General features: G+C 43.1%; 1 long non-coding RNA gene across 1 annotated transcript; it reads right to left on the reverse strand.

The window, feature by feature from the left end:
* Window positions 1-3,683: 3,683 nt before the first annotated feature.
* Window positions 3,684-42,849, reverse strand: LOC139559065 (uncharacterized). The gene is made up of 3 exons (XR_011671682.1): window positions 42,692-42,849; window positions 25,783-25,920; window positions 3,684-3,966 (listed from the first exon to the last, which is right to left on the reverse strand). It is a non-coding gene; the product is annotated as an uncharacterized lncRNA (long non-coding RNA).
* Window positions 42,850-72,089: the final 29,240 nt, after the last annotated feature.

A 72,089-nucleotide genomic window follows, 5' to 3' on the forward strand; every position in this document is an offset into this window, starting at 1 on the left:
GACCATGGAAATACATTAGCAGTAGATATGATGCCAGACAGACAGTCACTGCTGACCTAATCGAGTGGAGCAGAGTGAGAGGCAGAGGAGAAAATGGACATTTAGCCCTATAAGTCAGAGCAGAGTTTAAATTCAGCTCCGCCACAAGCTTTTCCTGGAAAATTATGTTTAGTTGGGGAGGAAAAACACATTGTCCAGTCTTGAAAGTTTGAAATGTAGTTTTAACGGTTGACATCCAATTGTCTTCTTCTTGGAACACGCTATAAACACAATCTCGCCATAGAATCTCATTCTCTCCCCTTTTATAGTTATATTATTTTCCTTCTAGTGTTGCTGCTTGCATTGTGTGTGTGTTTGCCTCTTGAAAGAACAGTGCATTATGTTGGAGAGAGTTGACTCAAATGCCTCTGATGTGACTCATGGGATCCTCATCCTACATCATGACTAACACGAGTGAAAAGTCTGGTTGGGAGGAAGAGATTTCTAAATGCATGCCTCTCCTCCTCCGGCTTGACCGGGATAACGACCACGATGGCCAATTCTAATGCCATGTCTTATTTGCCAAATGAGCAGTGTTCTTTCCCTATTGTCAGCCTGTGACAAGACAACCTCCGGTGTCTGATCGTTATATGGCGTTCTATTCAACTGTAGACTGTGGAGTGATTACTTGCTCATGTCAGTGTAAATTATTGCAAATTACATCTATGATTATTGAGGTTTTGTCTCATCAAACCTCTTTTCTAATCGACCTATCCTGAGCAAACCATACGTCATACACCACACAGATTGTCCATACCTTCTCAATCTGTTAAGGTAAAAGAAAAGCGCATGTAACATGGCTCCCAAGAATGTCTCCGAGCAATCAACATAAAGGCCTGCAATCACCACAACCACATTATGTTGATTCGCCTGCATAAGAATCAGAATCTAATGGGGTTGAAGCTTTTTTTCCCAAATGGGGTTTTCTGATCAGTAAATGCTGCCAGGAGATGGCGATGTTTTAAATAGGTCTAGCTTGTGCATCACTAGCACTAGCTATCACTGGCTAACATGGAAGAAATCTGCTACTTTCTGTTGCTAACACTAAAATCTCAAACTAATATAAAGACATAATAGAACTGTTTCATAAAACTCCAGCTAAATAAACACAAGGCAACAGTAAACGTCCCCCACCATTGATGCAGCGACCCCCTTCAGTAATTTGTAAATGATGGATCTCTATGGCAAGACGCACCATTCACCCAAGTTTTGTCAGAATCGGGCCAGTGGTTTCTGAGATATCGTGTGGGTTAGCTAGACTAATATCCCTGAGCATGTGTGCCAAATTGAATCACTCCGAGTCAAACAGATCAAGAGATATAAACATTTGCCTGAATAGCACCATCGTGTGGTCAATATGAATGTTTTTCCATTGGTTGAGTCTTGACAGTTTGCTACATGTGTACCAAATGTACAAGTATCCTTGACTGATTTGAAAGCATTTGTGTGCCAGACCACACCACGTGAATGTTTATTGGTCAATAGCGGTCATGTTGTTTTAGGTACTGGTCTGGAAAATATTGTGTTGAGAGATGCCACATCAAGTTTCGTGCAGATCGGTCATTCGGTGCCAAAGAGTAGTGAATTTTTCACAAAATTCTAAAATCCATCATTGCAGACCTTATGGGTCCCATGTTGCAAATTTGTTCCTTGTGAGGAGAGGGGCCTATGTAGTGAATTTCAAGACAAACGGGGTGAGGGGCGTGACCTTTTTTAAGTTTGCATTTTCTATCTCTTGTTATAGTGCCTCCATCTGGCCAATCAGTGTAATTTTGTAAATGTACCTGTAACCCCTGTATATAGCTTCGCTATTGTTATTTTACTGCTGCTGTTTAATTATTTGTTACTTGTATTTTACTTTTTTTTTAACGTCAGAGTCCATGTTATCGCTGAAACGGACTCAACTGCACGTCCCGTCTTCAGTCAGCTGTTCATCTAACTTAAATTCAACTGAATTTGAAATAAACATTTAACAACTAATATAAATAAATGTATACAAAAACAAATTATAATAACCTTGGTCTTAACTCAACTCCCTGTAAGCCTGCTGTAGAATGCTCTTTTCTCAATGGAAATGAATGGGTTGGTCACAGACCGAAAGTGCCACTAGCTTACAGTGGATGGCGGTAGATATTTGTTTTTTGTAATGACATGAAAGTTGTTTAAAAAAATACTACAAGGGAACTTGGTTTTTATTTTATTTCATAAAAGCTAGTCTATTAGAGATTGTCTAAGGAGCTTTTTAGAAGTAGTCTGGAGTTTGAATAACCTCATAACATGCCCCCCTCTATACAGACTTGTGGGGGAGAGGGTTCTTTGTTATGCTGTCAAAAGTCTACCAGACTAAATGCTCTATGGAGTCAGCACTGATATGATCACTAAGCTGCAAATGAGCTCTATAGTCAATTGCTTTACTCTTGCATACCGTGTATACCTCTGAGAGTAAATCAAAAGTGGTAAAAAAGTGGCTTGAGAATTTATAGTGCTTTGCAGTTGATATGCCTCAATTCCATGCAGTGCTCTTCAATGCATCTGTTTCAACCAATCATCAAACCCTTATATACAGTGCCTTTGGAAAGTACTCAGAACCCTTTACTTTTTCCATATTTTGTTACATTACAGCCTTACTCTAAAATGGATTAAATAAATGAAGAAAAATCTACACGCAATCTACACACAATACCCCATAATGACAAAGTGAAAACAGGATTTAGAAATCTTCGCAAAAAACAACCCAACGAAAATACCATATTTACATGAGGATTCAGACCCTTTGATTTGAGACTCGTAATTGAGCTCAGGTGCATCCTGTTTCCATTGATCATCCTTGATATGTTTCTATAACTTGATTGTTGTAGAAACACTTACCTGTTCAATTGATTGGGCATGATTTGGAAAAGCACACACCTGTCTATATAAGGTCTCACAGTTGACAGTGCATGTCAGAGCAAAAACCAAGCTATGAGTTCGAAGGAATTGTCTGTAGAGCCCCGAGACATGATTGTGTCGAGGCACAGATCTGGGGAAGGGTACCAAAACATTTACACAGCATTGAAGGTCCCCGAGAGCACAGTGGCCTCCATCATTCTTAAATGGAAGAAGTTTGGAACCACCAAGACTCTTCCTAGAGCTGGTCGCCCGGCCAAACTATTTTTGCTTTGTCATTATGTGGTATTGTGTGTAGATTGATAAGGGAAAAAACCTATTTAATCAATTTTAGAATAAGGCTGTAACCTAACAGAATGTTGAAAAAGTCAAGGGGTCTGAATACTTTCCGAAGGCACTGTATAAGGTGTTTTAGTACAAGGCTGGAACAAAAGCCTGCAGACTGTGTGACCACCCCTCCCCTATGACCGCAAATTATGAGTACTGCATCTCTTCAGTTAAACATTAAGTGGGCAATTATCTGCATAATGTAAACCAGTTCTACAGGGACTTCTCAGACGCTTTACACACACACCTTTGCATCAACACAGATGACAGAGAATGCAATGTCTGGGAAATTTGATTGCATTATATTTGACATGGACAGTATAATGCAATGATCATTTGCAGGATGAATGCCAAGACAAATCATCCAAACCTAGCAATCAATCTTTATTCATCTATTTGCATGCACAAAAAGTGAGTCAATGGATGGTGAGTCCATGGATGCATATTCTTTTAATGCTGCAGGATTGGGATCAACGTGTTTGACCTACTAGGATCAACAACAACAACACAACACAATCAACAACACACAACCCTTGTTTCTTCAGAATACATCAATATAGTATGTAGAGAGAGAAGTTGCTAGTTGAGATGATGACTGGCTCTCGCTGGTCTCTTACGCACACACATTCTAGTCTCAGCCTCAGTGTGGCAGGAGCCGGCTGCAGTCCCCATGGCAACAAGTTTTCGAACTCTAAGAGCGCTCCATAACCATAACTGGATTTCGTGAGAAAACAGAGAGAGGGGGGGGGGGGCAGAGAGAATAGGTTAGAAAGTTGTCGAGAGTAGGCGAAGGTCGAGATCCATCCATCCTCCAAAACACAACCCTGCCAAGTCGCACTACTTCTTGACACACTGCTCGCTTAAAACCCGGACGCCAGCCGCACCAATGTGTCGGAGGAAACACCGTACATCTGGCGCCCGAAGTCAGTGTGCATGCCCCTTGGCCCGCCACAGGGTTCGCGAGAGCACGTTGAGACAAGGACATCCCGGCTGGCCAAACCCTCCCCTGACCCGGATGACGCTGGGCCAGTTGTGCACCACCTCATGGGTTTCCCGTTCACGGCTGGCTGTGAGACAGCCCGGGATTGAACCCGGTCTGTAGTGACGCCTCAAGTACTGCGATGCAGTGCCTTAGACCGCTGCACCACTCGGTAGGCAGTTTCTGAGGTGCCCTCTCCCCCCTCTGTTGGAGGAAAAAGTTAAAGCCACAATAGTTTTTTGCTACTTTTTCTGGTGTAAGGTATGACAAAAGCACTTTCAGTGAACTTTCAGTGAACCTTACCCAGCTTCCAATCACTGCATAAGTTAGTTCTAAGTGGATAGTGGCAACAACAATTGGAAGGCTCAGTGCAATGCTAGATGATTTCTAAAAAAAAAAAGAAGCAAATTGTTGCTTGATGTCCTCAATCTGCATTACATTCATTAACGGATGGGCTTAACAATATAATTGCTCACATTGTTGAGGTTACCCTGCACTGGTTAGCACATCGTCAATTGATGAATCATATTTCCGGAATGTAAGCAATGCTCTGTAATTTCCCTTTTCCATTCACCACCGAGCCTCAAGACTTCCATGTGTACTTGACTGAATAATGGGGATCAGGGGATGAATGAGAGCGGCCTTCAGACTTGGTCTGACTCAGCCTGCCCACTATGTACTGTAATAGCACTCAGTCTTGAGATGGAAAAGGTAGACCAATTAATTAACGCTGAGGTCATTTGCTCACTCATTGGCCCACCGGTTTCTACCGGTTGATCCGGGGCGCAATTTTTACCATTGAGGCGCAGCGTCATTTAGAGTAGAGCTATATCCGGCCCTGTTAGTTATTGTGTGCTAGCCTGGGACATAACAGTTCGGGCAAAATGCCCTAGTCCTTGTGTAATGACTACACTATGTTTCCATCATTGAGATATATTGCCATCTGTGTGTATATGTAACAGTTGGTTTCCTATGGGTTATTTTTGGCACCCACACCAATCAGTAGGACCGAGAACCATGAATAGGTCGCACACCCCCCGTTGGGCGGATCCCATTCAGACACAAACAACTTGGTAGGGGAGTGAATGAAACAATTCCACCCATTTAGCTAAATTAACACAGCTACACAGACCAAAAATAGATTTCTTGCTTGTTAAGAAGTCTACAATCACCAGTGTCTTTTTTAAAGGTCCTGAACAGTCATTCTGAAAAGTACTGTTTCTGTCATGGCTAACTACCAGGATGTTTGAAAAGACAGGCTGAGTGGGCGGGGAGCTTATATTCATGAGCTCGCTTTGACTGACAGGTCTTTGAAACGCCTATGTCAAGTAACTTGGATGCATGCGGTGCCGCAGTAAAATGATCAAGTGAATTTGGTGATATACAAACCAACATTGAAATTGCATCAATGTTATCTTTTTTCTTTCTTATCTCCCATTTGGCATGTTTCTTGTGATGCGGTTCACAGCAGTACTAGCGGATGTGTTGATTTGACAACTCTTCCCCCCTCCCCTTTTTGTTCCATGCTGGATGAAGATCTAGCTAGCTAACACCAGACACAGATGAAAGGAGAAACATAAGTATCATTGCCACAGATGAATAGGGTCAACTTTTAATTATATTTGCTGACACACAGTCAAGTTTTAGCACCAGCAAAGTAGTCATCTAGCTATATAAACCACGCCCCTCTGCAATCACACCTTCTCTGATGTTGGTTGCAAGGCGGTACTTATTTAAATTAGTTAAGAGAATATCATGTTACCATTGATGTAATAAAACGAGACGTAAATTAATAATGACTCCAAGCATTTGCCATGGGGGAGGGGACCAGTAACTTTGTCAATGTAGAGGCCAAAGTCATTTTCATACTTTGATCTGGTTTCCTAAAAATATCATTAAATTGCGTGAAAAACATGATTGACTGTTCATTACCTTTTTAGAGGTGTCACCCAAATGGAATCTGCACCGAACACGGCAAAAAGCACCTGTCCCGAAATCAATACATTTTCAGATTGGGTAAACCAAGAATGGTAGTAATGATACAAAAATACACTTGTTAAAACCTGTTTGGGCTCTAGGGGGCGAATTGGAAAAACTGGAAAATATGCGCAAATTTTCAAACGGCCTTTTAATCAATTTCTGCTCTTACAATATGCATATTGTTAATAGTATTGGATAGAAAAGAGTCTCAAGTTTCTAAAACCGTTTTAATTTTTTCTCTGAGTGGAACACAAGTCCTTTGGCAGCACTTTCCCCGACCAGGAAGTAAAATGCAAGATGTTTATGCTCGCTTCAACGCTCTGCCTATACATGGTCATGCCACTTATGACCCGAAACACACCTCGTACGCCTTCCTCTGGGTGTCAAGAGTACGTCAGAGGAGAAATCATGCGTTTATCTTGTTCTGACGTGAAATAAGACCTATTTCTTTGACGTGACCGTCAATTTCAGGAAGTCAGAAGCGTGCGACTTGGGAGAGATATCATGTTTTGTTTTGCTGCCGTTTCGGATGTGAACTATCTCCAGCTCGGATTTGATTTGATAAATGAGACCATGTCATCGTAATGTATGTTTTTTCAATATAGTTTAATCAGATTATTTGAATTTTTTCGGGAGTTTTGCCGTGTTCCGTAATGTTTATTTTGTTTACGTTAGAGAGTTCCGTGCCACTCGACGAGTACCCCTGCTAAATGAAGATGGAAAGTTGCCATTCTGAAGGGATTGAACGACTCTTCTGGACTAAGGACAACTTGATCAACATTCTGATGAAAGATCAGCCAAAGTAAGACCAAATTTATAATGTTATTTCATATATCTGTCGTGCATGTCAACTGGTCGCGCGCGCCCAAGTGTGTCTGTCTGGCGTGGCTATGCTAATTTAGCGCTACATTTAGTTTTCGATGTAAAACATTTAATAAATCGGAAATATTGTCTGGAATCACAAGAATCCTGTTTTTCAATTGCTGCACAGTATGTATTTCTCAGAAATGTTTTATGAGGAGTAATTAGGTATTTGATGTTGGTGTCTGTAAATGTTATGGCTGCTTTCTGATTGTAGCTGAAATGTAATTTATGATTTATACCATAAATATACAAATTTTTCAAAAAAAAAAAATGCTATACAATAAATATGTTATCAGACTGTGATCTTATGAAGTTGTTTCTTGGTTAGTGGCTATATATATCTTCATTTGGTCGAATTAGTGATAGCTAGTGACGGAGTAAAAAACTGATGCAGTTAGAAAAGTGCTCTCTTTTGCTGACGTGGTTAGCTAATAGATTTACATATTTTGTCTTCCCTGTAAAACATTTTAAAAATCGAACATGGTGGTTAGATTCACAAGATGTCTGCCTTTCATATGCTGTATTGGACTTGTTAATGTGTAAAAGTTAAATATTTAAAAAAAATGTTTTTTTGAATTTGCCGCTCTGCCTTTTCAGTGGAATGTGGGAGGTGTGGCGCTAGCGGCACCCCAAGCCCAAACAGGTTTAACTTGTAATACACAAAAATGGGTTTCTTTGTAGGGGTATAATGGGTTTTGTAAGGCCTAAAGCAATTTCATTGGTCTTAAGGCAATATTCCAGTAGTCTGGCTAACATCTTACTCTCGAAGTCCTGACTTCTGGAATGGCTCTTTGATGTTGTCGGCACAATGTGCCAATAATGAAAGGGGCTCTGCTTTTACTGTGTCTGTGTCTGTGTCTGTGTCTGTCTCTGTAACGGCTGTCGCTCTCCTCATCCTCGGACGAGGAGAGGAGAGAAGGATCATCAGACCAAAATGCAGCAGTAGGGAAATAGGCCATATCTTTATTTGAAACGATGATGATGGCAACACGGAAAAAACAAAACACTTTCAAAAATACAAAACAAGAAAACGAAGTAGACGAAACCTGAACATAAACTTACATAATTAAACGTAACACTTACGGACAGGAACAGACTACATCGAAACGACACGAACAACCGAACAGTCCCGTATGGTGCAAGACATAACACAGATACGGAAGACAATCACCCACAAACAAACAGTGAGAACACCCTACCTAAATATGACTCTTAATTAGAGGAGAACGCAAAACACCTGCCTCTAATTAAGAGCCATACCAGGCAACCACAACCAACATAGAAACAGATAACATAGACTGCCCACCCAAAACACATGCCCTGACCTAAACACATACAAAAACAACTTAAAACAGGTCAGGACCGTTACAGAACCCCCCCCTCAAGGTGCGAACGCCGGGCGCACCAGCACAAAGTCCAGGGGAGGGTCTGGGTGGGCAGTTGACCACGGTGGTGGCTCCGGCTCTGGACGCTGTCCCCACACCACCATAGTCACTCCCCGCTTCTGTCTTCCCCTCCCAATGACCACCCTAAAACTAACATCCCCTAAATGAACGGCCAGCACCGGGAGAAGGGGCAGCACCGGGACAAGGGGCAGCACCGGGACAAGGGGCAGCACCGGGACAAGGGGCAGCACCGGGACAAGGGGCAGCACCGGGACAAGGGGCAGCACCGGGACAAGGGGCAGCACCGGGACAAGGGGCAGCACCGGGACAAGGGGCAGCACCGGGACAAGGGGCAGCACCGGGACAAGGGGCAGCACCGGGACAAGGGGCAGGTCCCGGCTGAGGGACTCTGGCAGATCCCGGCTGAGGGACTCTGGCAGATCCCGGCTGAGGGACTCTGGCAGATCCCGGCTGAGGGACTCTGGCAGATCCCGGCTGAGGGACTCTGGCAGATCCCGGCTGAGGGACTCTGGCAGATCCCGGCTGAGGGACTCTGGCAGATCCCGGCTGAGGGACTCTGGCAGATCCCGGCTGAGGGACTCTGGCAGGTCCCGGCTGAGGGACTCTGGCAGGTCCCGGCTGAGGGACTCTGGCAGGTCCCGGCTGAGGGACTCTGGCAGGTCCCGGCTGAGGGACTCTGGCAGGTCCCGGCTGGACGGCTCTGGCAGGTCCCGGCTGGACGGCTCTGGCAGGTCCCGGCTGGACGGCTCTGGCAGGTCCCGGCTGGACGGCTCTGGCAGGTCCCGGCTGGACGGCTCTGGCAGGTCCCGGCTGGACGGCTCTGGCAGGTCCCGGCTGGACGGCTCTGGCAGGTCCCGGCTGGACGGCTCTGGCAGGTCCCGGCTGGACGGCTCTGGCAGGTCCCGGCAGGACGGCTCTGGCAGGACGGCTCTGGCAGGTCATGGCAGGACGGCTCTGGCAGGTCATGGCAGGACGGCTCTGGCTGGTCATGGCAGGACGGCTCTGGCTGGTCATGGCAGGACGGCTCTGGCTGGTCATGGCAGGACGGCTCTGGCTGATCATGGCAGGACGGCTCTGGCTGATCATGGCAGGACGGCTCTGGCTGATCATGGCAGGACGGCTCTGGCTGGTCATGGCAGGACGGCTCTGTAGGGAGGAGAAGGAGAGACAGCCTGGTGCGTGGTCTAGGCACTGGCTGCGCTGGAGAGGAGGAAACAGCAGGAGAGAGAACCCGGAGAGACAGCCTGGTACGGGGGGCTGCCACCGGAGGACTGGTACATGGAGGTGGCACCGGGTCTACCGGACCGTGAAGGAGGACACGTGCTCTTGAGCACCGAGCCTCCCCAACCCTACCAGGTTGAATGATCCCCGTAGCCCTGCCAGTGCGGCGAGGTGGAATAGCCCGCACTGGGCTATGCAGGCGAACCGGGGACACCACCTGTAAGGCTGGTGCCATGTACGCCGGCCCGAGGAGACGTACTGGAGACCAGATACGTTGGGCCGGCTTCATGGCACTCGGCTCGATGCCCAACCTAGCCCTCCCAGTGCGGCAAGGTGGAATAGCCCGCACTGGGCTATGCAGGCGAACCGGGGACACCACCTGTAAGGCTGGTGCCATGTACGCCGGCCCGAGGAGACGTACTGGAGACCAGATACGTTGGGCCGGCTTCATGGCACTCGGCTCGATGCCCAACCTAGCCCTCCCAGTGCGGCAAGGTGGAATAGCCCGCACTGGGCTAAGCACGCGTACTGGGGACACCGTGCGCTTTACCGCATAACACGGTGTCTTACCAGTACGACGCCTTCTACCTCCACGGTAAGCACGGGGAGTTGGCTCGGGTATCCTACCCGGCTTTGCCACACTCCTCGTGTGCCCCCCCCCAAGAAATTTTTGGGTCTGACTCACGGGCTCCCAACCGCGTCGACGCGCTGCCTCCTCATACCAGCGCCTCTCAGCCTTCGCTGCTTCCAACTCCTCCTTGGGACGGCGATATTCCCCTGGCTGAGCCCAAGGTCCTCTACCATCCAGGATCTCCTCCCAAGTCCAGGAGTCCTTGTTGCTCTGTTGAGCATTCCCTTGCCGCTTGGTCTTAGCGTGGTGGGTGATTCTGTAACGGCTGTCGCTCTCCTCATCCTCGGACGAGGAGAGGAGAGAAGGATCATCAGACCAAAATGCAGCAGTAGGGAAATAGGCCATATCTTTATTTGAAACGATGATGATGGCAACACGGAAAAAACAAAACACTTTCAAAAATACAAAACAAGAAAACGAAGTAGACGAAACCTGAACATAAACTTACATAATTAAACGTAACACTTACGGACAGGAACAGACTACATCGAAACGACACGAACAACCGAACAGTCCCGTATGGTGCAAGACATAACACAGATACGGAAGACAATCACCCACAAACAAACAGTGAGAACACCCTACCTAAATATGACTCTTAATTAGAGGAGAACGCAAAACACCTGCCTCTAATTAAGAGCCATACCAGGCAACCACAACCAACATAGAAACAGATAACATAGACTGCCCACCCAAAACACATGCCCTGACCTAAACACATACAAAAACAACTTAAAACAGGTCAGGACCGTTACAGTCTCACTCAAACACCCACAGCCAAACAGCACCTGAGCGCCGCCCCCTTCCATTACAACAGGTTGGATTTTCCAAACAATGACAGGTCTCAACCCCTAAGGAAACAAATACATTTGAGATAACCAATCAAACCTGTTGCTCAATTCCTGAGCGACTAATGCATTAACAAATGGCCTCCTTTCCAGACTATTGTGTGTCACAGCTCTCCCTGCACTGTGAGTCACGTGGGTCTCATCAGCCACCAGCAGCCCACGTAAAATGTCCATGGACTTGGTATTTATCAAAGCACAAGGCGAGACCCAGATGCAGACACAGGAGGCAGATGGTTGGAGTCTTACAATGTTTAATAATCCAAAGGGGTAGGCAAGAGAATGGTCGTGGACATCCAAAAAGTCAAAACCAGATCAGAGAAAATTAGCGACACCTAGAGGGGGTGGAGGCAATCACAGGAACGGGTGAAACAGATCAGGGCATGACAGTAACCCCCCCCCCCCCCCCTCCAGGGACGCCACCTGGCGTCTTACCTGGGCGCATACCTGGCTGACCGGGGTGTCGGCGGTGGAAAATCAGCGATGAGGGCCTGGTCCAAGATGTCTTTAGCAGGGACCCAACACCTCTCCTCCAGGCCATAACCCTCCCAGTCAACCAGGTACTGGAAACCCCTGCCCCGTTGTCGAACTTTCTAGAGGCGCCTCACCATTTACGCTGGCTGGCCACCAATACCCTGTGGGGAAAGATGGGCCTGGAGCAGAAGACAAAGGACAGTGAGACACAGGCTTAATCCTAGACACATGAAAGGTAGGGTGAATACGGAGGGTACGGGGTAACACAAGACAGACAGCAGTGGAACTCAGGACTCTGGAGATGGGACAAGGACCAATGAACCGGGGAGACAGCTTGCGGGACTCTACCTGAAGGGGCAGATCCCGAGTGGAAAACCATACCCTCTGCCCAATGTGGTAGCGGGGACCTGGGGTCCGGCGTCCGTCAGCGATACCTGGAGTTGATCTTGAGTATAGCCGCCCTGGCTCTTCTCCAGGTACGTCGACAGCGACGGACAAACATCTGGGCCGAGGGTACGCTGACCTCCTGCTCAGGGAAGAGTGGAGGCTGATTCCCCATGGAGCGCTCGAAAGGGGAGAGTCCCGTGGCAGAACTGGGAAGAGTGTTCCGGGCATACTCAACCCAGGCCGGCCAGTTGACGGCTCCAGGTAGTGGGGTTGGTTGAGACTAGGCATCTCAAGGTGGTTTCCAGGTCTTGATTGGCTCGCTCAGACTGACCGTTAGTTTGGGGATGGAATCCGGATGACAGGCTGGCCGACAAACCAATAAGGGTGCAGAATAGAATGCCTTCCAAAACTGAGACGAGAACCCCAATCGGAGACCATGTCTACCGTGAGTCCATGGATCCGGAAGACATGCCGCACCATAAGCGGAGCCTACTCCTTGGCAGAAGGTAGTTTAGGGAGAGGGATGAAATGGGCGGCCTTGGAGAACCGATCGACTACCGTCAGAATTACATTGTTGCCATCAGACGGAGGGAGCCCAGTGACAAAGTTCAGAGATATATGACACCAGGGACAATGAGGGACCGGTAGTGACTGGAGGCCAGAAGGAGCTTGCCGTGGAGTCTTGTTCTGAGCACACACTGTGCATGTGGTGACAAAGGCAGAGAAGTCAGGAACCATTGTGGGCCACCAGAAACGTTGTCGGAGGAAGGCTAGTGTATGACGGGACCCTGGATGACAGGTCAGCCTGGAGGAATGAGCCCATTCCAGGACCGGACTAGGGACAAACAGCCGGTTAGCCGGGCCCCCCTTCAGGTCCAGGCTGGGAGCGTTGTGCTTCGCGGACCAGGTTCTCAATACCCCAATCCACAGTGGCAGCAAGGCATGAGGTAGGGAGAATGGTTTGAGAGGTCGAGGATGTGGCAGAGGAACTGTATAGGCGAGAGAGGGTGTCAGGCTTCACATTCTTTGACCCTGGGCGGTAGGAGATTGTGAAGTTAAATCTGGTGAACAGGAGGGTCCACCGGGCCTGCCTGGAGTTGAGGCGCTTGGCTGTACGGAGATATTCCAGGTATTTATGGTTGATCCAGACCAGAAATGGCTGTTCTGCTCCTTCCAGCAAGTGCCTCCAGTCTTCCAATACCATCTTCACCTCCAGGAGTTCTCAGTTGCCAACATTGTAGTTCCTTTCAGCAGGATTGAGACGATGGGACAGGAAGGCACAGGGATGAAGCTTCTGGTCCTGAGCAGATTGCTGGGACAAGATGGCCTCCACCTCAACATCCAAAGCATCCACTTCCACCACAAATTGACGCGAGGGGTCCGGATGGATGAGGATGGGTGCTGTTGTGAACCGATGCTTCAGGTCCACAAAGGCTTTGTCGACAGCTGGAGACCATTTGAACGGTACCTTGGGAGAGGTGAGTGCCGAGAGGGGGGCCGCCAAGGTGCTGTAGTCCCGAATGAAACAGCGGTAGAAGTTTGCAAACCCGAGGAACCGTTGCAACTGCACCTTGGACATTGGTTGAGGCCAATCCACCACTGCTTTCACCTTTCCAGGATCCATCTGAACATTTCCCTCAGCAATGACATATCCCAGAAAGGTGATTGTAGAGTGGTGGAACTCACTTCTCGGCTTACACGAACAGTTGGTTCTCCAGGAGGCGCTGGAGGACCTGTCTGACATGAAGAACATGTTCTTGTGCAGATCAGGAAAAAAAACAGGATGTCATCAAGGTACACGAACGCAAACCGGTTTAGCATGTGCCGAAGCACATCATTGACCAAAGCCTTAAACAGCGTTGGTGAGTCCAAATTGCATGACCTGGTACTCATAATGTCCACTGCCTGTGTTGAAGGCTATCTTCCACACTCCCCCTCGCGTATCCGAACCAGGTGGTAGGCATTTCGAAGGTCCAACTTGGAAAATATGGTGGCCCCTGGAGAGGTTCAAATGTCGAGGAGAGGTGGGGGGGGGGGGGGGTAACGATTCTTGACAGTAACGTCATTAAGTCCCCGGTAGTCAATGCACGGACGCAGGGTCTTGTCCTTCTTCTCCACAAAGAAAAACCGGCAGGAGATGCAGACGGACGGACTCCTCTATGTACTCCTCCATAGCTTTGGTCTCTGGTCCAGACAGAGAATACAATTGACCCTGAGGTGGTGTAGTGCCTGGGAGAAGATCAATGGCACAATCATAAGGACGGTGCAGGGGAAGGGAAGTAGCACGTGCCTTACTGAACACTTCCAGGAGGTCATGGTATTCTGTTGGGATAGCAGAGACATACACAGTCTTGCTAACATCCTGAGGAGACGACTTGAGGGAGGCTGTGCTGCTTGAAGGCAGTGGGAATGGCAAAATGGGCTCCAACCCAGGATGGAGCTTGTGGTCCAATCAATCATCGGGTGGGTATACCATGCTCCGAAGCTATCGTGGCCTAAAACTCTCATCAGCCCCAGAGTCAATGAGCACTCGGAGAGACTTAGATTGGTCTCCCCACATCACAAGAGCAAAAAGGGGTGTGCGGGTGATGGGAATTAGGGAATTCCCAGTCTGACTCCATAGTCGTACCATAGTACTGGTACCCACTAGAGACAAGGGTTTCCTAATAGGGCAGGTAGCTATAAAATGTCCTGCCCCTCCACAGTACAGACAACAGTTATTATTCATCCTTCGTGAGCGTTCCCCAACTGATAACCTAGCTCTTCCCAATTGCATAGGCTCAGGAGTATCCAACTCACCTGTCGTAGATTCCCGAGAGTGCTCGGGTGGCTTCGAATCCTCTCGGAAGAGCTGCCTTCGGAAACTTCCGGATTCCCTTGGAGGTGAACACGCCATAGCGGGTGCACGAGTGTGCCCGAGACCAGACCTTCTCTCACTCTTGCGTTCCCTTAGGCGTCCATCAATTTTAATGGTAAGGGTGATAAGGGAGTCGAGATCCATCGGCAATTCCCAAGCAGCTAGCTCATCCTTTACCTCCTCAGATACTCCGTGCAAAAAAGTTTCGAAAAGAGACTCCGGATTCCAGGCACTCTCGGCGGCCAACGTGCAAAAATCAACCGCGTAGTCTGCCACACTACGGGAGTTTTGAAGTCAAGCAGTTTACTGGCCGCCTTTCTCCTGGAAACCGGAGACTCAAATACCTTTCTCACTTCTGCCATGAATCCATCCAGATGACCACAAATGGCAGATTGTTGCTCACAAACTGCCATAGCCCAGGAGAGCCCCCTTCCCGACATTAGCGTAATAATATACGCTATCTTCAATCTGTCTGAAGAAAACAAAGATGGCTGTAGCTCAAAAATAAGCAAGCACTGAGAAAGAAAACCCCGGCAGGTACCAGGATTCCCCGAATATCGCTCCGGAGGCGGCGAGCGGGGTTTTCGGGGAGCGGGATAGGCAGTACAAATTCACCACAGATAGGGGGGGAAAAATTACTGGGTGATTGTTTTTTTTCCAGAGGTGGCAGGCAGCCTCTGAGCCAACTCCCCCTCCCAACTCCATAATAGCCTTTAACCCATGGTCGTGGTGTTCTATCAAGGACGTGAGCCCTTCCAAAAGGCTCTGTACCAACTCCTCCTCATGAGACAGCGTGGTGGAGCTGGTCCAAGTCTGCTGGGTCTGTCATGGCCAGTTCGTACTATCAAGGTACAAGGCGAGACCCAGATGCAGAGACAGGAGGCAGATGGTTGGAGTCTTACAATGTTTATTAATCCAAAGGGGTAGGCAAGAGAATGATCGTGCATAGGCAAAAGGTCAAAACCAGATCAGAGTCTAGGAGGTACAGAGTGGCAGACAGGCTCGTGGTCAAGGCAGGCAGAATGGACAGGCAGGCGGGTACAGAGCCCAGAAACGGGCAAGGGTCAAAACCGGGAGGACTAGAAAAAGGAGAATAGCAAAAGGAGTACGGGAAAAACACACTGGTTGACTTGACTAAACATACAAGACGAACTGGCACAGAGAGACAGGAAACACAGGGATAAATACACTGGGGAAAGTAAGCGACACCTGGAGGGGGTGGAGACAATCACAGGGACAGGTGAAACAGATCAGGGTGTGACAGTATTACATAATTGTACTCCTAAAGTAACCTGGCACCAGTTTTACCTCTTGTTTTGTTTACCATTCACACAATGTTCGGTTCTCTGACAGACAATGCTGATATCCAGACACTGCTTCATTCCGCTGCTCAAAACTATTTCCCCTCTGCTGTCATACACACATCAACCCACTCGAAGACAAAAATGTCAGACACATCAACCCACCAAAAGATGAAAATACCACTACTGTAAACACAAAGACGTTTTGTTGTGTGGGAGGTTTGCAGCCAGAACAACCCACCGGTAGTGAAACCTCCCCCTGTTAAGTCTGTTGTTTGGATAAGACCGAGCATGAATGGCAGGCAGAACGAGGCAGGCATGTCAGCACCATCAAAGGAGGAATGACTGTTCATTCATAAAAAACAATCACGTCAAGTGCTGAGAATGTATTTTGATGTTCCATCCATCTTTTGTCAAAACAAACCACGCTTGGATCATCCAGCAATCCAAGCATGGTTTGCCTTGACAAAGGATGAGCGATTTGAGCGATAAACGAGTGAAGTGAAAAGTGTTTTGTGTTTAGTTTAAAAGGTTTCACCACAGTGAGTGCATTAATAAGTGGAGCATTACATATGTGTTGTATTTGAACGACTTGGAGTCGGTTGCGCGTTTATGACAACGCAGGTAAAGATTCAAGTTAATCAAAATGTTGTTTGAGTACCGTACATGGGCCTACTTAGTCTTCATTCACCTGAGACATGAGAGAAGAGACAGGTTGTCTACTGTCATACTAAGCAAAGTCTGTTTAATTAACAAAAGTCTCTACTTCTCAGGTCCTCTGTGTCTACAATTAGTTTAATTGGAGATCCAGCCAGGCATAGTGTGATAAGAACAATGTAAACAGCTATGGCACTGTCTTGTCTAATTGTGTCCAGCTGCTGCACATACAGTAGGATCATTGGGCTCCCGAGTGGCACAGCGGTCTAAGTCACTGCATCTCAGTGCTAGAGGCGTGACTACAGACCCTGGTTCGATTCCAGGCTGTATCACAACCGGCCGGGATTGGGAGTCCCATAGGGCGGCACACAATTGGCCCAGCGTCGTCCGGGTTAGGTTTTGGCCGGGGTAGGCCGTCATTGTAAATAAGAATTTGTTCTTAACCGACTTGCCTAGTTAAATAAAGGTAAAATAAATTTAAAAAAACTTTAATTGACTAATTTGCACCTTGTTTTTCGACAGACTGTGGGATTTGACGGAAAATGTGGAATAATTCCAGTGCGCTGGTTTTGTGTCACATATCTGGCGAATCACGATTTTCCAGGGGGTGCACCGAGACCTGGCTGTTTGAATTTCAGAAAGTTAGAGGATAGACTTGCTTTTTAGTTATCTTATCCAGAGCGACTTACAGTTAAGTGCATTCATTTTAAGATAGCTAGGTGGGACAACCACACACCACAGGCCTAGAAAGTACAGTTTTCCTCAATAATGTAGCTGTCAGTAGAGTCAGCACTAGAAGGGAGGGGGGGGGGGGTCAAGTGCAAGTGCTGGTTAATTTTTATTTTTTTTAAAGGTTGAGGTGAAGAGGAGGACAAGTTAAGACAATGTTTGAAGAGGTCTGGTTTCAGAGAGGAAGGGTTAGAGTTAGCTACCAAAGAGGATCCGCGCTGGTTCTGCCACTCTAGTCCAACATCTCAACCTCGCCCCCCAGAACGATGCAAGATATGGTTCTGGGGAACATATCAATGACGCATTGCACCTAAAGTAAACTTGTTTGAGTAATGATTCAGACTTGTACCTCATTCATTGGAAACATTAGCATATTGCCAAGGTTCTTTCTACAAAGTAGCCGCTATCAAATAAAATTTAAATTGGCTGTAAAGTAATGAAATAGCCAAATAATGGGATACTTTTCTGTAAATGCCTCCACATTTTGTTCTTTGTCATTATGTCCTCTATAGATTGTGTCAGTTGAGTTCATTCTTTCCATGAATGTCTCACCTGAATGAACATGCTCTTGAGCTCTGGGTCCATAAGTATCAAGCGTCTCAAAGTTAGCAGTGTTGATCTAGGATCAGGTCTCTCCTGTCCATTTAATCTTATTAATTATTATCTAAAAGTGATCAGCACTCTTTCTCGGAGACACTTGATAAATACGGCCCCTGGACTATCAGTATCCAAGATGTCCAAGGGAAAGTATGTTGTTTGGTATCTGTGCGACCACACAGTCTTCACACAGACGTTGGAATACTTTATGAGAGGGTGCAAAATCGTGTGGGCAATTTATTGATTCATAGGCTGCACAGGTCACAGAACAATGCAGGAGATGAATGGGGGCGGGCTCGGCCCCTAGAACTTTTTCCTCACCTGTGCCAATCATAGCTCTCCTGACAACAGGCCTGACCTCTTGTTCAGTTTACAACCCTGGAACGAGCGTGTGAACTGCTTCTTGTGTTCGGACAGAGACCAGCCGTATGGTTGCTGTCATTTGTGAACTACAAAATCATTCAAGGATCACCGCCCACCCCCCGTGGGGACCTTGAGATGCTGGACTTCTGAAATCCTTTGTTTTGGACTCTACACCACGGAGAGTTTCCTGAAGACTGTTGGTTCCAGACAGGATATACGTAAGAGTATCCAGCTCAATCTCACGTGTCGTTTCCCCGATTTGAATGTGAGCGTGTAACCTGTAGGCTGTTACTTGTATTATTATATCAAGAATAAGTGTTTGTTTGATTTTAGGCCCTCTAATCCCCATTCCCTGTTTGTTATTCTGATTCTGTATTACGTCATTTTACAATTGCAATCTCTATTGTTCATTCATTCTGTATATTCATTGTTTTAGCCTTGTTATTCCTAAATAAATCGTATTTGTTTTGTAAAATATATTCTGTCTCCAATAATGCATGCCTTATTTTTAGAACTGAATTGACTTCAGAATTATAAATGAACCGTAGTTATTATTATTAACTATTTCACCGTTTCTTGCTGACTTTTAAGTAGTGCCCCATTAATCATTTCATAGTATTACGTGTACACACTCCCTTACTCCAAGGACTACTGTCTGTACCACTATTGTAGTTATGAATTCAACGCCATGCTCTCTTGTCCCCAGAGGGCACAGCGCTTCCTGTTGCTTGGGGGGCGCTAATTGCGCCATTGGCATTCCGTAAAGGGCAGCCGGAAGCTGAGGCAGCACCAGACGGAAATTGTTCATATGAGCCGTTGTAATCATAATGCAACAGGGACCCTTGTGAACTCCTGTCGTCTGAGTTTAGGATTACGCCACTTCCATTCAGAATGTATTTCTCTCTACTCCTGCCCTTCAGGAATTAGGGTTGTTTAGCAAATATTCCATCTGGTTCGGGTCATTTCCTCTCTCTTAAATACTGATAAATAAGTAGTAACTTTTGACATGTACATTGAATATACAAAATATTAAGAACACCTCTTTCCATGACAGACTGACCAGGTGGGAGCTATGATCCCTTATTGATGTCACTTGTTAAATCCACTTGAATCAGTGTAGATGAAGGGGGAGGAGAAAGGTTAAAGAAGGATTTTTAAGCCTTGAGACAATTGAGAAATGGACTGTATGTGTGCCATTCAGAGGGTGAATGGGCAAGACAAAATATTTAAGTGCTTTTGAAAGGGGTATAGTAGTATGTTTTTGTTTTTTTAGTAGTATGCTATGTTTTTTTCAACTGTCCAGTGATGTTTCACAAAAGTTCTGAACATTTCTATTCTCAGTTTTTACAGATTGTAAATGAAAGAAAACAATTTTCTAAAAGTATTATTATATTATTGATCGATTTCACTGACTTCAAATCACCAAGCAGTGCTATTTGCAGAGTTCCAGGTAAATGATACAATTCTTCAGCCATTCCTGGAGCAGTGACAAAAAACAAGCTACATATGGACAGTACCAAAACAAATGATATAATGAGTCTCTCTTCACAGCAAAATCTGCAGAGCTTGGATACAGTTGAAGTCGGAAGATGATAAACACTTTAGGCAAATACATTTAAACTCAGTTTTTCACAATTCCTGACATTTAATCCCAGTAAAAATTCCCTGTTTTAGGTCAGTTAGGATCACCACTTTATTTTAAGAATGTGAAATGTCAGAATAATAGTAGAGTGATTTATTTCAGCTTTTATTTCTTTCATCACATTCCCAGTGGGTCAGAAGTTTACATACACTCAATTAGAAGTATGTATAAGCTGGAAGTTTTGAACTACCGTTCAAAAGTTTGGGGTCACTTAGAAATGTCCTTGTTTTCCATGAAAACATACATGAAATGAGTTGCAAAATGAATAGGAAATATAGTCAAGACGTTGACAAGGTTATAAATAATGATTTTTAATTGAAATAATAGTTGTGTCCTTCAAACTTTGCTTCTGTCAAAGAATCCTCCATTTGCAGAAATTACAGCCTTGCAGACCTTTGGCATTCTAGTTGTCAATTTGTTGAGGTAATCTGAAGAGATTTCACCCCATGCTTCCTGAAGCACCTCCCACAAATTGGATTGGCACTTCTTACATACCATACGGTTAAGCTGCTCCCACAACAACTCAATAGGGTTGAGATCTGGTGACTGTGCTGGCCACTCCATTATAGACAGAATAACAGCTGACTCCTTCCCGAAATAGTTCTTGCACAGTTTGGAGCTGTGCTTTGGGTCATTGTCCTGTTGTAGGAGGAAATTGGCTCCAATTAAGCGGCGTCCACAAGGTATGGCATGGCGTTGCAAAATGGAGTGATAGCCTTCCTTCTTCACGATCCCTTTTACCCTGTGCAAATCTCCCACTTTACCACCACCAAAGCACCCTCAGACCATCAAATTGCCTCCACCATGCTTGACAGATGGTGTCAAGCACTCCTCCAGCATATTTAAAATTTTTCTGCGTCTCACAAATGTTCTTCTTTGTGATTCAAACACCTCAAACTTAGATTTGTCTGTCCATAACACTTTTTTCCAATCTTCCTCTGTCCAGTGTTCTTTTGCCCATCTTAATCTTTTATTGTCCAGTCTGAGATATGGCTTTTTCTTTGCAACTCTGCCTAGAAGGCCAGCATCCCAGTCGCCTCTTCACTATTGACGTTGAGACTGGTGTTTTGCGGGTACTATTTAATGAAGCTGCCAGTTGAGGACTTGTGAGGCGTCTGTTTCTCAATCAGAGACAGGTGTTTGACGTTTCCTCTGATTGGGAACCATATAAAGGTAGGGTGTTCACACTACCAGAGAAAACAGTCTATAACTTGGGTAACTGGAGTCTCTGGCAATTTATGGGCTTTCCTCTGACACCGCCTATTATATAGGTCCTGGATGGCAGGAAGCTTGGCCCCAGTGATGTACTGGGCCGTTCGCGCTACCCTCTGTAGCGCCTTACGGTCAGGTGCCGAGCAGTTGCCATACTTGGCGGTGATGCAACTGGCCAGGATGCTCTTGATGGTGCAGCTGTAGAACCTTTTGAGGATCTGAGAACCCATGCCAAATCTTTTTAGTCTCCTGAGGGGGAAAAGGTTAAGTCGTGCCCTCTTCACGACTGTCTTGGTATGTTTGGACCATGATAGGTTGTTGGTGATGTGGACACCAAGGAACTTGAAACTCTCGACCCGCTCAACTACAGCCCCGTCGATGTTAATGGGGGCCTGTTCGGCCTGCCTTTTCCTGTAGTCCACGATCAGCTCCTTTGTCTTGCTCCCCTTAAGGGAGAGCTACAATCTATCTACAATATTAAAGCTGATATACCCCCTAAAAAATACAAATAAAATGGTCCACCACCCGTAGGGCATCCAGCCACCTATATGGGGGTGTTCCTAATGTTTGGTATATTCCGTGTATTGGTTCTGCAATTGAAATTTAATACAGTATCATGCGGCAAAGAAATGTTCCCTTAGATTCACCTACAATTTACACTGCCTTTATGTAAGTAGTAAGACTGTAACGCTTGTTCTCCTCCTCTTCGTCCGAAGAGGAGGAGTAGGGATCAGACCAACATGCAGCGGGTTTAGAAAACATAATGAATTTATTAAACGACGAAGACGAACACGAAACAACACTTGGAATAATACAAAATAACAAAACGAACGAAGACAGACCTGAACTAGAGAACTTACAAATAACACGAAGAACGCACGAACAGGTATAGACTACAAACAAAAAACGCTACAGTCCCGTGTGGTACGCACATACATACAGACACGGAAGACAACCACCCACAAACAAACAGTGTGAACACCCTACCTTTATATGGTTCCCAATCAGAGGAAACGTCAAACACCTGTCTCTGATTGAGAACCATATAAGGCTAATTACAAACCCTAAACATAGAAACACAAAACATAGAATGCCCACCCCAACTCACGCCCTGACCAACTAAACACATACAAAAATAACAGACAACAGGTCAGGAACGTGAGAAAGACTAAGCACTGTGTAGCCTGTATTGAAAGTAGAGTTGGGTGATGTCCAATGACAATATTATAGCCTAGATGTGGTTGGGACACAATAATCCAGGTTTTCTAAGGTACAGCCCAATCCTCCTCAATATTTTGTTGCATAAAGGAAGTTCATTACATTTAAAGTGCCTTCAGAAAGTATTCACATCCCTTGACCTTTTCTACAGTTTTGTTATGTTGCAAGGTGGGATTAAAATTGATTTAATTGTAATTTTTTGTCAACGATGTACACAAAAAAAAAAAAACACTAATATACATATATTGATTACAAAAGTATCCACACCCCTGAATCAATACATGTCAGAATCACCTTGACAGCATTTACAGCTGTGAGTCTTTCTGTGTAAGTCTCTAAGAGCTTTGCACACCTGGATTGTACAATATTTGCACATGATTCTTTTTAGAATTCTTTAAGCTCTGTCATGTTAGTTGTTGATCATTGCTAAACAGACATTGTCAAGTCTTGCCATAGATTTTCAAGCTGATTTAAGTCAAAACTGTAACTAGGCAACTCAGGAACATTCAATGTCATCTTGGTGTATATTTGGCCTTGTGTTTTAGGTGATTTTCTCAGTGAAAGGTGAACTTATCTCCCAGTGTCTGTTGGAAAGCAGACAACCAGGTTTTCTTCTAGTTTTTTGCCTGTGCTTAGCTCTATTCCGTTTCTTTCTATCCTAAAAAACTCCATAGTCCTTGCCAATGACAAGCATACCCATAACATGATGCAGCCACCACCATGCTTGAAAATTTGAGTGTCGTGTTGGATTTGCCCCAAACATAACGCTTTGTATTCAGGACATAAAGTTAATTTCTTTGCCACATTTTTAACAGTTCTACTTTAGTGCCTTATTGCAAACAGGATTGATGTTTTGGAATATTTTTTTTATCCTCTACAGGCTTCCTTTTCAATCTGTAATTTATGTTAGTATTGTTGAGTAATTACAATGTTTTTGATCCATCCTCAATTTTCTCCAATCACAGCCATTAAACTCTAACTGTATTAAAGACACAATTTACCTTTTTGTGAAATCCCTGAGCGGATCCTTTCATGTTTGGCAACTGAGTTAGGAAGCACACCTGTATCTTTGTAGTGACTGGGTGTATTGATACACAATCCAAAGTGTAATTAATAACTTCACATTGCTCAAAGGGATAGTCACTGTCTGCTTTTTATTTGTTTACCCATCTACCAATAGGTTCCCTTCTTTGCGAGGCATTGGAAAATCTCCCTGGTCTTTGTGGTTGAATTGGTGTTTGAAATTCTGCGCTTGACTTTGACAAGCCACAATGTCAAAGTGGAATTACGTTTTTCAAAATGTTTACAAATTCATTAAAGGTAATCCATTTTAAAATTCAGGCTGTAACACAACAAAATGGGGAAAAAGTCAAGAGGTGAGAATGTAGTGAACAGTAATATTTATCATAAATTATATTATAAATGAGCTGGAAAATGTCAAGAACTTTGAAAGTTTCTTCAAGTGCAGTCGCAAAAACCATGAAGCGCCATGATGAAACTGGCTCTCATGAGGGCCGCCACAGGAAAGGAAGACCCAAAGGTACCTCTGCTGCAGAGGATAAATTCATTAGAGTTTACTGCACCTCAGATTGCAGCCCAAATAAATGCTTCACAGAGTTCAAGTAACAGACACATCTCAACAACTGTTCAGAGGAGATTGCGTGAATCGGGCCTTCATGGTCGAATTTCTGCAAAGAAACCACTAATAAAGGACACCAATAATAAGAAGAAGAGACTTGCTTGGGCCAAGAAACACGAGCAATGGACATTAGACCAGTGGAAATCTGTCTTTTGGTTTGAGTCCAAATTTGAGATTTTTGGTACCAACCACTGTCTCTTTGTGAGATGCAGAGTAGGTGAACGGATGATCTCTGCATGTGTAGTTCCCACCATGAAGCATGGAGGAGGAGGTGTGATGGTGTGGGAGTGCTTTGCTGGTGACACTGTCTGGGATTTATTTAGAATTCAAGGCACACTTAACCAGCATGGCTACCACAGCATTCTGCAGCGATACACCATCCCATCTGGTTTGCGCTTAGTGGGACTATCATTTGTTTTTCAAAAGGACAATAACCCAACACACCTCCAGGCTGTGTAAGGGATATTTGACCAAGAAGAGTGATGAAATGCTGCATCAGATGACCTGGCCTCCACAATCACCCGACCTCAACCGAATTGAGATGGTTTTGGGTGAGTTGTACCAAAGAGTGAAGGAAAAGCAGCCAACAAGTGCTCAGCATATCTGGGAACTCCTTCAAGACTGTTGAAAAAGCATTCCAGGTGAAGCTGGTTGAGAGAATGCCAAGAGCGTGCTACATGATTCCATATGTGTTATTTCATAGTTTTGATGTCTTCACTATTATTCTACAATGCAGAAAATATAAAAAATAAAGAGAAACACTTGAATGAGTAGGTGTGTCCAAACTTTTGACTGGTACTGAAAACTGTAATTACTCCAAACAGCCTACCTGACCACTCGGAGGCGTCCACATGTTCCTAAAGCATACCATTGCCTCATTTTGTATCATATTCCAATGGTAAAACTGGGGGATGACAGTTGAATGACAGTTCTTTGAAGAAGCCCTACTGTTGACCAATGACCGACGAAGGGGCGTAGACGTTGGCTTTGAACTTAGCTTGCCTCAAGAAAAAAATCACCTGTGCACGAACAGTCGCAAAAAAAACCTTGCCGAAGATCAAAAAACAAACAAACATCACAAAATGACCTCATAGTATATACCCAAACTGTTTAGGATGGGAAGCACGCCTTAAGCCCTTCCCTTACTGGCTGGACTGTGAGTCGTGTAGTGGACAAGGCATAGCAATACAGGACTTCTAGTTGGGATACTATGACGAAAAAAGACCAAAACAGTTGAGTTATTTTTGGAGGACTGAGCAAAAATACTATTGATGTGAAATGACTCATGTTCTCGGTTTCTTTTACTCTTTCTCGGGAGAGAGAGGGTGTAGCGGGACAAAGAAACTGTTAGATTAGTTCACAGTCTAAAAGCAGATATGGCACTTCCTTGTGTGAACTGTAGTTCGATATTAATGTTGTGTTCATGTTTTCAACATGGCAGGCTATTGCTGTGTGTGCTTTGTACTTTCTAGCAGGTGCCACATCAAGGTTCTACTTCCTTTCACAGTCACTTATGAGACACTGTTACCTTTTTTGCCATGTTTTTCACAGTCCAGCTGTTCTCCTGTGGTCCGGGTGTTCTTTCCTCTCCGATGTGCGTCATTCGGAAGTGAGTGCCGTCAGCGTCGACCACTCCTAAGCTTCTGCCGTCATTGATTTGCAGCATCTGTAATCATAGTGGACAGGCTCGCATTCAGGCCTCACACATGGGCTGGCTCTAAAATAGAGGGAACGATTTATGTTTTGGACATATCATTGATGGCCATAGAGAGTACAGTTGATTGGGGTGAACAATTTGTCATCTATCTCACACCATATTCATTATTTTATAAAAATATATTTTCCATATACTTTTGGTCTTGTACTGTAGTGTATATCATACACTAGCATGTATTGTTGTTTGTCCCTCTTGACTCACAGTAGCAACATTTTACCCTCAAAATAGTCCAAATTAAGATAAATAAATACAACATTTGTAGAGTTCTTAGTCACGCAATTTACATATCTGTGTTTGGTGCAGTATTTTCTCAAGTAAAAAGATTTGCATGAGAGCTAGTTGTGCACTGCAGACAGTATCGAATCGTCTGCGCTCAAGACTGATTTCTGAGAACATGTCTACAACTTGTCTACAAGCTGTCAAACTATCGTAAATCAAATCAAATTTTATTGGTCACATACACATGTTTAGCAGATGTTATTGCGGATGTAGCAAAATTCTTGTGTTTCTATCGCCAACAGTGCAATTCACAACAATACACACAAACCTACAAGTAAAAGAATGGAATTAAGGAAAATATGAATATTAGGATGAGCAATGTCGTAGTGGCATAGTCTAAAATACAGTAAAATAGAATACAGTATATACATATGAGATGAGTAAAGCAAAAATATGTAAACATTATTAAAGTGACTAGTGTTCCAATATTAAAGTGGCCAGTGATTTCAAGTCTATGTATATTAGGGCAGCAGCCTCTAAGGTACACTGTTACGTAACCGGGTGGAACCGCGTAGTGATGGCTATTTAACAGTCTGATGGCCTTGAGAGAGAGAAGCTGTTTTTCAGTCTCTCGGTCCCAGGTTTGATGCACCTGTACTGACCTCGCCTTCTGGATGATAGCGGGGTGAACAGGCAGTGGCTCGGGCGGTTGTTGTCCTTGATGATATTTTTGGCCTTCCTGTGACATCGGGTGCTGTAGCCGACCTGGAGGGCAGGGAGTTTGCCCCCGATGATGCGTTGGGCAGAACGCACCACCCTCTGGAGAGCCCTGCGGTTGCGGGCGGTGCAGTTGCCAGTGTTTATCAGTGCCCAAAATCACCAGCTAGTTCCATCTCTGTTTGTCAATAAGGCTAGCTAGTAGCTAGCAGGCACATTGAGTAGGCAGGCCACGTTAGGCTAAATCAGCGTATTGTTTTTTACAACTTTCTCACTACCTATTACCAGAGTGTGCGCGTCTGTCTGACAGTCTCTCATAACAAATCATGTTACATAACAGGTCGCGGTAGAACACGAAGGTCTCGCAAATGGGTTTTGAACTTTGGAATATTGACAAGTGGCACTTGGGATGCAAGTGTGCATCATCTCAATTCTGGTTTTGGCTAATGTCGATGCAACGTAGGCCGTTTACAACCAGATGCATCGTTTTTTGGTTCAACTGCTCTTTAATCTTTATTTGTATCCCTATTAGCTGGCGCCATGATGATAGCTATCCTTCCTGGTATGCATGATTGCACAGAATTTGCACATTTCAATATCATTGCACCTGTTGACTCACATGACTGCATAGTGCTCAGCTGTCCGATGGGACTTATTCCCATTACAGCGCTCAGTGCTGTGATGACGCACTCAGGTGACACAGAGCTGGTAACTCTAGATTGGGGATGAATCAGGACTTCCTTTATGTCAATACTGAAGTAAACTTTTTTCTCTTTTTAAAGGAGTGGGGCAGGATAGATAGGAGAGGAAAGAGAAATGCTGAAAGAGCAGTGGGCCAGATTCAAACCCATGTTGCAGCGATTTATGTGTTCCAGAGACCGCAGCTTAGACCACCAGGCCACCCTAGGCCACTTGAAGTGAAGCCTTGTTTTGTTTTGACCCTCAATTCAGTTCTTCCCACCTTAAGGCCATTTTTCGTTGTTTCGTCTTGTTTTCGCCTACTGACAAAAAGTCTATACTACGAATCTAGCTAGATCTACTTAAGCTTTTCTGTAACTAGCTGGTGACATCTTTCTTACGCATACCATTGCTTTCCCCCACTCCTATTGATAAAATAGTATCAAGTCATAGGAAGGTTTTACTGCATGTGAAGTTCCAAATGCATCCTGTTACATTACTAAATTTGATGTGTTATATGTATTTGAATATTACTATTTTTAACACACAAAATGAAAAAAATATTTGGTCCGTTTTCTTCCTCAAACATGGTCCGGAGAATTAAGGAATGAGGACTCTTTGCGAGAGGGAGGGAATCTAATTTGATTGGTCCTCGACTCACGGCTCAAACTGTCACGCCTGCTCCCGCTCCAAACTGTCACGCCTCTGCCGGTTTTCCAGGCTCCTACGCCTCTGCCGGTTCGTCAGGTCTGCCGGTTCACCAAGCTCCTACGCCTTTGCCAGTTCGCCGGGCTCCTGCGCCCCAGCCGGCTGGTCCAGCGCCCATGCTCGGCCGGCCCGTCAGGCTAGTCCAGCTGGGACGCTGGGTGGCGCCCCTAGAGGGGGGGGTACTGTCACGACTGCTCCCGTTCTTCCTCCCTGGCACTATTAAATGTTCACTCTCCGTACCTGCTTCTCTACTCCAGCGTTGGCTCTTACACTTCATTCAGGATAAGTGGATTTAGCTCTGAGTTAGCCTGCCCTGGAGCAGGTTTGTTCTGAAGGATTCGGTGCCATAGAAATGTACCGGACTAAAAAGTGTCCCACTTTTGTGTCGTCGGTTATCCAGAGAAGCTCAGAGTTGACAAAAGTTACCTCGCTAACTCCTCAAACCAGATTCGTAGTATTGGGCTCGTTTAGCAGCAGCCCATCAGATCAAAGAGTGTCCTCAGCATGAACTGGGTGGTGATTACATTACAGATTTCACAACCCCAAAGCCACACTGTGAAACTGGCACCTTGAGGATCTTCTGTGTCACTTAGAGTGACATAATTCAAGGTCAACAATCCTCTCTTGGTAGCTTGCGGTTTTGCCGCGGTTCTGTGCTCTCCTAGTGTAGGTGTATGAGGTGTTGTCAGTAGGGCAGCAGGCATGCTGGGAGGCAATGTTTTATTTCTCCTAGCCATGTTTTGTCTAGTCACATTGAATCTCTTCTGTGGTCCTGTGTGGCTCAGTTGGTAGGGCATGGTACTTGAAAGGATCCTGGGTTTGATTCCCGCTGGGACTTATAAGTCGTTCTGAATTAAAGTGTCTGCTAAATGGCATAGATTATTATTATTATATGATATTCTCTTCCCCTCACCCATGCCTCTACCAGATAACCTCTTATGCACCTATCGATCCATGAGACACCTGCATGAAAATATATGGTAAGACAGGTTTGTCTGTGTGTTGACATCAATCCTGTCTGGTAATATCATGCATATGCCTTTTGAGAAGCCTGGTGACTATCTCTTGTTTGAGATGCAATCGACAGCAGCAATGGCTGCAGACATGGCTGCTATATTATTGAATTATTAAGTCCTAGATTTTCGGGTTTACTTCCACCCTTCCATTTCTGGAGACCCTGTGTGTCGACACCTTCTGATCCAGCCTCACTTTCTCTCTGCTCCTATCATCTCTCACACACTGTCAAGATCAGTAGGCTTTATTTGTCCGTCATTCATTCATTCCCTCTCTCTCTCCCTCGCTCTCTATGCATCCTCGACCCTCCCTCTCTCTATCTGGTCATTGACGTCTGTTTTTGTTCAGTCTGTTAATGTGCTGTCATTCAGACAGACGCAGTGCTCAATAACTGCAATCAGCCCACGCAGGGTTTTTCTCTGTGTGTGTGTGTGTGTGTGTGTGTGTGTGTGTGTGTGTGTGGGAATGGAATCGGGTCTCTGCGAAATCGGGGATGCTAGCTCTGTTTTTTTTTCTCCCAATGACGTCAATGAAATGTTAATGGAGGCGGAAGCTGCAGAGAATATAGGAGAAAATGAACACCTACGGGAATCTCTTAAGCACCAGCGTACTGTGCAGGCAATTAAAGTGAAGAGTTGAGTGCCAGGACCTCTCCAAAGGTAACTTTCTTTTTCATTCAAATCTCCTGGAGGCTCAACCGGAAACCTGCACCTTTGTGACACCCTGACTATGTAAGGCTTCCTCACCTACTGGGTGTCTGCTCTTCTGCAGTCTGCACAGTTACACACACACACTCTCTCTCTCCATCTGCAGTCTCCACAGGCACATGAATTGGTTCTCTCTTCTTTTGTCTCTTCAAAGCATTCCCTTACCTCCTTGTCTACAGTCCACATGCCAAGCCAGTCAATATAATGCATGCCATTCAGACAAAAATAGTCTATTTCAATGACAACAGATATGATGACTTACTTTAATAAATGTTTTAATCACTGATATGCACGAGCAGAACGTGGCACTTATCTGGTAAAGCAACTGGTTCATGCAGGTGCTGCACCTGGATGCTCTCGATCAACGAATATTCATATAGACGGGTGAGGTGTTTACCAACAAAACCCGATGTGTGCGCAACTACGAGGCAAAAACAGACAGGGTTGGCTTACAATAAAAGGATTATTGACATGTAAGCTATATTTCGTCTGCAATTGTTTACTGACAACATGAATACATTTGCCCAATAGGGACTCAAATACACAGTTTACGAGTCAAACCACAACAAGAGATGGTATCAAGAACAAGATACATCTAGTTGAAACAAGCCATCTACGATTCACCACACAGCAGCTTCTTGTCATTGTTGCAAGCTATCTTATTGTCATGGAATATTCTAATCAAGTGAGAGAGACTTTGTCATTTCTTCAAACAATCATCTTTATTCAATATCAATTAATTATTGCAATAATGAGGCTGGTCGACCCCCCACCCTTGAGTGTTGGACCGAGTAACCTAACCTTTACACAAATGCAGAGTACTATTTATAGCTGACACTAACAATGCTCAGTCATGGTTGGTTCAACCCCTCCCATGCAAACCAAGGAGCATCATAAGCCACTCTGGGTTCATCCTGTCGTTATCTGCACGTGGGTTGTTGTCTTAACCCCACCCTGGCTTAGTCTCCCAGATACAAGGATGATTTTGAGACAATGAGGGATTGTTCTACTCCTAAGCCATCCCTAGTAAAACACATTCTTGTCTATGTAATGCAGTCGTCAACTCATTTGTCAGCTCAAGCCATCTCTGGTGACCATACGCCCAGATTAGCTGCAGGGAACTAAAGTTGGAGACCATAAAAACACAGACACTAGCAGGACAGAAATGTCTTCCTATTCGTTAAGTATAAATTACTAACTATTAATATCAAACAAAATCAGGTAAATACCACATTTTTCTCTCACACCGTTCAGAAGACAACACAAAACCTTTTACCTCCGAGTTGCATGCACATTATTTCAATGACGTCGTCAACCCACCCGTCTATTCTTCCATTGTTTGACATATCCCCGACTCGGTAGCAAACTGACGTCACCATGGAAAACGTTGCTCTGTACTGTAGAATGCCACTGTTAATGACCATGTATGGACCCTATTATAGCTCCTTACTCAGAATCCGTTTAATAGACCTATTGAAGTCAGAAAACTTGACAGAGCCTTTCAGATTGCAGGTGAATTATGTCTGTCAGACTTACAGTACCAGTTAAACGTTTGGACACACCTACTCATTCAAGTTTTTTTTTTTTTTTCCACTATTTTCTACATTGTAAAATAATAGTGAAGACATCAAGACTATGAAATAACACATATGGAATCATGTAGTAACCAAACAAGTGTTGAACAAATCAAAATGTATATAAAGACCCTTGAATGAGTAGTTATTTTGACTGGTACTGTATATCGACCTGTGTAGAACAATAGGCTCTATAGTACAGTATGTATAGAGCGAACTAGAGGGAACTATAGTTTTTAAACATCTCATGGATGGTGAATTGTTTCACGATCATACATGATGTGAAACTGCAGAAAATCTTCATTAATGAACTTTCACATCATGTAAAACCTCTCCCTCCGTTCTGCAAAATACTTTAAATCGAGGGAGGAAGCGGTATTTCTAGTTCACATAATAAAAAGATCACAACGTCCCAGTCAACTGAAGCACCACCCACTTGGAAACTGGTTAAGGCATATTTTTGGCGACCCAAAAAATTACCTGATTGAAGTCTAATGTTCGTTTCTCTCTCCACATTTTGTTAGGTTACAGCCTTCTTCTAAAAGTGATGAAATAGTTTCCCCCCCCCTCATCAATCTACACACGCAAGGGAAAGATCATTGCCTGCCACCGAAAGCTTTGATGGTCTCTGTGAGAGTGCAACACTCTCCAAAAGTGTGGGAAACGACCGAAGAGGCTCAAGGGTCACGTGGACTGTTCAGGTGCCACAGCACAAGGTCTGAGATGTTCAGTGCAGAGAGTAGGACCTTGAGTCTTTGCCGACGTAACAAGAGAGACCTTGAAGAGCAGGCATGTCAATACTGTGCATCGCATGTAACAAAAGGAATGTTAAGCCCCTTGGTTTTACCCTTTTGGTCTTGGCAATTTTGTGAAGACAGAACATCCGCGCAAAGCACATGAAGAAATATGACAATTTCATGGAGAGCTGTAAAGCCTGTGCCTACAAAAGGACGACACGTGCAGAAGGACGACAGTGCAGTAGTCAAGGACAGTGTGTGTGTGTGTGTGGCGTTCATTGTAGGACATCCTCGGCGTCATACCTCACCCCTTCTTGAGTCCATCCTCACCCTTTTGTCGAGTCAATCATCACCCTTTTGTCGAGTCAATCATCACCCTTTGTCGAGTCAATCATCACCCTTTGTCGAGTCAATCATCACCCTTTGTCGAGTCAATCATCACCCTTTTGTCGAGTCAATCATCACCCTTTGTCGAGTCAATCATCACCCTTTGTCGAGTCAATCATCACCCTTTGTCGAGTCAATCATCACCCTTTGTCGAGTCAATCATCACCCTTTGAGTCAAGTCAATTCCCAGCCCTTTTTGATTAAATTCCTACCTATTCTTGAGTCAATGCTCCTCACCCCTTTTTGAATCAATCATCACTCTTTAGATGGATTACCACTGGGACAATACACTTGATGTATTGATCATCAGCCAATCAGTTGACCAGTGCCCCCTTCACTTCAAGATGCTACTTTCTCTATCCTGTATGCATAGTACTCGCAGAGTACGACCCTGCCTCACGCAGGAAGCGGCGCAGGTCCTAATCCAGGCACTTGTCATCTCCCGTCTGGATTACTGCAACTCGCTGTTGGCTGGGCTCCCTGCCTGTGCCATTAAACCCCTACAACTCATCCAGAACGCCGCAGCCCGTCTGGTGTTCAACTTTCCCAAGTTCTCTCACGTCACCCCGCTCCTCCGCTCTCTCCACTGGCTTCCAGTTGAAGCTCGCATCCGCTACAAGACCATGGTGCTTGCCTACGGAGCTGTGAGGGGAACGGCACCTCCGTACCTTCAGGCTCTGATCAGGCCCTACACCCAAACAAGGGCACTGCGTTCATCCACCTCTGGCCTGCTCGCCTCCCTACCTCTGAGGAAGTACAGTTCCCGCTCAGCCCAGTCAAAACTGTTCGCTGCTCTGGCACCCCAATGGTGGAACAAACTCCCTCACGACGCCAGGTCAGCGGAGTCAATCACCACCTTCCGGAGACACCTGAAACCCCACCTCTTTAAGGAATACCTAGGATAGGATAAAGTAATCCTTCTAACACCCCCCCCCTTAAAAGAGTTAGATGCACTATTGTAAAGTGGTTGTTCCACTGGATATCATAAGGTGAATGCACCAATTTGTAAGTCGCTCTGGATAAGAGCGTCTGCTAAATGACTTAAATGTAAATATGTAAATGTAACTAGGGAGCAATTCAGGTCAATGAAATGGCTAATGCACCCGTTAGAGCAGAGCGGGACCATTGTGTTTGAAAGAGCAGACGGTGAGTGCCTGTTCTTCCGTGTCTGGAATATTAACCAAGTACACCACCACCAAGGACAGGTTTTTATGCCGCGAAGTCATGTTAACCCAGTGTAATATCTTTCATAAGGGAAATGTGTGTATTCACTCTCTGTGGAGGGGCTTTTAATTATGTTGGTTATTAAATGAAACCGTGGCTGCACCCTAAATGGCACCCTATGCACTACATAGTGCACTACTTTTGAACAGAGCCCTATTTTGGTCGCCTATGGACTCCAAAAGTAGTGTACTATATAGAAAATAGGTTGCCATCTGGGAGGCCGATAGTGGACGTCACTTCACCCATCAGTCTTTAAATGAGAGAGCCCTCATAGGGCACATTAGGACTTACCATGGCTCTGTAGATGTAACTATTGCTTGTACCAATGTTTGCATCGTGATGCAAAGTTTGAACATTTTGTTTGTTATATATGCAATCTCTTACAACTGTTTCATAACTTTCCACCTGGTGCAAACCCTTCCCAAGTCCAGGCTCCAGAACTGAGAACTTGCTATGCATATATGCTATGCATCCTGAAGTTCTCTTGTAGCCCATTGCTGCTGCCTTGGCTAGGTCTTCCTTGCAAATGAAAACTGTGTCTCAAGGTGCTTCTCCTGGTTAAATAAAGGTTAAACAAATCAAAACATTAAAAAAATGTATTCTATAATATTAATATTCAACACTAATCAGCATGACATGTAAGAATATAGTTTATCTTAATCATCTCTGAGGATTGATTTGGGCTCCAGTGAAATCTATAGCTCATCAATCTGAGCTAATGCTAATGTGCCCTATTTTTTAAGTAAAATACTGACAGTAGCCTGAGGAATTAATAGATTTTAATAGAATTTTAGAAGCTGTTCATACTTTTTATTATCATTCCACAGCCACCTGTAGCGCCAAAACCGTAAAAGCCATCAACACAAAAATTCACATCCAGATTGCTTGAAAAACTATTTCTTGATACCACTCATACTTTTCACACTACAGCCATATTTACATAAATCCTAATGCATTTCAATGGCCCTAGACTTCAATTGGAAACATTCTGGTCGTAAGTAGTATTCCACCGTTTAAGCTACAAACGCTATTCAAACATTAAAACTTGCAGACCGGTCTGGAATAGGTTGCCTGCATGGGTCTATCTATAAATAAAAAGGGGCCAATGTGTGACATCAGGCTCAACATTTCAAAATGGTTTGATATACAATTAAATATCATTTTCTCCCAGCTTCACATGTGTAGTACCAGGATTAAGAGTCTAGGTAGGCACAATGAGACCATAACTCCTAGCAACAACGAAACATCCACGTCATTCAAAATGTCACACGGACACCGCATGTTTCTTTATTATGCCTAGTAGCCAGGTCTGTTTGTGCTTTAGTTCACTTCTCTATCATTTATAGCCATGCTAAACCTTCCAGAACAATGAAAAAGATAAAACAGCTTTTCTATATATATTTTTTTATAGTTGATATAATAATTTAATACAATAATATAATACAATGGGTTCTGTCAACAAAATAATTGTCCATAATAATAACCAATAACGACATCATTATAATCAGTATACCCTTCAAGCAGTGAATGTGTATGTGTGTGTGGGTGTGAACTAGACATCACATTCTTGCTCCCTCTGTCCTTGTTTCCTCCACTCCTTGCCTCTCCTTGAAAGTGCATTGGAGCCCGAGGGGAGGAACGTTGCCTCCTCCCCCCTAATGTGCTTTGAGGGGGAGGTAAGGAACGGAGGAAACAAGGGGGGAATTTGAATTGCGTTTCCTTCATTCCTTACATTCTCGGTCCTCGCCTCCTTTTCAAAACTCATTGGATAAGAAGGTGAGAGGGGAGGGACTTCTGACCTTCTCAGCCAATCGGGTTTGAGAAGGAAACGAGGAGAGAGGATGCAACGAATTAAGAAAATGCAATTGAGATTTTCCCAAGGACAGAGGAAGCAAGTATTTGACCACTTTTATTTGTATTTTGACAGTGCCAGACTGACTGACGGAGCTACCATAGCAGTCATGGCCTGTCCAGAAACAACCCCTAGCCCCTACTGCTCAGAGTCTAGACATTTGTGGAGATCGGAGAGGAATTGATGGGTGGTAACATTGTGAGATCTCCACCTTACCCTCTGATAGACTTGGTTGAATGTTGGTGGTATTTCCCAATTCTCCACAAGTGTCTAGGGGCCAGGGGCCAGGGTTTGTTTCTGGACAGAACGACACTTGAGGCATCAGTTAGTTGTTTATTCATTCCTTTGCTATACACACACAGATTTGAACAGGTGTAAACTGGACACAACCACGGCGCCCTAGCAGGCTGATCAGGCAAGTCTGGGTAGCTGGAGACCTGCTGTAAACAGTGAAAGGATATATTTACATGTCTACTATTCACACCCTTGCTTCATTCCAGCTAGTTAGATGTGCAACCACTGACTAAATATAGCCAGGGCATATCTTTTGTTTAACAATAGATACTGTTGTTTTTTCTGTATAGCATAATTTAATAACATTACCAATGGATAACTATTTAGCTAGGCTATACCAGTCAGCTAACCGTTTACAGTAACAGCAGTTCATTAATAAGTCAATACACACTAAATCTTATGAAGAAATGTGGAAATCGTACCTCATCTAGGCACTGTGGCACGATATTAATACATTTATTAAGAGATAAGAGATGACTAGAATGGAGTTAGAAGGGTAACGTCCTACTTTGAAAGGACAGGAAGTGTTGGCTGTGCACCTGACCAGGCATTCCACATTTAACCTCACCCACATTTGGATGTCAAAATATCAAAGTTGGCTGTTGTTAAATCGTGTGCAGTGTCACACAAGCTCTTTATCACTTGACTGTCATTCAGAAAGTCCTTTCTTGAATCGGCTGATGTTGCGTGAGAACGTCCCCACGTAACTAAACGGCGAGACAGAAAAACATGAAACAACTATTACGCGTAATTATTGAAAATGCCCTGTTAATGACAATATCGATTTGTTTTATTAAATCATACGAAAGTTACTCTTTCTGTTTGAATCATTGGATTTTGCAATCGCATACATTATGGTGGATGTGTGTGCCCATTACATTGTTTTCAAACTGTAGCATAGGGAGATACATTCAATATCATTTATGAATTAAATCAAATCGTATCTATGTTACCCTTTTATATCTTAATGTATTCACATGAAGACAAATTATTATGAATGACTTAGTAACAGCTCCTAACAGTTGTCCACTACAGGAAATGCTCACTGGTACCCTAGTTTATAGAAAGACCCGTACACGGCTTTTTGATACCGTTCATCATTTTTGAACTGTAACAGTTTTAAATGTTCATACAATGTGATTGGGATAACCCCAAATATTTGGATGTGTCACTGTTCTTGAACTGTTAAAGCTACCAGCACCAAAACAAGACGGGCACTGGTACTGTTGATTAAAACAGCATTCACACTTTAAATGTGCAGACTGGTCTGGAATAGTGGGCTTGAGTACCGACCACAACCACACAACTACTGACCACACAACTACCGACCAGAACCACACAAATATTGACCACAACAACACAACTACTAACCACAACTACACAATTACTGACAGATTCAACCACAAAGACCAAAAAGAAGGGCACTGATTGGTAGATGTGTAAAATTTAAAAAAGCAGACACTGAATATCCCTTTGAGCATGGTGAAGTTACTAATTAGACTTTGGATGGTGTATCGATATATCCAGTCACTACAAAGATACAGGTGTCCTTCCTAATTACACTTTGGATGGTGTATCGATACACCCAGTCACTACAAAGACACAGGTGTCCTTCCTAACTCAGTTGCCGTAGAGGAAGGAAACTGCTCCGGGATTTCACCATGAGGCCAATGGTGATTTTCATACAGTTACAGAGTTGAATGGAAGTGATATGAGAAAACTGAGGATGGATCAACAAGCACTTACTCCACAATACTAACCTAAATGACAGAGTGAAAAGAAGGAAGCCTGTACATAATCAAAATATTCCAAACATGCATCCTGTTTGCAACAATGCATCCTGTTTTCAACTTAAGTAATACTGCAAAAGAAAATTGCAACTAAAATTACTTTTTGTCCTGAGTACAAAGCATTATGTTTGACGCAAATCCAACACAACATATCACTGAGTACCACTCTTCATATTTTCAAGCATGGTGGTGGCTGCATCATGTCATGGGTATGGTTGTCCAAAGACCCCGCAACACAACCACACAACTACTGATCACACAACTATGACCACTGCTACAAACACCACCCCAACGCTGGCATAACTTAGATGCCTTCAACACAGCATTCCTACTTCATAAACAATAAAGCTTGTTATATCCCCATTCATTTCAATGGCAGAATCCAGGCTTCAACATTCAAAACTGAAATCACTGCCACAAAACTTTCAGAATGTTCAAACTAAAACCTTTAGAGAGCTATATGGCTTATGATGATATAGTAATCACTCCAGCCTACTATGCTAGCCCACTATAACCCACTGTAATAACTCCACACATAAACCACCCCAAAATAGATCACTATAACTAACACATAGGTTATGAAAACCATATTACTGCCATTGCTACTACTAACAATACTACTGCCGTCCCTACCACTGCTACTACTATTTCACAACCTTAAATATTTCAAGCAGACCACATTTACTTCAGTAAATGTCCTTTTCTACTTACACATGATTATGATGAAATCTGTCTGGCCTCGTCAACATATTTGAAACAGTTTTGCTGTGCTCTACTTTAATTATTGCTAATTAAGTTTAAGCTTTTTGTTTGCCTGCGTTGGCTGAACAACATTACATGTATGCAATTATAGGAGACAAATATTACCGTCAGGCAAATTTGCGACCCAATTGATTACCATTTACTGTGAATAAAACATAATGATGAATTTCTTCTGTCGAATCTGAAGGGCTTGTAGTTTAATAAATACATTTGAACTATTTATTTATCTTGGCCTAGGTTGGGAGTTTTTGAAGTGAGCTGGTTTTCAGTTGTTCAGCTAACCATATACAATGCCTTCAGAAAGTAGTCAGACCCCTTGACGTTTTGTTGTGCTCTGACTTAAAAAAAACTGAAATATCACGTTTACATAAGTATTCAGACACTTTACTCAGTACTTTGTTGAAGCACCTTTGGCAGTGATTACAGCCTCGAGTCTTCTTGGGTATGATGCTACAAGTTTGGCACACCTGTATTTGGGGAGTTTCTCCCATTCTTCTCTGCATATCCTCTCAAGCTCTGTCAGGTTGGATGGGGAGCGTTGCTGCACAGCTATTTTCAGGTCTCTCCAGAGATGTTTGATCAGGTTTAAGCCCGGGCTCTGGCTAGGCTACTCAAGGACATTCAGAGACTTGTCTGGAAGTCACTCCTGCGTTGTCTTGGCTGTGTGCTTAGGGTCGTTGTCCTGTTGGAAGATGAACCTTTGCCCCTAGTCTGAGGTCCTGATCTGGAGCAGTTTTTCATCAAAGATCTCTCTGTACTTTGCTCCCTTAATCTTTGCCTCGACCCTGACTAGTCTCCCAGTCACTACCGCTGAAAAACATCCCCACAGCATGATGCTGCCTCCACCATGCTTCACCGTAGGGATGGTGCCAGATGTGACGCTTGGCATTCAGGCCAAAGAGTTCAATCTTGATTTCATCAGACCAGAGAATCTTGTTTATCAGGGTCCGAGAGTCTTTAGGTGCATTTAGGCAAACTCCAAGTGGGCTGCCATGTGCCTTTTACTGAGGAGTGGCTTCCCTCTGGCCACTCTACCATAAAGGCCTGATTGGTGGAGTGCTGCAGAGATGGTTCTCCTTCTGGAAGGTTCTCCTATCTCCACAGAGGAACTCTGGAGCTCTGTCAGAGTGACCATCGGGTTCTTGGTCACCTCTCTGATCAAGGCCCTTCTCCCCCGACTGCTTAATTTGGTGGTTCCAAACTACTTTCATTTAAGAATGATGGAGGCCACTGTGTTTTTGGGGACCTTCACTGCTGCACAAATGCTTTGGTACTCTTCCCTAAATCTGTGCGTTGACACAATCCTGTGTCGGAGCTCCACAGACAATTCCTTTGACCTCATGTTTTGGTTTTTACTCTGACATGCACTGTCAACTGTGGGACCTTATATAGACAGGCCTTTCCTGAAAGCCTTTTTGCCTTTCCAAATCATGTCCAATCAATTGAATTTACCAATCAAGTTGTAGAAACATCTCAAGGATGATCAATGGAAACAGGATGCACCTAAGCTCAATTTCGAGTCTCATAGAAAAAGGTCTGAATATTTATGTAAATAAGGTATTTATGTTTTGTTTTTTTAACACATTTGCAAACATTTCTAAAAACCTATATTTGCGTTGTCATTATGGGATATTGTGTGTAGATTGCTGAGGATTTTTTATTTAATCCAATTTAGAGTAAGGCTGTAACGTAACAAAATGTGGATAAAGTCAAATGGGTCTGAATACTTTCCGAAGGCACTGTTCATGTACATGAAATCTAGAGATGCAGTTGCACCTGCCTGAGACAGGTGAAGAGTTTATCATCTTCGGTCTTGTGTGCAAACACTGAAGGGCACCCAGGCTTCAGCATAAGCCCCAGATGCAAAATTGCAGCACCTTTCAAATCACATGGTAGTAAAGTAGGGTGAACTGACTGTAGAGGGACCTGACTTTAGTTGGACTCAGACAAACAGCACACACAGCTGGGTATCTTTTATACTGATCTCATCCCAATGTTCTTCTGAAGAGAACCATGATGTGTCCCAAAATGGCACCCTATTCCCTATGTAGCACACTACTTTTGACCAGGGCACATGGGGCTCTGGTTAAAAGTGTGCACTATATTGGGAATAGAGTGCCATTTAGGACAGACCCCCGGTTTAGTGATAAACAAGAGGCAGGCAGATCAACAGTCGCATCCAGGCACAGGTACAGATGAGGAGAAAAAATATGCTCTCTCGATAGTGGTCAGTCTTTGTTCTCGGTGGGGTTGTGTCTAGTTAAGACGTTTTAAGACGTGAGAGATCAATGGACTAATGGGAAACCGTTAAGACCATTGAGGGGCACGTCTACTAATTGGCTTTGATTTCAGATTGAAAAGCTAAATGTGTTAAAACTCTTCTGGACAGTTTCTGGACTTCCATGCAACAGCTAAGCTACTCTTACTTTTCACATAAATGCACACATTCAGACAGGTTACATATCATTAAACCAGGCCTGCTAGGAACTCAAGACCTATTGGCTACTCTTAATAGATGAGATAAAAATAGCTTTAATTAGCGAACCGTGTACTTAGTTGGGCAGGTATACTACATAGCGGACATGTGGACACATGCTTGTCGAACATATAATTCTAAAATCATGGGGATTAATATGGAGTTGGTCCCCCCCTTTGCTGCTATAACAGCCTCCACTCTTCTGGGAAGGCTTTCCACTAGATGTTGCAACATTGATGAAGGAACTTGCTTCCATTCAGCCACAAGAGCATTAGTGAGGTCGGGCACTGATGTTGGGCGATTAGGCCTGGCTCGCAGTTGGCATTCCAATTCATCCCTAAGGTGTTCGATGGGGTTGAGGTCAGGGCTCTGTGGAGGCTAGTTAAGTTCTTCCACACCGACCTTAACAAACCCTTTCTGTATGGACCTCGCTTTGTGGACGGGGGAATTATCATGCTGAAACAGGAAAGGGCCTTCCCCAAACTGTTGCCAAGCACAGAATCGTCTAGAATATCATTGTTTGCTGTAGCATTTCCCTTCACTGGAACTAAGGGGCGTAGCCCGAACCATGAAAAACAGCCCCAGACCATTATTCCTCCTCCCCCAAACTTTACAGTTGGCACTATGCATTGGGGCAGGTAGCGTTCTCGTCGAATCCGCCAAACCCAGATTCATCCGTCGGACTGCCAGATGGGGTAGTGTGATTCATCACTCCAGAGAACGCGGTTGCACTGCTCTAGAGTCTAATGGCGGTGAGCTTTACACCACTCCAGCCAAAGCTTGGTATTTCATATGGTGATCTTAGACTTATGTGTGGCTGCTCGGCCATGGAAAACCCATTTCAGGAAGTTCCTGACGAACAGTTCTTGTGCGGATGTTGCTTCTGGAGGCAGTTTGGAACTCGGTAGTGAGTGTTGCAGAATATTTTTATGCACTACGCGCTTCAGCACTCGGCTGTCCTGTGTGGCCTACCACTTCATGGCTGGGCCGTTGTTCCTTCCATGACGCGCTAGCAGGGGAACTAACCTTCCAAAGAGTTGCATTATATTCCAGAGAACTTCTAGAGCCCCGAGTTGATTATCCCTTTTATACCATGGCAATTACATTTGCCGCTAGAAAATCTGTTCATTTCTACAGTACTTGCCTTGGTAACCAAATAAACAGACTTGCTAGTTTAGCTCACCAAACCAACAGTCCTAGCTTGCTATTATGAAAATCAAATTCAACAATGCCAATAATGTTTTCAATTCCGCGTTTGCTTTCAAAAGCAGCTCGAACATAGAAGAACTAGCCATTGAATTCTACAGTGGCTGATATACCGTGCGTTATAGGGAAATAATGCATGCTCTAGAATCCCCTAAAGGCAATCATAAACGAGCATCCAACAGTATCATGGTATAAAATCAATTATCAGAAGAGTAAATTTGTACTCTGCTGAGGAAAGCACATTGGTGGATCATGATCATAAACGGGGAGATAATAGTGTCTGCAAAATAACAAACAGCAATCACCATCTGTAGGAGGCATCCTAATCCTACTAAATCTATTGCGTGTTAACATTTAAAACTGTGAACTGTTTACCTGCGTGTAGAGAGTGAATCAGTAGGGGGTAGTCATGGTGACGAAGATGATGATAAATAGGCAACCTGCCGGCCCACCGTTCAACCCTCCCCACCTCAACTCCAAGGGTTCAGTCTACAGTGAGACTATGACGCTTTCCCCGACACCCTCTGCCGCATATTCACCAGCAATGATCTTCTGCCTGCATACAAAACAACGAGTGAGTGAGTGACATTAGCATGTTCATTTATGCAGCTCGATTAGAGTATGTTTAAGAAATAAGTGCATTTCCGGTCTCCAGCTGAATATTCCCAGAGGAGTTGTATTTCTAAGGGTGTGACTTGGGTTATTCATTTGTTGTTTATCTCTGTGTGTGTGTGTGTGTGTGTGTGTGTGTGTGTGTGTGTGTGTGTGTGTGTGTGTGTGTGTGTGTGTGTGTGTGTGTGTGTGTGTGTGTGTGTGTGTGTGTGTGTGTGTGTGTGTGTGTGTGTGTGTGTGTGTGTGTAAGTCATGTAGCCCTCTGGCTACTTCAGAGACACATTTTTCTCAATGTTGTGTTTAATATTATTCAATTCTAACGTTTTGTGCAAGCTATCTGACAGATAAGAAACAGTATTCCTATAGCGCAAGCTTTTGTGGATCAGTGTATTCTTCATTTGCTGCAACTTACACTACTTTTGCACAAGACCGAGCAGGTAGCCTAGTGCAGGAGGTGGAAGAGGAGGGACAACAAACAGTCTGTGCTGCATAGGTGAGTTCAATTGCAGCCAGAACTACAGTACAATCCAATACCAACATAATAGCATACATTAGGATATCATTTTTTGGAAGCTCTTGCTGCTGAAGAAATCAATTCAGGGCTCTTGAGCGAGACAAACATCCTGTCTCAATGTGCAGTTCTGTAATGACAAGCTGCTTCAAGCACCATTAAATCAATCTCCATTGATCATTCAACCTCTCTTTTCTCCCCTTGCAACTCTTCCCTACCTCATTTTTGTAAATGAGAATGTGTTCTACAGATGTAGGATCTTAATTTGAGACAGTTTGCTGCATCAGGAAAATAATCTTGAAGCAACAGGAAATGTGAATTAATATGTAGATTATAATTAATAGAAATGTTTTGTGGGGGTTGATATGTTTTTCATAAGGGCAAATCAAGTCTGACAAGTGAACATTTACAGGCCTTTTTAAACCTCAAATACATTACAAGTTTGCATTTCCTGTTGTGCTGGAAAATCCTCGGCAACAAAAAAGTGATCAAAAGAAGATCCTACACCTGAAGGTGAACTTACCAGGTAAAGTACAGTGCCTTCAGAAAGTATTCACACCCCTTGACTTATTCCACATGTGTTGTGTTACAGCCTGAATTCAAAATGTATTAAATTTTAAAAAATTCTCTCACCCATCTACACACAATACCCCATAATGACGAAGTTGTTTTTAGGCATTTTGACAAATTTATTGAAAATGAAATACTGAAATATCTCATTTACACCCCATTTGCTATCAGACTCTAAATTGAGCTCAGGTGCATCCAATTTCCTTTGATCATACTTGAGATATCACTACAACTTGATTGGAGTCCACCTGTGGCCAACTCAATTATTTGGACATGATTTAGAATTAAACATACCTGTTTATATAAGGTCCCAGGGACCACCCATACATCCAGGCTGTGTCACAGCCGGCCGTGATTGGGAGTCCCATAGGGCGGGGCACAATTGGCCCAGCATCGTCCGGGTTTGACCGGTGTAGGCCGTCATTGTAAATAAGAATTTGTTCTTAACTGACTTGCCTAGTTAAAGGTTAAATTTAAAAAAATATATATTGTTTTACATAAAATGTATGCATGCATGACTAAGTCGCTTTGGATAAAGTGTCTGCTAAATGGCATATATTATATAGAGTGTTGATAGTTTCCAAGAGCACAGTGGTCTCAATCATTGGGAAATGGACTCTGCCTAGAGCTGGCCATCTGTCCAATCTGAGCAACCGGGCAAGAAGGACCTTGGTCAGGGAGGTGACAAAGAACCCAATGACCACTCTGACAGAACTACACTCCTGAGAAAAAGGCACATGACGACATGCCTGGAGTTTGCAAAAGATTCTGTTGTCTGATGAGATAAACATTGTACTCTTTGGCCTGAATGCAAAGCGCTATTTCTGGAGAAAACCAGGCACAGCTCATCACCCGTCTAACACCGTCCCTACCATGAAGCACGATGGTGGCAGCATCATGCTACGGGAATGCTTTTCAACGGTAGGGAATGGGAGACGAGTAAGGATAGAGGGAACATTGAATGGAGCCAAATATAGGCAAATCCTTAATGAGAACCTGCTTCAGAGTGCAAACGGCCTTAGACTGGGATGAAGATGTACGTTCCAACAGGACAATGACCCCACGCATACAGCCAAAGCAATGCTGGAATGGTTTCAGAACAAGAATGTAAAAGTCCTTGAGTGGCCCAGCCAAATACCACACTTGAATCCCATTACAAATCTGTGGAAAGACTTGAAGACTGGTCTTCACCGCCACTCCCTATCTAACTTAACAGAGCTTGAGACATGTGCAAGGAAGAACGTGAGAAAATTCCCAAACTCAGATGTGCAAAGCTGATACAGACATACCTAAGATGACTCAAAACTAGGTGCCAAAGGTGCTTTTACAAGGTGTCGACTTAGGTATTATTGGGGGGGATACTGAATTAAGCCAATTGAGCAATTGTAAAACGCATTCCCTGGGGCAGCAGCTATCTCACTTTCTAATTCAAAAAAGCAGAATGAATACTGCTCCTTGACAATCAGTAAATTGGAGGGTTAATCACAGCCAAGTGAATATTGTGCTCTGTTATCATATTACAAAAAATTGAACTAATAACCGCAAAGAGATGTAAAAGATTATGCATCCACCCTAATCAAAGGCGTGCTCACATATGTAACTATTTATGGAGCACTTATGGAATGGAAATTGGGTTAGATTTAAGATAAATATTATTTAAGCCTTCAGTTAATCACAAATACCATAAAGATACAATGGCGCCGGAGGAGATGGCTGCCGTTTTTGTGCGTTTTTTCGCAATGTTTGAAACTTAATTTGTACATAATGTTTCTGCCACCTTATCTTATGAAAATAGCGTCTGGATATCAGAACAGTGATTACTCACCTCCAACTGGACGGAAAGTTTTCTTTAACGAGTCGGACGCGACTCATTAACTGCTGATACCGGACCAGGCGCAAATCCCCGTCATACACATGAAGAAGAGACGCCAATACAGTGGACGCAGGTCCAGGTGCCTTGTGAGAATTTGTCGGTGAGTGGGTAATAAGTCTCTACCATCCGTCCTATTGGCCAACGTGCAATAATTGGAGAAGAAACTGGATGAGCTCCATTCGAGACTATCCTATCAACAAGACATTAAAAACTGTAATATCTTATGTTTCACAGAGTCACATGGATAATATACAGTTGGCTGGGTTTTCCGTGCATGGGCAAGACAGAACAGCTGCCTCCGGTAAGACAAGGGGTGGTTTGTGTCTATTTGGAGAGGTGGTCTGTGTCTATTTGTCAATAACAGCTGGAGTGTGAAATCTAATATTAAGGAAGTCTCGAGGTTTTGCTCGCCTGATAGGCTGTAGACCACATTATTTACAGGGAGAGCTTTCATCTACGTTTTTTGTAGCTGTCTATTTACCACCACAAACCGATGCTGGCACTAAGACTGCAATCAATGAGCTGTATAAGACAATAAGCAACACATGAAAATGCTCACCCTGTGGCGGCGCTCCTAGTGGCCGGCGACTGTAATGCAAGGAAACTTAAATCTGTTTTATCTAATTTCTACCAGCATGTCACATGTGCAACCAGAGGGAAAAAACTCTAGACCACCTTTACTCCATACACAGAGACACATACAAAGCTCTCCCTCGCCCTCCATTTGGCAAATCTAACCATAATTCTATCCTCCTAATTCCTGCCTGCAAGCAAAAACTAAAGCAGGAAGCACCAGTGACTCGCTCAATACGGAAGTGGTCAGATGACGCAGATGCTAAGCTACAGGACTGTTTTGCTAGCACAGACTGTTCTGGGATTCATCCGAGGGCATTGAGTAGTATACCACATCAGTCACCGGCTTCATCAGTAAGTGCATCGATGATGTCGTCCCCACAGTGACCGTACCTACATATCCCAACCAGAAGCCATAGATTACAGGCAACATTCGCAATGAGCTTTCAAGCAGTGGGACTCTAACCCGGACACTTAGAAGAAATCCCACTATGCCCTCCTATGAACCATCAAACAGGCAAAGGACTAAGATTGAATCCTACTACATCGGCTCTGACGCTCGTTGGATGTGGTAGGGCTTGCCAACCATTACGGACTACAAAGGGAAGCCCAACCGTGAGCTGCCCAGTGACACGAGCCTACCAGACGAGCTAAACAACTTCTATGCACGCTTCGAGGCAAGCAACACTGAAGCATGCATGAGAGCACCAGCTGTTCTGGACGACTGTGTGATCAAGCTCTTCGTAGCCGATGTGAGTAAGACCTTTAAAAAGGTCAACAAGACGGATTACCTTGACGTATACTCAGAGCATGAGCTGACCAACTGTCAAGTGTCTTGACATTTTCAACCTGTCCCTGACCGAGTCTAATACCTACATGTTTCAAGCAGACCACCATAGTCCCTGTGCCCAAGAACACCAAATTGACATGCCTAAATGACTACCGACCCGTAGCACTCACGTCTGTAGCCATGAAATGCTTTGAAATGCTGGTCATGGCTCACATCAACACCATCATCCCAGAAACCCTAGACCGACTTCAATTTGCATACTGCCCCAACAGATGCACAGATGATGCAATCTTTATTGCACTCCACACTGCCCTTTCCCACCTTGACAAAAGGAACACCTGCGTGAGAATGCTGCTTATTGACTACAGCTCAGCGTTCAACACCATAGTACCCTCAAAGCTCATCACTAAGCTAAGAACCCTGGAACTAAACACCTCCCTTGGAGGGAGCTGAAAGTCCGTATTGCCCAGCGACAGCCCAGAAACCTGAAGGATCTGGAGAAGGTCTGTATGGAGGAGTGGGCCAAAATCCCTGCTGCAGTGTGTGCAAACCTGGTCAAGAACTACAGGAAACGTATGATCTCTGTAATTGCAAACAAAGTTTTCTGTACCAAATATTAAGTTCTGCTTTTCTGATGTATCAAATACTTATGTCATGCAATAAAATGCAAATTACTTAAAAATCATACAATGTGATTTTCTGGATTTTTTTTTTGATTCCGTCTCTCACAGTTGAAGTGTACCTATGTTAAAAATTACAGACCTCTACATGCTTTGTAAGTAGGAAAACCTGCAAAATCGGCAGTGTATCAAATACTTGTTCTCCCCACTGTATATATTACCTCAATTACCTCGACTAACCTGTAGCCCACACATTGACTCGGTACCGGTACACAATGTATATAGCATCGTTATGGTTATTTTATTGTTACTCTTATGTTTTTACTTTAGTTTACTTAATAAATATTATCTTAACTTATTTTTCTTAGAACTGCATTTTTGGTTAATGGCTTGTAAGTAAGCATTTCATGGTAAGGTGCATGTGACAAATACAATTTGATTTGTTGATCTCGCTTTCCTAGGCCGACGTGAGTAAGGTTTTTAATCAGGTCAACACTCGCAAGGCTGCAGGCCGGACGGTATTTCAAGGCGTGTTCTCAGAGCATGCGTAGAACAGCTGGCAGACATATTCACGGTCATTTTCAATCTCTCCTTGTCCCATTCTGTAATCCACACGTCTCACGCTGACCCCCATCATTCCTGTTCCCAAGAACTTCAAAGCTATCTGCCACAATGACTACCGCCCTGTAGCACTAAAATCTATAATCATGAAGTTATTTGAAAGGCTGGTTATGGCAATTCCATCATCCTAGCATCCTTGACCCACTCCACAATTTGCACACCGCCCCAACAGATCCATAGACGACGTAATCTCAATTGCACTCCACACTGCCCGCACCCACCTAGATAAAATTAATATCTATGTGAGAATGCTGTTCATTGACTACAGCTCAGCGTTCAACAACATAATCCCCTCCAAGCTCATCACCAAGATTGGGACACTTGGACTGAACACCTCCCTTTGCAACTGGATCCTGGACTTCCTGACGGGCCGACCCCAGGAGGTGACGGTAGGCAACATCACCTCCGCCACACTGACCCTCAACACAGGGGGCCCACAGGGGTGTGTGCTTAGTCCCCTCCTGTACTCCCTGTTCCCCAAGCCACGCACGACTCCAACACCATCATCAAGTTGCACATTGTAAATATGGTATGTGCACTGACCCTGGAACTGACCTTGTATATAGCTAGCTTACTTTCTCGTGTTCTTCGTCTTTCCATTTCTTGTGTGTTTTGGTTCTACTTTACTTTATCTGCATTGTTGGGAAAGAGCTAGCAAGAAAGGCATTTCACTCTACTTGTGCACGTGACAATAAAACTTAAAGACCGCTCTGCAGGGTGCTTTAAATAAGTGACAAATATATAAAGTGTATATATACTAGAGGTCGATTACTTATGGCCGATTACTTAGGGCCGATTTCAAGTTTTCATAACAATCGGTAATCAGTATTTTTGGACACCGATTTGCCAATATATATATATTTTTTACACCTTTATTTAACTAGGCAAGTCAGTTATGAACACATTCTTATTTTCAATGACGGCTTAGGAACGGTGGGTTAACTACCTTGTTCAGGGGCAGAACGACAGATCTTTACCTTGTCAGCTCGGGGATTCGTTTTTGCAACCTTCCGGTTACTAGTCCAACACTCTAACCATTGCACTCCACGAGTTACGCGAGGGCAGCAAGAAGCCAAGGTAAGTTGCTAGCTAGCATTAAACTTATCTTATAAAAAACAATCAATCTTAACATAATCATTAGTTAACTACACATGGTTGATGATATTACTAGTTTATCCAGCGTGTCCTGCGTTGCATATAATCGATGCGCCTACTTCGACAAACGGTGGTGATTTAACAAGCGCATTTGCAAAAAAAGCACTGTCGTTGCACCAATGTACCTAACCATAAACATCAATGCCTTTCTTTAAAATCAATACACAAGTATATATTTCTAAACCTGCATATTTAGTTAATATTGCCTGCTAACATGAATTTCTTATAATTAGGGAAATTGTGTCACTTCTCTTGCGTTCCGTGCAAGCAGTCAGGGTATATGCAGCAGTTTGGGCCGCATGGCTCATTGCGAACTGTGTGAAGTCCATTTATTCCTATAACAAAGGCCGTAATTAATTTACCAGAATTGTACATAATTATGACATAACATTGAAGGTTGTACAATGTAACAGCAATATTTAGACTTAGGGATGCCATCCGTTAGATAAAATACGGAACGGTTCCGTATTTCACTGAAAGAATAAACGTTTTGTTTTCGAAATGATAGTTTCTGGATTCGACCATTTTAATGACCAAAGGCTCGTATTTCTGTGTGTTATAATTAAGTCTATGATTTGATAGAGCAGTCTGACTGAGCGGTGGTAGGCAGCAGGACGCTGGTAAGCATTCATTCAAACAGCACTTTCGTGCGTTTGCCAGCAGCTATTGCGCTGTTTATGACTTCAAGCCTATCAACTCCCGAGATTAGGCTGGTGTAACCGATGTGAAATGGCTAGCTAGTTAGCGGGGTGCGCTCTAATAGTGTTTCAAACGTCACTCGCTCTGAGACTTGGAGTAGTTGTTCCCCTTGCTCTGCATGGGTAACGCTGCTTCGAGGGTGGCTGTTGTCGATGTGTTCCTGGTTCGAGCCCAGGTAGTGGCGAGGAGAGGGACGGAAGCTATACTGTTACACTGGCAATACTAAAGTGCCTATAAGAACATCCAATAGTCAAAGGTATATGAAATACAAATCGTATAGAGAGAAATAGTCCTATAATTCCTATAATAACTACAACTTCTTACCTGGGAATATTGAAGACTCATGTTAAAAGGAACCACCAGCTTTCATATGTTCTCATGTTCTGAGCAAGGAACTTAAACGTTAGCTTTTTTACATGGCACTTTTACTTTCTTCTCCAACACTTTGTTTTTGCATTATTTAAACCAAATTGAACATGTTTCATTATTTATTTGAGGCTAAATTGATTTTATTGATGTATTATATTAAGTTAAAATAAGTGTTCATTCAGTATTGTTGTAATTGTCATAACAAATACAAATAAATCGGTATCGGCGTTGAAAAATCATAATCGGTCGACCTCTAATATATACAGTGCATTCGGAAAGTATTGACAGTCACCTGACTTGAAAAGGCAGAGATGTAGGCTAGCAGGTCATCGAACTGGGCATGATGACAAGGCAAGTGGTGTTTTCGGCAACTTAGTTTGTGTTGATAAAAAGCAATCATGCTCTTTCCTGCTGCCTTTGGGTGGCTGGGGCCAAATTGGATGGCCACCTAGGGAAGCAATGAATCACTGTGACCCCTGACCTCTATCCTGTGCACGAGAACACGTCTGGCTGCAGTACCTTAAAAAAACTGTTAGACTGTGAGGAAGAGCCCTTCAGCTGATCCAGGGTGTCCGCACTGACGTAGGCGCGGTGAGGAGGAGAGGGTTGTGTGAGGTGTGAGGTGTGAGGTGGGAAGGCCTCCGTCCTCGTTTGTGTTGTCGAAGATGCCCTGGTTGTGTGTGTTCAGTGTTCAGCCTCAAACCCTCACCATCCTTCTCAGGGGATTTGTTGTTGTTGCCTTAGCTCCAGCGTGGGTTATGTAAATGTGTCTTTGTATCCATGTTGGTTGGCGCTTGCCCACGTTGGACCTGGGGCTCATAGAGATCTATTAGAGGGCTGCTCCTAAGGGCCCCGTGCCTTTTGGTGGAATCCTTGAGTGTATTTAGGGAGAGAGATCCCTTAGGAACAGACACCAACTTGGGACACGGGCGAGTCAACTTGAAATTTGATATAAATATTATGCGATGACATCAATGAGAGTTGAGAGTGCAGGCTTCAGATTAGGATTTAGCCCTAAGCGTGCTTAAAGGACAGTATAATGCTTGAGACTTTTGACCACCCTTCATTTAACTGAGAAATCAGTCATGATGTTCCAATTGTGGTCTTATCATCTGTACTAGTTTATGCCAGTCTGAGTCAAAGGTTGGGAAAGGCAAACTATAGTGTGAGCTTCAATGAACTACTCCTGCCTCTTCCTCTCAGTACTCCGCAGTAAAAAAAGAAACTCACAAGCTAACGCTCAGCAGGCTTATCAATTAAAGTGTAATTCTTATAGAGGTGAATGGTTGAGGTTGGTGGTTTCCTGGTCCATGCTCTTCTCTGAATACCAGTACTCAGTAAGAGTCTATTAGAAGGACTGGCTAATCAGGCCTAGCTGTGCTTCCAGCATGTCTGACGGCACTCTGCTCAATCATACTCACTATAGACCTACATTATACTCCATGTCAAAGTGGAATACGTTTTTTAGATTTTTCTTTTTACAAATGAATACAAAATTAAAAGCTGAAATGTGTTGAGTCAGTATTCAATCCCTTTGTTATGGCAAGCATAAATAAGTTCAGGAGTATAAATGTGCTTAACAAGTCACATAATAAGTTGCACGGACTCACTCTTTGTGCAATAATAGTGTTTAACACGATTTTTGAATGACTATCTCATCTCTGTACCCCACAGATACAATTAATTATCTGTATGGTCCCTCAGTCGAGCAGTGATTTTTAAACACAGTTTCAACTACAAAGACCAGGGAGGTTTACCAAAGAAGGGCACCTTTTGGGAAATGGGTATAAAAAAAATTATCAGACATTGAATATCGCTTTGAGCATGGTGAAGTTATTAATTACACTTTGGATGCTGTATCAATACACCCAGTCACTACAAAGATACATGCATCCTTCCTAACTCAGTTGCCGGAGAGGAAGGAAACTGCTCAGGGATTTCACCATGAGGCCAATGGTGATTTTAAAACAGTTACAGAGTTTAATGGCTATAATCCGAGAAAACTGAAGATGGATCAAAAACATTGTAGTTACACCACAATATGAACCTAAATAAGAGTGAAAAGAAGGAACCCTGTAAAGGATAAAAAATATTCCAATAGTTGGCAAAAATATTCCACTAAAGTAAAACTACAAAAAACATGGCAAAGAAATGAACTTCATGTCCTGAATACAAAGCGTTATGTTTGTGGAAAATCCAACACAACACGTCACTGAGTGCCACACTTCATATTTTCAAGCATGGTGGTGGCTGCATCATGTTATGGGTATGCTTGTCACTGGCAAGGACTAGGGAGTTCTTATTTTTGGATAAAAATGTACAGAATAGAGCTAAGCACAGGCAAAATCCTAGAATAAAACCTGGATCAGGTTGCTTTCCAACAGACACTGGGAGACAAATTCACCAGCAGAACAATAACCTAAAACACAAGGCCAAATATACACTGGAGCTGCTTACCAAGACGACATTGACGTTTTTATTTAAATCAGCTTGAAAATCTATGGCAAGACTTGATAATGGCTGTCTAGCAATGATCAACAACCAACTTGACAGAGCTTGAAGAATAAAAAAAAAGAATAATGTCCAAATATTGTACAATCCAGGTGTGCCAAGCTCTTAGAGAAAGATTCACAGCTGTAATTGCTGCCAAAGGTGATTCTAACATGTATTCACTCAGGGCAGTGGTTCTTAACCTGGGTTCGATCGAACCCCAGGGGTTCGGTGAGTCAGTCTCAGGGGTTCGGCGGAGGTCAAGACACACATCCGACTCATATGATTCGTGATGACACTCCCCGCTTGGCCATCATTGGCTGCAGGTGATCACGCTACATCGCTTGGCCTATCTGTGCTGCAGGGAATTTGGTGCGCTCAGTAGTCGACTTGTGACTGTCGTGATGGTACGTCTTGTGATTTCTTTCTTAATATTTTAATCCCTTCATACTTGCTATGTCGAGCAAAAAAAGAAAGTGGTCGGACGAATATGTACAATATGGATTCACATGTATAACGGAACGTGATGGGAGTCAGTGCCCTAACTGCATGATTTGCAATGCCAAGTTGAGCAATTCTAGTCTAGCACCGGCAAAACTAAGAGAACACTTCCTTAAGCTGCATAGAGATGGAAAATACAAGAACACAACGCTCGCTGAATTCAAGGTGAAGAGAGCCAGATTCGATGAAAAGGCTACTCTGCCTGTTCTCGGCTTTGTACCCATTAACAAACCGATCCTCACAGCATCGTACGAAGTTGCTTACCTGATCGCAAAGCAGGGCAAACCACACACCATTGGTGAAACACTCATAAAACCAGCTGTGTTGAAGATAGCGAATATCATGCTGGGAAAAGAGGCTGAAGTTAAGTTATCCCACATTCCTCTTTCAAATGACACCATCAGCGACAGAATAGAGGACATGAGCAAAGACATCTTGGCTCAAGTAGTTGCAGATCTGATTTCAAGCCCGGCAAAATTCAGCCTTCAACTCGACGAGACCACAGACGTTTCCAATCTAAGCCAGCTTGCTGTATTCGTGCGCTATGTGAAAGACGACGTGATAAAGGAAGATTTTTTATTTTGTAAGCCTCTTACAACAACAACTAAGGCAGCCGATGTGAAGAAACTTGTGGATGACTTCTTCAAAGACAACAATCTTTCGTGGGATATGGTTTCTGCAGTTTGTTCGGACGGAGCTCCAGTCATGCTGGGAAGAAAGTCTGGTTTTGGTGCGCTAGTGAAAGCCGATGCGCCACACATCATTGTTACGCATTGTATTCTGCACAGGCATGCGTTGGCAACAAAAACCTTGCCTCCAAAACTGGCAGAAGTATTAAAGATTGTAGTGGAATGCGTGAACTATGTGCGAACTAGTGCTCTGAGGCACCGCATCTTCAGTGAGCTGTGTAAAGAAATGGGCTCTGAATTCGAGGTACTTCTGTACCATTCTAACGTTCGGTGGTTATCCCGGGGACAGGTGCTGAATCGTGTTTTTGCCGTGCGTGTGGAATTAGCCCTGTTTTTGCAAGAGCACCAACATTGTCATGCAGATTGCTTCAAAAATTCTGAGTTCATTCCCATTTTAGCGTACATGGCTGATATCTTCGCAGCTCTCAATCATCTCAATCAAAAGATGCAGGGCGGTGGAGTCAACATCATCGAAGCGGAGGAAAACCTGAAGGCTTTTCAAAAAAAGCTACCGTTATGGAAACGACGAACAGAGAACGATAACTTCGCAAACTTTCCCCTGCTGGACGACTGTGTAAGTAAGATCGAAGATGTATCTGGAATCGGAGACATTTCTGTACCCACGGAACTGAAGCAAGCAATTGCCACGCACTTAGATGAGCTTGCAAAGTCTCTCGACGGATACTTCCATACAAGAGAGTCATATCCAGCATGGGTGAGACAGCCGTTCACGTTTAGTGTTGAGACAACAGATGTCAATGATGAATACCTCGATGAAATCATTGAAATTCAGCAGAGCCAGGTTCAACAGCAACTCTTCAGAACAACAACGCTTTCAATGTTTTGGTGTCAACAAATGGTAACGTACCCTGTTATTGCTAAGAAAGCTCTGGAGATTTTCATACCGTTTGTTACAACATATCTTTGCGAGCAATCCTTTTCGAGGATGCTGGACATAAAAACGAAGAAAAGGAACAGACTTTGTTGCGAAAATGACATGAGAGTGGCACTTGCCAAGGTGAAGCCGCGCATTTCTGAACTGGTCTCTGAAAGGCAACAGCAGAAGTCACACTGATTTGCAGTAAATATTCATTATTATGTTTTTGTTTTTGTGTGAAAATCATGTTTTGATGATTTTGTTCTTTGAACACACAGTGTTGATGTTGATGAACGGTTAATTTTGTGCACCAGTAAAATATGTTGTTTTGAATTTGAAAAAATCATATTTTATTTTTCCAATTAAGAAGGGTTCGGTGAATGCGCATATGAAACTGGTGGGGTTCAGTACCTCCAACAAGGTTAAGAACCACTGACTTAAGGGGTTGAATAGTTATTTAATGCAGATATATTAGTGTTTTTTTATTATTATTTTTTACATGTTAGAATTTTTCTTCCACTTTGACATTACAAGGTATCTGTGTAGATCGTTGACAAAAAAAAAGACAATTAAATCCATTTTAATCCCACCTTGTAACAGAATACAATTTGGAAAAAGTTAAGGGGCGGAAAATGTGGAAAAAGTACACTGCCAGGTAGCAGAAATGCCAAATGGAAGGAAACTGACAACCACCTACCAAATACAATTCACAGAGCTGACAAAAAAACCATCTTTGTCAAATATTCAGTTGCCTCGAAGCCTTGAAAGTGCAGGAAGCCGAGGCACACCGAAATTACCCACGTTAACTCCATGCCACTTGTCTCTCATTTATTATTTTCTCATTACATGGTATCTTGCTCGTGCACTTGCGAATAATTGTGACTCTGAATCACTATACAAAAGACTGGCCCCAGGGGCGCAATAGATTTGTCTACTGGATCATTTATTTATATTGACCGAGGCACGTAGGAATGGTTAATTTTGGAAGTTCTCCACACTCCCTCAGGCTGAGACTGAACTGAATGGTTCGATAAACTCAATGGAGGGCTCAGTGTGGATTTGGACCCTTCATAGGCAGCCTTTTACCTAATGTAATTATGTTAGTGCTATTATCAAGGCCAGTTTCCCAGACACAGATTAAGCACATTGCTGGACTAAAAAGTACTTTCAAAGGATATGACTTTGTTAACAACATTTATGACATCATGATAAAATAGAAATAAGAGTGTAATAATTTGCCATAATTCAGTAAAACTCCCCTTTAGCCCTGTTGCAGTTTCAGTTGAAATCAGTGGACATTGTGAGGAGCTGTGTATAGCGTGACCAAAACACAACATTACACTCACTCTGGACATTTAACTGTGACGTTTGAATCTTGAAAAACAACAACTTCAGCAATTCATTGAAAATACCCCTGTGGCATTTCTAAAACGTTTCTAAAAAAAAATATGACTAGTAGTTTAGGTATGTGAGTATGTGATTGAAATGTATAATCATGAATAAATACCACAGCTACAGCAGAACCAAAACAAGTCATCCCTCCTGCTGGTCTTTGGCCCTGGAGCCAAAGATCCGTCCAATTACCTCTGCTTATTCTTCATAATTAGCAACTATTTGTGTTACCATACCGTTATTGGAGTTTAATTAAGGACAACTGCCAATCATACTAGTTCACACTTCCTTAAATAGCCCGGCTATGAATCATATTTGATTCAATGGAGACATTGTGAATCAGTCAATCAATTTATTTGTAGAAGACAAGTGAATGAGGCTATGTTTTTTCCTCATAAATTCATGAAATAATGGTTCTCTTTTGTCCCCCCACACCCATTTTAAAATTAAGATTTTCAGAATTTTCTTTAATGTCAGTGTAAGTTGAGTTATCGCAGACATACTGAACATTGCTTTTTCACACTAAACACAAAAAGAACCTCAACAAACAAAACAGTTTGAGTTTACTTTGAAATAATTGCAGCATTTTGCTTCCCAATGGATATAACATTTGAAAGCTTTTCTTGGTTCTGCTCTTTCACTTTAGTACTATTGCACAATATACACTACCGTTCAAAATTGAGGTTTTCTAATGATCAATTAGCCTTTTAAAATGATAAACGTGGATTAGTTGACACAACGTGTTATTGGAACACAGGAGTGATGGTTACTGATAATGGGCCTCTGTACGCCTACGTATGTTACGGATCCCTCCGGAACTGTCACTACTCACACCTGGTCCCTATTCCCTTTGATTAGCAATTGTATAATTGTGCCCTTGGTTTACCATTGTCCGGTCGATTATTGTTCCAATGTCCGTTGGTCGTGTGAGTACCTGTGCTGTGTTGTTTTGGCTTTCGTGCCGCGTGTATTGCGCAGATGATTACGAGTCTCGTCCCGTGTGGTATCATTGTGCGCTTGTGTTATTTATTCGAGGTACTCCTCACTCCTTTTGTTTGGGTCTCAACCCTGTGTTTTGTATACATGTTTGTGTGGTCTTCGTCCACGTGCCTTTACATGGCACGCTGTAATTTGGGTCAATAAAAAACCCTATCACGCATTCCTGCGCCTGTCTCCCAATCCCTTTATACCAGCGTGACAACTTCAATATTCCATTAAAAATATGCCGTTTCCATCTACAATAGTCATTTACAACATTAACTATGTCTACACTGTGTTTCTGATCAATTTGATGTTATTTTAATGGACAAATATTAGCTTATCTTTCAAAAACAAGGATATTTCTAAGTGACCCCAAACTTCTGAACGGTAGTGTACATTGTTCTGCTCGCACGGTCACACCCTGATCTGTTTCACCTGTCTTTGTGCTCGTCTCCACCCCCTCCAGGTGTCGCCCATCTCCTCATTATCCCCAGTGTCTTTATACCTGTGTGCTTTGTTTTTTGTGTTTGTCTTTGCCAGTTTGTCTTGTCAGGTCTCACCAGTGTGTTTTCCCATCTGCGTGTTTTCCCGTCTCCCTGCTTTCTCAAGTTCTGTTTCCCCGGTTCTGACCATTCTGCCTGTCCTGACCCCGAGCCTGCTTGCTGTTCTGTACCTTATTGACTCTGCCCTGGATTACGGACCTCTGCCTGCCTTTTTCCTGCCCCCTGTTTGGCTCAATAAACATCTGGGTCTAGCTGTCTGCATCTGGGTCTTATCCCGAGTTCTGATACCCACAACGTGTGTGAGGTACAATGATTGGCAGATAGCTAACAACTTCCAAAAGACCCTGGAGGCAGGAGTACAATTTGGAATCTTAAGTGAAAGCAATTTGTAAAACTGTAAAATACAGAATAAAGTAAATATTATTAGAAAACACATTCAAAATACAAATGCATATGAATAGTTAGGAATGCAGTTAAAGGACTAAACTCCACTCCATGGTGAAGGAAGTTTCTGATGAACTTCACCAACTGCATGGAGCAGAGACCAGGCTTTGTGGAATCTAGCTCCGACGACATTGATTCTCCCAAGGTCAATACCTCAAACCTTGTACGTATTTTCCTCTGTAGTTGCGTGCCTTTCTTTGTTAGCTGAAATCAATACTTTCAATAAACATTAGTCAAATACAACCACCAACTGTTTGCTCATTGCTGTTGCTCTAAGATGGCAACGGCGCAAATGCACATGTGCACATTGAATCTCAACAAGGAAACAGTCGGTGGTGGTATTTGATTAACATTTATTTAAAAAGTATTAATTTCAGCAAACAAAGAAATAGTTTAGTCCGCTAGGAATACGGTATGAATATTTAAATTGATTTAACCTTTATATATCCCTGTCCCGTTAGGCTAGGCTATGCTAGTCAACTTTTTTGATGAGGATGCTCCCGGATCCGGGATGGGTATTAAGTAAAGGTTAATTAACTAGGCAAGTCAGTTACGAACAAATTCTTATTTACAATGACGGCCTAGGAACAGTGGGTTAACTGCCTTGTTCAGGGGCAGAACGACAGATTTTTACCTCGTCAGCTCAGGGATTCGATCTAGCAACCTTTCAGTTACTGGCCCAACGCTCTCACCACTCGGCTACCTGCCGCCCCATGAGTCCATACGCTAATCATCCCCTGGTTACTGGAACTGACTGACTCTGTATATACAGTAGTATACTTTCTTGTGTTCTTCTTTATTATTTCTTGTGTGTTTTTGTTTTACCTTACGTTATTTTTAGTATTACATTGTTATTTATCACTGCATTGTTGGGTTTAAAGCTTGCAAGAAAGGCATTTCGCTGACATTAAAACGTAACAAGATGTCCAGTAGATGGTGCCGGAGGGGATGGCTGACGTTTTATTGGCTCCAACCATGCTATTCTGTCTGCTTTTTCGCATTGTTCGTAACTTGTTTGGTACATAATGTTGCTGCTACCGTCTCTTATGACCAAAAATAGCTTCTGGACATTAGAACAGCGATTACTCACTTCGAAATTAGATGAAGAGTTTTTCTTTAATGAGTCGGACGGGAAGGATATACTCCAAACACCCGAACAGGCCCTCATCCCCGTAATTTGCTGGAGAAGGAAACAGAGATTTTGCAGAAAGAGATCGGGGTGCCTTGTGAGGATCAAGCAACAAGTGGCTTATCTGCCTTTGCCATCCATACTGCTAGCTAACATTCAATCGCTGGAAAATAAATGGGACGAACTGAAAGCACGTATATCCTACCAACGGGACATTAAAAACTGTAATATCTTATGGTTTCACAGAGTCGTGGCTGAACGACGACATTAATAACACAGCTGGCGGGTTATACACTGTATCGGCAGGATAGAACAGCAGCCTCTGGTAAGACATGGGGAGGGGGGCCTATGCATATTTGTAAATAACAGCTGGTGCACAATATCTAAGGAAGTCTTGAGGTTTTGCTCGCCTGAGGTATCTCATGATAAGCTGTAGATCACACGATTTACCTAGAGAGTTTTCATCTGTACTTTTCGTATGCAGGGAAACAAAATCAGTTTTACCTAATTTCTATCAGCATGTTAAATGTGCAACCAGATGGAAACAAACTCTAGACCACCTTTACTGCACACAGGGGCGCATACAAAGGTCTCCCTCGCCCTCCATTTTGCAAATCTGACCATAATTCTATCCTCCTGATTCCTGCTTACAAGCAAACATTCAAGCAGAAAGCACCAGTGACTCTATAAAAAAGTGGTCAGATGAAGCAGATGCTAAACTACAGGACTGTTTTGCTAGCACAGACTGGAATATGTTCCGAGATTCTTCCGATGGCATTGAGGAGTACACCACATCAGTCACTGGCTTCATCAATATGTGCATCGATGACGTCATCCCAACAGTGACTGTACGTACATACCCCAACCAGAAGTCATGGATTACAGGCAACATCCGCACTGAGCTAAAGGGTAGAGCTGCAGCTTTCAAGGAGCGGGACTCTAATCTGGAAGCTTATAAGAAATCCCACTATGCCCTCCGACGAACCATCAAACAGGCAAAGTGTCAATACAGGACCAAGATTGAATTGTACCACAGAGGCTCCAACGCTCGTCGGATGTGGCAGGGGTTGCAAACTATTACAGACTACAAAGGGAAACACAGCCGAGAGCTGCCCAGTGACACAAACCTACCAGATGAGCTAAACAACTTCTATGCTCGCTTCGAGGTAAGTAACACTGAAACATGCATGAGAGCATCAGCTGTTCCGGACGACTGTGTGATAACGCTTTCCGCAGCCGACGAGAGTAAGACCTTTAAATGGGTCAACATTCGCAAGGCCGCAGTGCCAGACAGATTACCAGGACGGGTACTCCGAGCATGCGCTGACCTACTGTCAAGTGTCTTCACTAACATTTTCAACTTCTCCCAACTTCTCCCTGTCTGTAATACCAACATGTTTCAAGCAGACCACCATTGCCCCTGTGCCAAAGAACACTAAGGTAACCTGCCTAAATGACTACCGACCTGTAGCACTGACGTCTGTAACCATGAAATGCTTTGACAGGCTGGTCATCAACACCATTATCCCAGAAACCCTAGACCCACTCCAATTTGCATACTGCCCCAACAGATCCACAGATGATGCAACGATGAGACAGCCTATATGGAGGCGGTAAGAGACCTGACCGTGTGGTGGAAGGACAACAATCTCTCCCTCAACGTAATCAAGTCAAAGGAGATGATTGTGGACTACAGGAAAAGGAGGACAGAGCATGCCCCCATTCTCCTCGAAGGGGCTGTAGTGTAGCAGGTTGAGCACTTCAAGTTCCTTGGTGTCCACATCACCAACAAACTAACATGGTCCAAGCACATCAAGACAGTCGTGAAGAGGGCACGACAAAATAGATTCCTCCTCAGGAGACGGGAAAAGATTTTTACAGCTGCACCATCGAGAGCATCCTGATGGGTTGCATCACTGCCTGGTATGGCAGCTGCTCGTTCTCCAACCGCAAGGCACTACAAAGGGTAGTGCGTACGGCCCAGTACATCACCGGGACCAAGCTTCCTGCCATCTAGGACCTCTATACCAGGCGGTGTCAGAGTTAGGCCCTAAAAATTGACAGACTCCAGCCACCCTAGTCATAGACTGTTCTCTCTGCTACCGCACGGCAAGCGGTACCGGAGTGCCAAGTCTAGGTCCAAGAAGCTTCTAAACAGCTTCTATCCCCAAGCCATAACACTCCTGAACATCTAATCAAATGTCTACCCAGACTATTTGCATTGCCCCCCCGCCCCCCTCTACGCTGCTGGTACTCTGTTATTAATTATCTATGCCAGGTCACTTTAATAACTCTACCTACATGTACATATTACCTCAATTACCTCAACACCGGTGCCCCCGCACATTGACTCTGTACCGATACACCTGTATAGCCCCGCTATTGTTATTTACTGCTGCCCTTTAATTATTTGTTACTCTTTTCTCTTACTTTTTTTCTATTTTCTTAAAACTGCATTGTTGGTAAAGGGCTTGTAAGTAAGCATTTCACTGTAAGGTTGTATTCGGCGCATGTGACAAATAAAATTTTATTTTATTTTATTAGCTAGCCAATACCAAAAATGTATTGTAGAAATAGGACATTGTATTACAGAAAAAGTGCCACTAAATGATGAATACACAAACTATGCATACATGAAACATAATTACAAGGGTAAAATCTCATAACTAAAGTATCGCCAAACACTTGAATTAGCTAGATACATTACAAACACAGAAGCTAAGTTAAGTTACATCTTTTAGAAAGCACAGCTTGAATTAACGAAAGCATGTACTAATGACTCAAAAACAAAAAGGTACCTACTTAGACTTATCTTTTATCCAAGGTCTAGTACAGGTGTAGGCAGCCATTTTGTTTCAACTAGCCACCACAGCTGACCAACTGAGCTAATTAATCAGTTCAGTGATTGCCTAAATTCAACACACCCCTTACAAAAACGATTGCCGTTTTAAAACTGCAGTAAAAGTGGAGTAACTTCAGTCAACTGTAATATTTTGGACTGATTGCAGAATAATTGCACTGTACTGCAGTTGAACTGCAGTTATACTGCAAACTTACTAAAGTGTTCTTTTGGACGCAGTATTTGCAGCATACTGCAGTTCAGAGGAGGCTGGTGGGAGGATCTATAGGAGGACGGGCTCATTGTAATGGCTGGAATGGAATTAATGGAACAGAGTCAAACATGTGGGCCGTCATTGTAAATAAGAATTTGTTCTTAACTGACTTGCCTAGTTAAATAAAAGTTAAATATTAGGGGTGAAATGGTTCACAAAACTCACGGTTCGGTACGATACGGTACAGTGGTGTCACGGTTCGGTACGGTTTTGATACATCTACAAAATAAATGCCTGAGAAATATGTAATTTGTATTTCCATTTTCCATTTATTATAATAGTAAACATGGGTAGCTTGAATTCCCAGGAGCATATGGAAACAAAGGGACAAAGAAAATAGTAATTTAAAACAGAACTTCAACAAGAGTGCGTAGTCCAGCAGCATATATCAAAATTAAGTCACATAGCAGTGCCTTAAACAATATAGGACCACTTGAGACTGGTTACTTGAAAAAATAAAAAAAATATATATTTTTTTATCAGATGTTCAAGTAAACAAAAAAAGAAGATTAGTCTATGCACGTTATCTGCAGTGAGCACAGATGGGCTTGCTGTGACAATGTCAGCCGCTGTGGAGAATACCCTCTCGCTCGGGACAGAGGTCCCAGGCCTTGCTAACATGGCAACATGAGGGTACATTAACTATTTGGTCTTCCACCATGTAAGTGGATCAGCATCCAGGGGAATACAGTCCACTTCCCTGTATGAGGTCACCTCCTCCTCTATGACCTTGACCTTTGACTTGGTTCCCTGCTCCTGGGTTGTGAACAACTCCCTGGGAAATGGGAAATGTCCCTTCTTGTTGAACTTGACAATGCCATTGTATGATGTAGTACACGTGTTTAAGTCAGAGTCGCAAGGTCAGGACAGGCACGTCTCATTTCTGCTCGTCTTTCTCTTCAGCAACTCCTCCCCCTGTCTGTCCTCGGCTACCATCATCCTTCACTTCACTTACCTTAAATAACCTAACCGTACCTTAGCTTAACTAACCTAGCCTAACCATACTGTAGGCCTACATCACATGAGTGTCATCTGTAATACCATAGCACAGGAAGTGAATCCATTGATTAAATATGTAAATAAATGATATACCTAGGACAACATACAATATTGTGACATAATATGCTTATCCTTCTCTCAGCAACTCTGTAATTTCCCCCCTGGTGGGATAATCAGTTGATCTAATCTAATCTGTACCAATTTCACCATTGAGAGTCATCTGTTACACCATAACAATTATACACACGGATTAGATATGGAAATTGATTATATACCTAGGTGAACATGCAATATCATGACATGTTATACTGTATATGAGGACAGACAGTAAAACAAGTAATTTAACTAGTGAGGGATGTGTCTGCATTGGTCTGGTTATTGTCTACTCACTGTCAGAAGACACCTATTCATAAACCCGTTGAGCATCATTTTCAATACAGTCTGCCTGGCTCGTCATGAAGACTATGTTGAATCATTGGGGCATTGACATGTGAAGTGCAACTTCATTCGTCTGTATCTCCTATTCATCTGCCAGAGACAGGCAGTGTTCATTTGAGTGATACCACACTGCAAATCAATGTGTTGATTAACCTGCATGAAACAAATTACCTTCTGTTTGTGATACTGACTTCTTGGCATGGTTAAGACAGAGAGATGAACTGACAGTGGAAAGGTCTGCTTAGGAGTTAATTCCCATGTCGATTAGTTCAAATTGCATTGCTTGTGGCTTTCAAAGCCTAATGGCGTTTTCGGCATGATACATGCATCGTTTTACGTTCTTATGAAACCTTATTGAGGTTAAATCAAACGCTACGGTGTGTGTTTATATTCAAACGTTTACATTTCAACTTTAGTACAACGTCAAGGGCATGTCCGATAAACAAAACACCTATGACGTTTCAAACACTCAATACATTAGCACTTAATCTCAAGTTAGTTTGAAATACCGCATGACATTTACAAAGCTAAGCTGTATGTATATACAGTGTCTTCGGAAAGTATTGAGGCCCCTTGACTTTTTCCACATTTTGTTAGGTTACAACCTTATTCTAAAATTGATTAAAATATTTTTTTCCCCTCATCAATCTACACACAATAACCCATCATGACAAAGCAAAAACAGGTTTTGAAATATCACATTTACATAATAATTCAGACCCTTTATTCAGTACTTTGTTGAAGCACCTTTGGCAGCAATTACAGCCTCGAGTCTTCTTGGGTATGACGTAACAAGCTTGGCACACCTGTATTTGGGGAGTTTCTCCCATTCTTCTCTGCAGATCCTTTCAAGCTCTGTCAGGTTGAATGGGGAGCGTCGCTGCACAGCTATTTTCAGGTCTCTCCAGAAATGTTAGAATGGGTTCAAGTCCGGGCTCTAGCTGGGCCACTCAAGGACATTCAGAGACTTGTCCCGAAGCCACTCCTGTGTTGTCTTGGCTGTGTGCTTAGGGTTGTTGTCCTGTTGGAAGGTAAACCTTTTCCCCAATCAGGTCCTAAGGTCTCTGGAGCAGGTTTTCATCAAGGGTCTCTCTGTACTTTGCTCCGTTCATCTTTCCCTCGATCCTGACTAGTCTCCCAGTCCCTGCTGCTGAGAAACATCCCCACAGCATGATGCTGCCACCACCATGCTTCACCGTATGGATGGTGCCAGGTTTCCTCCAGACATGATGCTTGGCATTCAGGCCAAATAGTTCAATCTTGGTTTCATCAGACCAGAGAATCTTGTTTCTCATGGTCTGAGAGTCTTTAGGTGCCTTTTGGCAAACTCCAAGCAGGCAGTCGTGCCTTTTACTGAGGAGTGGCTTCCGTCTGACCACTCTACCATAAAGGCCTGATTGGTGGAGTGCTGCAGAGATGGTTGTACTTCTGGAAGGTTCTCCCATCTCCACAGAGGAACTCTAGAGCTCTGTCAGAGTGACTATCAGGTTCTTGGTAACTTCCCTGACCAAGGACCTTCTCCCCCAATTGCTCAGTTTGGCCGGGCAGCCAGCTTTAGGAAGAGTCTTGGTGGTTCCAAACTTCTTCCATTAAAAATGATGGAGGCCACTGTGTTCTTGGGAACCTTCAATGCTGCAGACATTTTTTGGTACCCTTTAGACAGGTTTTTGCCTTTCCAAATAATGTTTTTTAGACAGGTTTTTGCCTTTCCAAATAATGTCCAATCAATTGAATTTACCACAGGTTGACTCCAATCAAGTTGTAGAAACATCTCAAGGATGATCAATAGAAACAGGATGCACCTGAGCTCAATTTCGAGTCTCATAGCAAAGGGTCTGAATACTTCGGTAAATAAGGTGTTTCTGTTTTTTATTTTTAATACATTTGCAAACAGTCTAAAAACCTGAATTCGCTTTGTGATTATGAGGTATTGCGTGTAAATTGCTGAGGAATTTGTTTTATTTAATCCATTTTAGAATTAGGCTGTAACGTAACAAAATGGGGAAAAAGACAAGAGGTCTGAATATTTTCCGAAGGCACTGTATATTCACTTTTAATTCATTTTAAACAGCAACAAATGCATTTCGCTGCATCTCAAACTTCCACTCGTACACTACTCATGCTGTATCTGTTGAAGCATCAAGCTTCTGTTTAGTGCACACCTCCCACAGTTTACTACCTCTTCATAGTCTCTCTTTAACGACTGAATCATAGATTTTAAGGTGAAATTCAGGTCATGGTCAAAGGGGAGTGAATGACGCTCTCTTTGGGTGCTTACAGTGGTCAGGGACGTCACAGACAGACAGAGGCTTCTTAAGACACCACCTTGTTAATATGAAGGGTGTGAATTCCATCATAGAAGTTGAGTGTGTATGTGGGTAGGTTATTATATCCACTATCCACTCTAATCATCCATGAAATCGCATTGAATTATTAATGTCCATGATCCTCTAGAATTCTGGTGGCAGAATTGGTCTGAACTTGCAGTCTTTCTGTGGCGTCAATCAATCAATCAAAGTATATTTACATTGCACATTTCTGACAATAAATGCAGTTCTTGAGTCTAGTTATTGGCTACTTTAATTGCTTCCTTTGATAATATCACAAAGCTTTCGAACATATCGATGTGGCATAATTTTAAGGACATTTCTTTAGAGAACACTAAACCTCCGACACACACACACACACACACACACACAGTCTTGTACAGCTAACCTTGTGGGGACATACAATTCAGTCCCATTCAAAATCCTATTTTCCCTAACCCCTAACCCTAAACCTAACCCTAATCCTAACCCGTACTCTTACCCTAACCTTAATCCTAACCCTAACCCAAAAACCTAAACTTTATCCTAACCCTAAACCTAACCCTAGCTCCTAACCCTAACCCTACAACTAACCCTAGCTCCTAACCTTAATATTTAACTTAATTCTAACCCTAACACTAATTCTAACCTTAACCCTAAACCCCCTAGAAATAGCATTTGACCTTGTGGGGACTAACAAAATGTCCCCAGTTGGTCAATTTTTACTTTGTTTACTATTCTTGTAGGGACTTCTGGTCCCCACAAGAATAGTTAAACACACACACACACACACACACACACACACACACACACACACACACACACACACACACACACACACACACACACACACACACACACACACACACACACACACACACACACACACACACACACACACACACAATGCACTGTTTCTTAGTTACCTCTTGTGAGCCCCTTATTGAAGCACTCTTCTGCTCTTCATGACTCATGAGCACATACAGGAACTGCATAGTACAACCTGGAGTGCCACTAGAGCCCTGTTTAGGTCAATGGTACCCAGAACATTTTGTACCTTCCATTTTCCACCCAACTGCTGACCTTGGCAGCTGGGTAGACCCCAGATGGGCAGTGCCTTCCTCTCCCCAGGGGCAATAGAGCTGTTTTTCTGGAGCCACCCACACCACCATCCCTCCCTAAGGCCTGACTGTGGCATATGTCTACAGAGGCTTGTTGCTGACCCGGTAGTAGTCTAGTAGACTCTCGAGGAGCTTATCGTCAACCTGAGCGAAGGGAATAGAGAATGGGACAGTGTGCCAAATTATCATGTGACAAAAGTGGTTGTTGCTGTAGGTGCCATGGCCATGTCCTTTGCTACAGCAGGAAAATAATCCTACAGCAACAGGAAATTTGAATTATGTGGATTATAATTAATGGACATTTTCGTAGGGGTTGATTGATTTTTCATTAGGGCAAATCAAATCTGAAATTTCGAAATGGAAATGACAAACTTTAGAAACCTTTTAAAACTCAAATACACTACAAATGTGCATTTCCTTCTGTGCAGAAAAATTCTCAACAACAAATAGTGATCAACTTAAGATCCTACATCAGTAACAGTTCACGTTGTTCACCTGCACATTGCAAGTTCCACTGAAGGCGAGGGTGAGCTACAGTTACCATGTACACATACTTCAACTGTGAGGTTAAAAGAAGAAATCTGACAGTAGTACCTTTTTTAACCTCTTCTTTTCAAGGACAACCACTTGAGAAAAATTGGTTGGGTCACGTGTGGAGAAAAATATAATGATTTTACCTTTTTGGTCCATTTCCGGAGACAATATAGGGTACAGTACAAAATAATAGTTAGCTAGTCATTGGTGTAAAGTACTTAAGTAAAAATACTTTAAAGTACTACTTAAGTAGTTTTTGGAGGTATCTGTACTTTAGTTTACTATTTATATTTGTGACAAGTTTTACTTTTACTTCACTACATTCCTAAAGAAAATACCGTACTATTTACCCAATACATTTTCCCTGACACCCAAAAGTACATTTTGAATGCTCAGCGTGGCAGGAAAATGGTCCAATTCACGCACGTATCAAGAGAACATCCCTGGTCATCCCTACTGCCTCTGATCTGGCGGATTCACTAAAGACACATGCTTCGTTCGTAAATGATGTCTGAGTGTTGGAATGTGCCGATGGCTATCCGTAAATTTTAAAAACTAGAAAATTGTGCTGTCTGGTTTACTTAATAGAAGTGATTTGAAATTATTTATACTTTTACTTTTGATATTTAAGTATATTTTAGCAATTACATTTACATTCGATACTTACTGTAAGTATATTTAACAAATACTTTTAGACTTTTTTTCTGAAGTAGTATTTTACTGGGTGACTCACATTTACTTGAGTTATTTTCTATTAAGGTATCTGTACTTTTACTCAAGTATGACAATTGAGTACTTTTTCCACCGCTGGCTAGAGTCGATGGATAGAAAAGATCTGTTTCCCCCAAAAAAGTCCTTAGTTGCGTTGTGAAGTTCAATATGAAAGTTCTCAGCAGTTTGTTAAACTAAATTACTTAATTATGGACGGGCATTAAGTGTCCAACATAGAAAACAAAACTGGCAAAGCAAATACATTCTGCTGTGTTTTATGTGTTATGCTGTATTTTTAGGCAATGATGTTTTCTGTGTTCTTCCCAGAAATTGGAGGTGTACATTGTCCCGGTCTCCTAACAAATAGACGTATGCAATTTAGACATTTAGAAATGTTCTAGTTCAGCGCTTAGTTTGGCTGGTTTCGTAACGTGGTGGAGTGACTAGTAGTAATAATCGGTTCATCCTTTACAAATGATTCTCGAGAGATTGTGAAAAGTACCCGGAATGTAAAGTGGTTTTGGCCTAATCAGTGCTCCTTAGATACGCTTGATGGTACTTTCTTTCTTCTTTCTTTTCTTCTTCTGTCCCTGGGTTAACGTCTTCTCTCACAATAGGGTGCATGTAGACCAGTACAATTATCTAACTGCATATCGGTTTTGACCTAGTTGTCAATGCGTTCGTTTGTGCGAGCGTGTGTGTGAGAGAGCGAGACAGACACACACAGAGAGAGAGAGAGAGAGAGAGTGCTAGGTACCATTAATAGAGATAGAGAACTGGCTAAGGGCAGACAGAAGTGCATGTTGCTGACTATTTGAACTTGAGGGGGCAGTGAAGAGCTTGTGAATAGGCACATTTCCCTCTGACTCTAAACCCCGAGTTGCATCAGTCCTTGCAAAGATAAAGTGCACAGAAGTGGAGGTAAAAAAAAAAAGTTTTTGATTAGTGTCTCGCCAGCACAAGAAAATGAAACAATAGTGACATTTCTGTAAATATGAGTAGGTCTACACCCATATCGGCTGGGCATCTAAAAGACGAAAGACACTGAAATAAAATAAAAACAATCACTCAAAATCAATGGGAGATTATTAATTGATCAAACCACCCAGATACTCAATAGCAATGTCAAAGACTTTCACAGCCATGAAACACTTATTCACCCAGTCACTTCAAGTCAAGGACAGTAGTGTGTAGACTTTGTACACAGTTCCACTGCAGATGGCTGCATGGGAGGGGGAAAAATGATACAGTATGAGTGGAACTGCTTTACAAACTGTAACAGGGAATGGGTTAGGATATTCCACAGGGCACATATGATAGAGACAGACAGATGGCTGAAAACGTCCAAGACATCTGTTTCGTGTGATTAATAGAGTCGATGCCCAGATGCTAATCAGACTGAGTTACTACTAGCGCAAATCATCATTTTAATGTGTGCTTTTATGAAAGGCAATTATTCGACACGAAGTTCATGATGATGATTTTGCATATTTTTTGAAGAGCTGTTTTTCAGTGTCCTTCAAAGTAAGGGAAGGAACTATTGTATCCCTATCTCGCTGTCTTTCTTGGGAGAGATCTCATAAATATCTATTTGACACTCATGTCATACGAAAGCCGTTGAAATTGACTGGTTCATGTCATCAAAAATGGTCCCAGACGTACAAAGTTCATTGACCATATGTTGCATGATTACTCATAAGATCTTAGAGGACGATAGTCAACTCCCGCAGATAGGATATGATAGAGGTGCCTTCCCAAACCCCTTTACAACCTTTGGTGTAATTTATTGATGGATACCCCCAAAATATAATATTGTTATTGTCCTTTTTGACCTGAGGCAGGATCATATGTTTTTGATTCCACTGGACATTAGCACTATATGACAGACTGTGGCAGAGACTAGGGGTATTCAATTAGTCATGTAGAGACCAGAGGTCTAACAAGGTTGGGCAGGGCAGGAAGTGGCAATGTTCCTGATGAGTGTGCTGATAAATAGGTTCCCTCAAGCAGTTTATCTACTGTTTACACAAGTTTATCCGGAGAGAGAAACAAATAGGCCTAACATTTTAAATGTAATTCAACTTCAAGGAAGTAAAGTTATCACATAGCCCCCAAGCTTTGAAGTTAGCTAACATTCGCTAATGCCTATTCCTCCAACTACTGGCTGCCATGACTAAACTGGTTTGTTTTGTTCATAGTGTATGTGACCATTGCAAGTGTTAAAAGTAGGTAAGAGCAAGTTACAGTCTGAGGTGAGTCATCACTGAGCAAAATACTACTTCAGTATGAAAACAACAATAGATCAATAGATGAGATGTAGTATAGACACAAACATGGCTACATTAAGTGCTACATTAAGAAATTACGGCAAATCGTCAAATTGCCTGCAAATCCACTCTTGTTGTTCTTTAAATTCAGTTTTAAATTGCAGATCAGGTCAAAATAGTTCATAAATTACGGGCACCACTTTGAATTTCAATTTGCAGAATCTATTGTGTTACTTTTATCTTGGCTGTGATTATTGGACACTAAATGGAAAACAGAATACACACAGCAGATGGACCAGCGCTTTTATAAGTGGCTCAATCCAAGAAACCAATTGTCGGTCTGTTTATCAAAGCAGAATTAAGGCAATATGCATTTAGCTACGGCATTTACGAATGTTTTCGGGGAAGAGGGACTTTGTTGACAGGTAATTGGTGGGCCAAGGAGTTTAAATCCTCTCCCATGAGCCCTGTTTTGTAAAATTAAGAATATATTTTTAGTCTGTTTAAGCCAAGGCAATAGTTGCACTAAAAGGGTTTTGAATGATCCTTAAATGGCAACATTTATGGATAATACATTATAGTCTATTTGAAGTCTTGCGTGATAAGGTCTTTCCAACTCATGAAGCCATGCTTCTTATAGCCCACACTGGCTGGTTTTAAACAGGCAGCCCAATTCTGATATTTGTTCCACTAATTGGTCTTTTGACCAACCACATCAGATCTTTTCACATCAGAGCTTTTTCAGTGATGATCTGATTGGTCAAAATCCAATTAGTGGAAAAAATATATAAGTACCAATTGGGCTGCCTGTCTAAATGCAGCCAATGAAACTCAGCAAGCACACAGCCAATGATGTACATAAACCCTGGATTTATGACGCTCTAT

Source organism: Salvelinus alpinus, chromosome 29, assembly GCF_045679555.1.
Source record: "Salvelinus alpinus chromosome 29, SLU_Salpinus.1, whole genome shotgun sequence".
Lineage (NCBI taxonomy): Eukaryota > Metazoa > Chordata > Actinopteri > Salmoniformes > Salmonidae > Salvelinus > Salvelinus alpinus.